General features: G+C 39.1%; 1 protein-coding gene across 9 annotated transcripts; it reads right to left on the reverse strand.

Annotated features, from left to right (window-relative positions):
- Window positions 1-5,523: 5,523 nt before the first annotated feature.
- LOC125241840 (transcription factor BCFI-like) lies at window positions 5,524-60,477 on the reverse strand. 9 transcript variants are annotated; one of them, XM_048150498.1, is made up of 10 exons: window positions 60,139-60,477; window positions 37,828-37,948; window positions 34,517-34,886; window positions 17,252-17,364; window positions 16,632-16,858; window positions 16,165-16,222; window positions 9,703-9,917; window positions 8,745-8,909; window positions 7,141-7,240; window positions 5,524-6,437 (listed from the first exon to the last, which is right to left on the reverse strand). In XM_048150498.1, exons 2-10 carry the CDS (start codon window positions 37,940-37,942, stop codon window positions 6,163-6,165), a joined length of 1,638 nt encoding a protein of 545 aa, XP_048006455.1. In that variant the 5' UTR covers window positions 37,943-37,948; window positions 60,139-60,477; the 3' UTR covers window positions 5,524-6,162. The 9 variants fall into 9 exon arrangements, with proteins under 9 accessions (XP_048006455.1, XP_048006454.1, XP_048006452.1 ...); XM_048150497.1 differs by lacking the exons at window positions 9,703-9,917; window positions 60,139-60,477 and adding exons at window positions 9,395-9,552; window positions 55,869-56,054; XM_048150495.1 differs by lacking the exons at window positions 9,703-9,917; window positions 60,139-60,477 and adding exons at window positions 9,395-9,558; window positions 55,869-56,054.
- Window positions 60,478-69,159: the final 8,682 nt, after the last annotated feature.

Consider the following 69,159-nt stretch of genomic DNA (forward strand, 5'->3'; position numbering starts at 1 on the left):
CTATATGTACCTAGTAGGGTGACGCTGGTGGCGCATCGCCGTATCTCCGTATCCCAAGATATCGCGATAGCATCCCTGATACGGAGTAATTATCAGATAGAGACCTACAGATTTGATTAGGAGTACTCGTATCTGCACCGCCAGTCTCATTACACTTAACACGGCGCTCGCGTACCCACTGTTAAGATAAACCATGAGTAAAAAGTTATAATAGCCCATGCGGAACTAGTTGTTAATTAGGAATATGGTCCCCGTGTCAAGGGTAGCTTAGTTACAGCTCCATTTGCGAAGTGTCAGTGCAGTGGTAAAGTGTATTGTGGCTTTGGAGTGGTTGTTTGCGTCACCGGGCGGCGACCGACGCGCGCCTAATCCTTGGCGCGGATCTGATAGCTAAACACATCGACGGATTATTGATGGGCGCCGCTCACCTTCATCGCGATCTTATCAGTTGTTTTTTGTCGAATGTTTTCCGTGAAAAGCTAATAAAACGCAGTGGTGGCGGCGGATGCGCGGCGAGGGAGGGGCGGGAGTCGCACGTGACGCGCGATGGCCGCTGATAAGCCGGCGCCATATTGTTTCAGTGAGCCCCCTTCGCCCGCCTTCACCGCTTAACTAGCTTAGCCTGAAATTAGCACGTTTGTATCACAGTCATCATATCACGCACGCACGTTTATTGTGTTATTTGTCTGAATCATGCACTGTAATTGTGATACTCTATGCCTTGAAAAAAAAAACCAATGACAATTAATACAGACATTCCTAGTTTAATCTTCCTAAGTAAAATAAATTCAAAACAACCCCTATTAGATCTGGCATATATGAGATACTTTCAGGAGATGTCCTCACATTAATCATGACTAAATTACCTACTTAATTGAAATATATTTAGAACTTTGGGGGAAAACTTGTGTGTGGTACCGGTCTGCTTCAAACCTAACCGCAAGCATATTGTAATTCTTTACTAAGTACTTAGTCATTCTGCAGCGGTGGGTCCGGTTCAAAGATTACAACAATCTCACGGTTTACGTTTCAAGAACTGATTTTATAGTTCCGAGCGCTTGATTTTAAATTGAGACTTTACTGTAATTAGACACTCCTTTAATTCTCTTATTTAGTAGAATTTTTATGTCTAGCAGTGGAGATGGTTTTGAACTGAAAGCACGAAATCGAGCGTCGAAATGCTAATTTGCTCCTTTCCACCGCCGTTAAGTTGGCAATAATCGTTCGCAATATTTGAGTAAGGTAAGCGAAATAGTCTAATTGAGCCCAATGTAGGTAATAAGTGAAAATAGGTACCAACTGAGAAAATCAAAAAGTGTCATATTCATTAATATTACCCCCACTTCCCTAAAATTGGGGAGTGGGAGGTTGAGCATTCCGCAATTTTCGAATTTAACGCGAGTGAAGCCGCGGGAAAAAGCTAGTTTATTTAACAATTAAAATACTAATGAAGGTCCTTTTAAAATTATTTCAGTCGGTAATTTTTTTTGTTGATTTCGTCTTAAAACAGTAAACAGTAAACTAATATGTACTGTAGGTAGGTAAATACTTATTATAACTCAATACGTAAAGCTGAAGACAATCCGAACGGCAGGCAGGGGGACTAATCAAGTGACAATCGTCTACATTTTACAAAAAACTTAAGTACATACTTTATTCATCGCGCCAATTTTCGTTGCATCTTTCAAGTCGTTCGGCGTGTCAGACCCTTTGGCATCAGAATAAATACCTAGGACTAGAATATAATTATGTAAATATAATTCTTCTGTCCGCTGTTTAGGTAAAAGATTGCCCACTAACCCCTAAAATAATAATGAAATGAATACAATATATCGAGTGTAGGTATTTAATTGAAAGCGTTGCTAACATAATATTTACATGGTGTAGCATAAAGAAGGGGTGGCTAAAGTTGGCAAAGCAAATACATATGTATTAAACTATATCTCATAAATACCTACCAATCGTAGTAAATAGGGAACGTTTTCGCCCCACAAAGTTAATGCCAGCAATAGCCACTTCTTTGACATACAACTCAATCAAATTAAATCAGATATCAGTATAAATTTAATTTAACGTCATATAAAGTATGTTTTTAACATGCGGTTTCTTACTACTCAAATAAAATACAAACGAGTTATACAACAATATAAGGAACTATTTCATGAGGCACAGTCAAGACACTTGAGAGAGGTTATTTTCAGATCTATGGACTATTGCAGCCTTTGATTAAAACCTAGGGACCGATTTTTGAATTTCGAACGCAAGAATTCGCCGTTCGAGTCTGTGGAAATCGACATAATGCTATTTTTGAAAAAGGACGGCTAGTAATTTTAAATCTAGCGGTAATGTAATGATCATCTGTTTTCGATTCTGGTAGTAGAATTGAAATCGCTGGTAGTAAAGATATTATTGAACGAAATTCACGAAATCGAATATGGTCGACATTCAATAATCGGCCCCCTAGTTATTGATATTTCGGAAATAATTTTTTTAACAGCCGGTTGGCTGTGCACGGTCAAGGAAATTGATATCTGTACAATTTCATACCTTTTTACCGATAAATATGACTTTGTAGCTTGAAATCTACGAGTAAAAGGGACTGAAGATAAGTCCTGACACATAGAAATTCAAATAAGTAAAAAAAAAACCAATTACTTTAGCCTGGGATAGTACTATACGGGACGTTTTCAGGCTAATCGTAATCACACTACGTCTGTCCATACGGGCGCCACCATTTAATGCCCTGTTAAGCAAGACAACTTCTTCGCGATGACGGCAGATATTCCTTGTAAAGGACATCAGGGCGCGTTGTCGGACTGCTACGTTTTGGCTGTAATGCCTATTATTCTTTACCATTTGCTGAACTATACATTCTGACAGTTTAGTTAAAGTACGCCATTAGATATTCAATTTCTTTGACCGTGACTTTAAGCTATGTCATGGGTACCGTGCTACCGTTATATGTCGCCCTGTAGAGTACTTGTGCCTTTTAAAATAGCATTAAATAATTATACACAGAAAAACGGGTAGATATTAATTCGTGGTTTGATTGGAACGGATACGACCAGGCAGGCAAGCATGGTCGCGCAATAAATGATAAAACATGACGCCGTCTCTATCGCACTATTTTTAGGTGCCTGATGTTTTATCAATATCATTTATCGCACGACCATGCTTATACGCCAGCACGGGTAGCATGGTCGCGCGATAGACGATAAAATATCAGGCCGTCCCTATCGCACTATTAGTAAGTGCGATAGGGACGGCCAGATGTTTTATCATTTATCGCGCGACCATAATTGCCTGGCAGGTATCAGACCCATTTTGATCTTGACAGTCGACCACAAGTATCCTGAAGAGCGAAATTAGATATTTTAACTTTATTGGTTGTCTTTGACGGCACACAATAAATCCAATAAAATAGTAGGAAGGAATATTTTAACACTCAGTTTACGCTATTTACAGTGACCATTCAATTCACGTCTACGAAATTGATCTCCATTACTTGATGCAAGTTCAAAAACGTTGCTTAAACACAATCCATCTTCATTTATACCAGAATCAGTCAAATTAGAGACTATCTTAACATTTCTACAATGCACATTGCTTAAGTGTAATAAATTTATGGAATGTTTAACAAAGTCATGGAGTTTGGAGTTATACTACAACAATAATTTGGTATTATGAAACATGACGGTAGCCTCCTTGCGGCATGTCACGCGGGCCACGGCCACGGGCAGGCTACTGCATCGCCTAGCCCGCACCAAGGGAATGCTTCAGGCAGTCGTACTCGAGCTTTCCGAGTAATATATGGTAACAAAAATAACCACAAATAATTAAACTAGCTAAATGTGACGCTCAGTACTTACTTCAATTCGTCTCACATAATTATGTTAACAAGTGTGTCACATATTAACATTTATAAGTGTAATTGCAGTTAGAAGTATATCAACTTAATAATCTAAACTAAATAATGATTACTTCGCACCGGGCTACATAAACTGTAATTCGTGTATAGAAGGGAAAAGATGGACAATAAAGGAATAAACTCATTTGTTTATGAACAATACGTTTATTCATATAGAGACGCGGTAGCGTGTCAAGCCAGGTTCAAGTAACAAAAGTAGCAAGCAGCACCGTGTGTAATATTACACGAACCGTTTGGAGCCACATTTGACCCCCTTCTAACTCAAAAACTATTTCACATAAACGTGTTATAATGCAACGTAAAAAGAAACCAACGCGCGTAGTAAAAGTATGAGCCATAAGCGCTCCTCAATAAGCCCGGTACTAGCAGCCCGCCTTAGTGCGTTTTCACATTATCCGATCCGATATCGGATGTCGGAAGGATTTCAAAGGCAAAAATCCAAGACGGCGCCTTAAATGTACGGGATATCGGTCCTACTTCCGATATTGGATCGGATAATGTGAAAACGCACTTAACCCGCACGCGCGCGCGCAGGCCTTTATAAACCACCGCGCGGCCGGCGCTCGCTCATCCCAGTCGTCCTCAAAACGTCGACGTAAAACCGCCCCACAAGGATGGGGCGCGACCAGATACAGCCCTCACAGCGCCCAGCGCGGAAGGGGCTACTCACACCCCAGCAGGGGTGTTGAACGACATTACAGCAGCGCTCGCTCAGTTTGCCTCGCGCAGCGATCCGATCACATTGTAGCTGACTTGACGAGCAAAGCACCACGACCGCCCAATACTGCTTTGATGCGATAAATTCATAAATAAAATTCCTAACTATCTTCCGTCTCTACTTCGATGGGAGCTCCGTTAGTGCATGCTCCCGAGCATACACCACAGACACTGGAGCAGGCAATTCCTGCTTTTCGGCAGCCGCATCGCACCCCACACCCAGTCTTGCATCGGCAAAATATAGTTTTGAGAATGGAGTCAGGTGCCACTGGGTCGTTGGTTGTCACTGGCTTTAATATGCCATCGCCTCTTCTAGTTCATCCCCATTCAGTAGGTGGTAAATAAATTGTACGTTAAATACAAAATATTTGTACGCCTGCTTGAATATTGAATGCACGTGCTAAACTTACCTCTATTTTAGGAAAATTTTACTTATTGAATCCGAAAAAAAAGGCGTACAAATATTTTTGTATTTAACGTACAATTTATTTACCACCTACTGAATGGGGATGAACTAGAAGAGGCGATGGCATATTAAAGCCAGTGACAACCAACGACCCAGTGGAACCTGACTCCATTCTCAAAACTATATTTTGCCGATGCAAGACTGGGTGTGGGGTGCGATGCGGCTGCCGTAAAGCAGGAATTGCCTGCTCCAGTGTCGGTGATGTATGCTCGGGAGCATGCACTAACGGAGCTCCCATCGAAGTAGAGACGGAAGATAGTTAGGAATTTTATTTATGAATTTATCCCATCAAAGCAATACTGGGCGGTCGTGATGATTTGCTCGTCAAGTCAGCTACAATGTGATCGGATCGCTGCGCGAGACAAACTGAGCGAGCGTTGCTGTAATGTCGTTCAACACCCCTGCTCTAAACCTTTAACCTGGCGGATAACTTTCATATTAGTAATTTAGGTAAAACTTAGGTAGGTACATACATATGTATATTATAAGTTTTAGATTTGTGTACTTAACGCATCTAGTATTTTTTTTTCAAATACGGAAGATGTAAATATTTACAAAATTATGATATCCGACTGTACACATTGAATATTTGGTCAACTAGCTACGACTCTTTGGTCGAACTCGCTCACATTCCTAATCTAAACTACTTGGCTAAATAAAGTAATTTCTTAACTAAGTGAGATTCTATATTATTATTCTCAACGTTTAATATATATTATTTTACGCAAGGAGTCGGTGAGTCTTCCTAGCTAACTCCAGTTTGTTCCGCCGTAGTGTCACGTCGATGACATATTAATGAATCGCTACTTATACGTATAATAACAGAATATATTTATGACATTATACTTTTGTACCCTGATTTGAGTTTAGCACATAGGTACTAGATCGGTTTTATAACCAAAGTCACCGAAACTCATTTCAACTCTGAACTCTGAACTTGAACGACCACGCAAACACCGTTGATAGATTTCCGTAGTCGGGGCCGCGGTTCTGGCGAGCGAGGTTCGCCTCGTGCGACTCGTCGGAGGTGTGGGCACTCGCGGACACTCGCTCAGCTGCCGATGGAGACGACGGTGGGGCGTTCGTGGCGGTCGGCGGAGTCGGGCGCGCGCCGGAACTCGTCCTCGTAGAGCTGCTGCGCGTGCACGTGGTGCAGCAGCGCGGGCTGGTGCGCGTGCGCGTGGTGCGCGTGCGCGTGGTGCGCCAGCGCGCCGCCGTGCGCCGGCGGCGGCTCCTCCCGCTTCAGCTGCTGCTGCACGTAGTAGCCCAGCGACATCCCGCGACTGCTCTCGCCAACGGTCGACGCCGCCGTTGCACCCGCATCCACTGCGCAATTACAAACATTCCGTTTATTATCTTACTCAACTATATCAACGTGCTATTAAAAATATTCTGGCAGACAATAACTAAAGAGCTGGACTTCCGTTTCCGGAAGACTTCCCTAATATTTCTATCCTAAGCCTCACTTTCTTTCTTTTCTTTGTCGGTTGGCGTATTGCGTATCTATGTAATTCGTCGTTAAATCGTGGAACTTGGACGTGGAAATTGTCATTTTAGTTCGGCCTACAACCTACAACTAAATCATACACATTCATCATCATCAGGCCTTGTACATCTTTACAGATGATTTAAGCAGCGTCTCAGATCTAGGGCCAGCGGCGCTTGTGGCTATATAACCCGATTCGTGATCGGCATAACCTACCACATCTGTCACAAATAAAACTAGAATTAGTCTCTATCTCTACACGAGCGCGATCCTCGTTATGCCTTATTGCCCGTTTTCGGGCTAAGTTTTGAAACCAGGACCTGTCATGGGTTTCACGACCTCTTTCACGACCTAAATCATACACATTAGACCCCGTATATTCATAAACGTTCACTAAAGTTATCAAGCAGGTAAAGTTCGTTTGTCCCTTTCCGACGTATTGGTGTGATAGAAAGGGACAAACGAACTTTATCTGCTAGATAACTGTAGTGAACGTTTATGAATAAGAGGCTAACTAGGTATTTATTGTTGATAAGTACTTACAGATATTTTCCATTTTGACTGCGGTGGAATGCGAATGTTGAGTTAAATTTTTCAAAGTGCGCTCCGCTTTCAAGCTGTTCTTAGGCTTTCGCTTTCTCGTCTGAAAAAAGCCGGGAATACACATGCCTGTAAAACGGATCAGTAGCCTGCATATTAGTTAATGGCATGTAGAAGTAACTGGCACACAGTGTCTTTGCATGCCTGTATTACTAATCTGTATACACATGACTCTAGCTGGCACACTTGCATTCTAGTTCACCATTTTTCTAAACCCTTATTCAAAACAGATGGCAAAATTGCATTTTATCCACAAGAGTGCAAAGTAATTTCATACAAATTTTAACTTGATGTCTTAAGCTGGCTGATAGATTTTACCTATAAATGATGATTTTGAATCATAAATATTGAATAAATTGAACTGATTTGATTTAGTTTGATGTTCCATCTCCTTAAACCATGTTAAACTGGGTTTATGCACGTCACCCCGTCGGGCTCCGGATGTTTTTTATTTTTTGCACTTTATTCAATTCTTGATGGTAGGTAGAGGTACTTAAATAACTTTTTATTTTATTTTTAATTAAATTTATTTTACAGTTACTTTAAATTCCTCTTCAATTTTGGTGTAGGCGTTGACACGGGCAATTTTATTTTTATAAAGAGAACTACTCGGATTCCAGAGACATTCGTATTCTCTATACAAGTGAATAAACTGTTTCGTTTTCTCATCTCCCCATCGTAACATGTTGAATCCATACTAATATTATAAATGGGAAAGTGTGTGTGTGTGTGTCTGTTTGTTTGTCCGTCTTTCACGGCAAAACGGAGCGACGAATTGGCGTGATTTTTTAAGTGGAGACAGTTGAAGGGATGGAGAGTGACATAGGCTACTTTTTGTCTCTTTCTAACGCGAGCGAAGCCGCGGGAAAAAACTAGTACAAAATAATTCAAAAGAAAACGAAAGAAATGTAGGTAACTTTTATATAAAACAACCTTGACACGACCACTAAACTCCCCGAAAAAAAAACGCGGATCACATAAAAAATTTTTAGCTACTGGCATGCCTGTAGTTATCGTGGTTCACTCATGCCAGTTTCGCAGCCTTATATTTAGATTTTTCGATTACTTTAACGCTCCTTACTAAAAGATACTAATAATTAAAAATCTAACGCATATCTGTCGTTGATTAGTAAGTACAACAATCTTAATATTGACGAAATATTTTCAACAATGTTAATATCCGGAGAGGAAAATGAGGACTACTTTTATACAATTATAGGCGATTTCGTGGGGATTGTTCTTTCTTCAGCCAGCGTATGACCGGGGCAGTCGAGCAGCGCGACATTATTGCGGACTGCATTCCTGCTGCAAGTGTCACAAATCCTGACAGCAACATAGTTTGTAGAGTTTGTAACATTTGCAGCAGCAAGCCAGCAATGTCGCGCTGCAGTACCTTAAAAAAATATTTCAACAACCATTTGCTGCAAGCCAATGGATCTATGTAAGGTACACCAAAAAGTTGTACAATTTTATGTCTCAGTTGATTAAGAAAACAACAAGGAACCATGGGTAAAGCTAGTTTACATAGTGACTTTAGAAGCGGTTACCTGTATAGAGTCTTTTTTCATGGCCATAGGACGGTTGATATTGTGCAGTTTGTAATAGAGGCCGCAGGCGTTGCACACGGTCTCGCCGTGCGCGTTGCGGCGCCACAGCGACGTCATGGTCGTGCGGCAGTTGCTGCACGACAGGCCAGGTCTCTTCGTTCCCATCTGTGCATCACACGTCCACGTTGTTATCTCTCCACTACTTTAGGTACGTACTCAACTTTAATGGCTATCTGCTGTCTGTGTACATTAATGGGCCTGGCCAAGTGACATTCGTTATAATGATAACTTTCAACTTATTGATCGGCATTTTATTCGTATACTGTGTTGACAAAATGTCGGATAAAGCTTGGAAGATGCACCACTATTGTCATCTTGGTTACGGAGCCTGAACTCTCTGATATCTGGCACCTATGTTAACTAGTCGAAGCGATAGCCATTAAAAATATGACAGTAGGTGCAAGTTGTTTTGTTTAAATAAATATATCTATTGCCGATCTTCAATAAATGCACTATTTACAAACTTATATCATTATTTCATGCGTGATGATTGAAGCCTGGTAGACAGCAACATATGTTAATAAGCCAATGCATAGAATAGCGGGATCGGATGCAAGGATTGGACGGATCGAGATTAGGGGAGGACGTACCCCTTTCTTCGCTTTGTAGTCAGAGGGGGAAGGGCCGGCGTGCGACGACGCACACAGCGGCGCAGGCGCGGGCATAGAGTGCGCGTGCGGCGACGCGACGCCGTTATACAGGAAGCCTTTGTAGAAATCCGCGCCCGGCGGGGTCCCCTCCGCGGCCACTGCAACTAATACAACTGTCACTACGAGTCGGGGAAGTGGACGCTCGACGGGGCGCGGATTTCTGACGGGCGTGGGGCGATAGCGGTGGCGGTGTGAAAGGTGGCGCGGGGCGAGTGTTAGCTGTGTCGAGCGGAGGAATGTCTGCGTACGTCGTTGGCGGGCGCGGGCACGGCGTGCGCCGCGTGCCGCTGACGTACCAGCCGGCGGGGCTGCTTGGGCGGCCGGTTCATGCCGTTCATCTTGTTGTAGAGGCCGCACGCGTTGCACAAGTAGTGGCCGGTGCCGTCGCGCCGCCACAGCGGCGTGTCGATGGCGCCGCAGTTCACGCACTCGCGCCCCTCCGTGAAAATCTCCGCCATCTCGACTGCGCCAACACACCGTACGTTAGCTCACCACACACCAATCCCTCACTCACTCAATTAAATAACTTATCCACGTCAGCCGAGCGTCCATATTGAAATACTTTGTACATATGTTACATAATACATCGAACAGTATTCCAAGTCGGCATTACATTAAACTTAATTCATGTTCCAAAAAGTAACTAATAAAAACCAACTTATTTATTTTATCTAGGTTGCAGTCTGGGAGACGCTTCTTTAAAATACAATGTCATACTAATCTCGTTAGAATTTTTTGTTGATTCAATGAAAAAAAGCCGTAGCAAAGCGTTGATCGTCTCTGTCCTTGACAATGACTTTGTTCAGATCGATTCATTGATCGCTAAATACAAATCGCTGAGTCGGCGCGAGTGGCGCGGCGACGCCGAGCGCCGCGCGAGCACGTCGCGTCAAGGTCGCGCCTGCCTCAACGTGTGCACGCGTCACTCCTGATATTATTCTTTTGAAAGACAATTCAAACTATCCTATCACATATGTACCTATCTACCTATCATTATTTCTAGTGACCGGAAAAAGTAACATGAACTTCCAAGAATAACATGAGGCTGTGTCATGAACCTATTATCATACCTACTAATTCATTCATCAGGTTAATATTCTAAAGGTCTAAAAAATAAATAACTTAATAATGTCATTTAGGATTTCACTAGGCAGATTCAGTATGCGTGCAACAACAATCAATTTATAATTTTATACTGATTATGATTTTTTTGTATTATTATATCTACTTAGACTGATAACCGATTGACCCTAGGTTGTGAAGACAGGGTCTAAGATGGAGCTCACGGATTCAGTAATAGCCTATTCACTCTTGCTTTAAAGAGACCGAGGTCTTATTTTTCGAGGTTTTATTTTTTAGTATACCGATGGTGGGAGCGCATTCCATTCCTTTGCAGTCCGCATCACAAAATATGAGACAAATCGTTTTGTGCGGACAAATGGAACACTGCTACATACCCTAATATACTACCTACCTACATACCTGTCTATGTATAAGTAGGTCAAATCAAACCTAACAAATATTGAAAGATTCAAATCCGTCCTTAGACAATACCTACTATTAAGTAAGTACCTAGTTGTAAGATTGCTGCGCCCTCGCAGGGTCATATTACTCCCACATGTTATATGTTTGCAATAAATGCTTTGTTTGTTTGTTTGTTAAATACCTATTAAAAATTACACATGTAATTGAAAAGACGTCTAATAAATATACCTAATACCTCGGTCAAAAATCTTATATAGCCTAAACACAAAACATGAACCGTTGGGATTCAATTACACGAGTGCGCAGGACACTAGTCTGGTCGCAGAGATTTTAACCGGAATGGGTTCTGGCGTTTCCAATTACTCATAATTAGCGTTGGCAGTTGAGTGCTGGGCGAATGTGGTTGTCATTAGGCGTATTATGTTATTGAGTGGTGTAACGGGAACCGAGGCCATGTGCGGGGCGACCTGCGTCGTCGCCGTCGCCCGGCTTGCGCTCGCACTCATCGTCCTCCCAAATCTGCGGCTCTACTCACTTCTATTCCTACTTAGGTACTTCATTGACATTGCTTTATCAATTTAAGAGCAAGACATTTATTGTCAAAATTGAATTGTCTGTTGTACCTATCTTTTATGTAAATGTACCTAATTAGGCACTATTAGCGATCGATCGTGCCGTGTCGTCGCTTCACTAGGGTAACCAACGAAGTAGAACAAAGGATAGTACATTTTCTGTCAACAGGGTCGCGTGCGGTGCGGGTTACGTCATGGTTCAACTATGCAACAAACGTCATTAAGGGAGCTTTCTTTTCGTAAATCCCAAACAATATTATGAGTAATCCAGACTACTCGTCCGGGTACAGATAAGAAGTGCAACACATTCGAAACAGTATTAGTAAGCAAATATGCGGAGACGAAATGTAGTGTAGATATCGTGTGCTAGTTTGTTCTGTTGGCTGGTCTGTTTGCAGCGCCGGTTCTCGGGCCCGGGCCGTCCGCCGCGCCGGCCGGACGCGGCGCGATGTTTGCGCGCGGCACGTGCCTTATCCGATACCATTTACGGAATGCGATTTTAATGCGCTTAAAAGGGAACGACTTTATTTTAAAAGGAGACATCGTTTTTTGTCGGGACCTATGCAAACACGCGGCTCGTTCGTTACTTGTCTGATGCAACGTACACGGTGCTTTGTTTTCGTTTATTTTTATGAAGCTTGGTTCTTTGCTCGCTTGATAATACTATAATAACTACTTACTTACTAACACCGCAAATTATTGCTGTAGTAGGTACTTCTTTAAAAATGGGTTATGTATTAGGTAAGCCTTAAAGGTCTTAATGTTAGTTATTTTCTTGTTATTTAAGTATATTCACGCCTAAATAATGCGTAGATTCGTTTGAGACCCTATATTTATTGATATATCTTCAATCTTACCGGGATTCGGGCTTCAAAAAGGCACGGTCACTATTAGTGTCCTACCTAGGCCAGACCGAGACCAGCCGGGCTATTATGCTTCCAATTCTATCACTTATCTACATGGATAAAGCATCCGTCACGTTCTGGCAAGTATGTCAGTGTGAGTGTGAGAGTGACAGATGTCTTATCCACGTGGATAAGTGATAAAAATGGAAGCATAATACACCGGCTGGCCAGTCTGGCCATCAAAGACACTTGACATTGAAGCTACTTTTTGGCAAGCAGAAACGTCTGCAATCGATACCACTAAGCTTAGATTATATTTTAAAGTGGGAAATTACTGTCTTGGCTACATCCAGCGGCATTTTTTAAAAAGTTAATAGGCATTTTTTTTTTAAGTTAATTAAGTCTACTTTTTAAGGGCATGGTTAATCGATGTTTTTCAAAGTGTGGGTCGCGACCCCCAGGGGGGTCGCGGCATTTATCCAGGGGGGTCGCGAAGTTCAGCTTTAAGATAAACTTATGACAGGCTGGTTAAATTTTTGTTTAACTTAAAAAAGTCAAATTCTTGAAAATTAAAAGGTTAATCTTAAAACAACTTCATCATCATCCTTGCGTTATCCGGCATTTGCCACGGTTCATGGGAGCCTGGTGTCCGCTTTGACAACTAATCCCAAGATTTGGTATAGGCACTTGTTTTACGAAAGCGACTGCCATCTGACCTTCCAACCCGAAGGGTAACTAGACCTTATTGGAATTAGTCCGGTTTCCTCACGATGTTTTCCTTCACCGAAAAGCGACTGGCAAATATCAAATGACATTTCGCACATAAGTTCCGAAAAACTCATTGGTGCGAGCCGGGGTTCGAACCTTAAAACAACTTATTTTATGATAAATAAATAAATTGTCTTTATTTGTTGAAAACGTCAGCTCGCATAAATATGAAGTAGCAAATGGGATCGAAAGTTTAAGGGCTTCTTTTACTAAATGTGGATATTCAGCCATTCTTTTAGCCCAGAACGCATCAATTGAAATGTTGCTTCTTTCACCGAGGCGTTGAGATCGGCCAGCTCAACGGACTTAATATTAAAAAAAAATATTCAAAATCCAACTTTCCATCACCAGTCAATGTTTCAGTTGAGAAATAACTTTGGAGTTGGTTTTTTAAACTTTGCAAGCCCTCCACCGTATCTGATGATATTTCTTGAATGATTTTAGCCATGCAAGGGAAATAATCAAACTGCATACGCAAACTGCATGCTGTGTAAAAATGTTGTCCAAAACTCAATTTTTGCTAGAAATCCGTTTTTTATCTTTTTCTGTAATTATGTTTTCGTCCCTTTCTTTGCAGACTTGCGATCATAACATTTAAGTGGTCAAAGATACCGGCAAGATATGCTACTTTCAATATCGTAACATAATCAGCAACAATATTGTAAAAACATTAATAATTCTGATTTAAGCTCTATAACGCGTATCAAAACCCTTCCTCTCGAAAGCCATCTCACCTCTGAGTGATAAGTGATAAAGTACACCCATATCTACGCATACTATTCGCAATAGACGAGTTTGCAAATCTTTACTTTTTTTTGATCGAATTTACAACTTTTATTACATCTTTCAGCACTAAGTTATAGTTAATATTAGAAACGAGTTACGGGGGTCGCGAAAAAATTTGAGAGGTCATAATGGGCCATGGCGCCATAAAGTTTGAAAAACACTGTGCTAAAGTAACGCGTAAGCGAGAATAATTTCTACTGCGTACGGAAAACTAAATCCATGGAAGGTTCACTCGTAAACTTTGAATAAGGTTAAGTGTCGCCCTTCGACATTTATATGTAAAGAAAAAATCTAGTGTGGGTTCCGATCGCAAAAAAATAGTTTTAGGAGGCTGAGAGTGCTGAGACGAAATTTCTATTTATATCTACTTACAAATTGACAAATGAAAAAAGGCAAAACTAGTCGAGGCTTAGTACCTAATCAAGTCAAGCATAGCTAGATTAGCTTCTGCAATAAAATAATGTGTGAATTATAAAAGTACTTAATGGTATACAAATACCTAAGTTTATTTCTATTAATGAATCAGATTTTAAAATGGGATATAAAATCAGATGGTATTTAGCATAACTAACTATGTAGGTACATCACGTATCGAGAAATAACATTGAAAAAATGTCAGACATCTGTTTCGTCACCTCTGTTTATCCGCTTACTGTCAGTAAATAGTTAACTGTCAAAGGATCGGTGCTGCTAACATTCCAGTATATATAAAGTATATAAAGTAATAAAACTTAATTTAAAAACCGGCCAAGTGCGAGTCGGGCTCGCGCACAAAGGGTTCCGTAGCAGCAAATATAAGCTAATATTTCTCGTAAAAAGTACCTACATTATAAAGATTTTATATCATCGCGGATTTTTAAAGGTGTACAATACTGTAGTATATTTTTTGATCTATCTTATAAGGTTCAGCCATCGTTTTCAGTGTAAGCACAATAACTTAACCAAAATTACAGTTAAATCAACCTATCTCAAAAACTATAAGAGATACTTTGATCAAACCAAAAATCGTTGAAAGAGTTAATTAGCATGCATCACCTCTATTTTTTTTAGAATTTTATACCCCGTAGTTATAAAAATAGAGGGGGGGGACATACTTTTTACGACTTTGAGAGCTGATATCTCAAAAACCGTTCACTTTAAGAAAAATGTTTTTTAGAAAACTTTATATCATTTTAAAAGACCTTTCCATTGATACCCCACACGGGTATGTACATCGAAAAAAAAATTTTCATCCCTCAGTTACATGTATGGGGGCCCCACCCCCAATTCTTTTTTTTACTATTTAGTGTCATAATTTTGTAGCGGTTCATACAACACATATTCCCATCAAATTTCATCACTGTAGTACTTATAGTTTCCGAGTAAATCGGCTGTGACAGACGGACAGACGGACAGACGGACAGACGGACAGACGGACATGACGAAACTATAAGGGTTCCGTTTTTGCCATTTTGGCTACGGAACCCTAAAAAACGACAACTAAGTAATTATTATTAATAAATTTCACATTGAAAAACACTGGCCTTATCACACGTTTTGTTTATCACAATGACAATACATCCCCACTGTTATTTAGAGAAGAATATTTTATAGTTTTGACAGTCGACCGGGGTTATCGCAACGACCCGCAGCAAAAAATAAACACACTAGCTCAAAGAAGCGAGTGCTCGCTTAATATTTACTGGAATTGGACGAGTGTAGTTATAACTAGGAGTGTAGTTCACTGAATATATCATTTTGACTTTATCAAACCCTAATGCAACTGCCTATTTATATCTTAAAAGTCATAACGTGCAGATGACTGTAATCAGATATCGGACTTAGTTTGGTTTGGCAAAGGCCTCGGGCCGTAACGAGCCGAGCGCCCGCTACCGCCATGTAGACACTTCCTGCTCAACCACCATCGCAGCCCAGTTTTATCACGTCATGTCCTTTCGTCTTAAAATAACAATAACTGAAACTTTTTGTTCGTATGTGCTAGTAAATGTGTCAATAACGTAATATATGTTTTTTTTATTTTGTTTAACTAATCATAGATACCTAGTTACTCTATTTTAAAATGCTCTAGGGTTCATAAATTACTTATATTCTTTTTATTTTGTCTCAGACTATTGCTTATCAAGCTCTCTCGCCTCTCTCGTCAAACAAACTGGTCCGCCTCGTTATTCTAGTTGGAAGTTCATTATTTGACGTATATACAATTAACCTTTGCTAACGGTACATGGTAATAATTTAAAGAGAGAAAAAATCTTACTTGCTGATAGATTGGCGGCTGCAGAGTACTGTCGACGACTGCCTTCTATCCATACTTCCTGAAAATGTCAAAAATATTCAGTTAATCTCTAGAGAAACAATATCATAACTGAAATTTTTTTTTTTTTTTGGGTAAACATGCTTCATCCTAGACTGCATCGGCACTTTCCATCAGGTGAGATTGTGGTCAAATGGATTACCTGTTCGTCATAAAAAGAAAATGATCCGTATAGGGCAGATGTTTAGATAGGGAGATATGTATTACTCGTAAGTATAAATTAACGTTCCTGGTAAAATAGTCATACTGGTATACATACTATTCGTTTATTTTGATTTGAGTAGAATTAGACACTACTTGCATATAACGTGCTTCCTTTTTTAATGATACTCCTATACTGTACATATAATTGAATAAAATTGATGATGGTGTGGTTAATGAGCACATCAACATAGATAACTCGTGTGTACCTGGGGCACGTAGGCGTTAGAAGACAGAGCTGTGGTCCCATAGACCGTGGAAGGGCGCGAGGTGGCACAGGCGAAGGGCGTCCCGCCGAAGCGGGTGTTGAAGGCGGGCAGCGCGCCGCCGCTGCCGGGCGAGCCGCCGGCGCCGGCGCCCGCGCCGCCCTCGCCGTACTCCTCCAGCACCGCGCCCGGCGCGCTGCCGCTCGACCCGCCGTACGACGGCGAACCACCTACCGATAACATTTATGTTCACTCTCATTACCTACAGCCCGTGGATTTCAAAAGGACCTTCATTATTCGGGTGAAATTAGACGTCATCGTAAAATATTATTGCTCTTAAATCCGAAGGCCCTTTTGAAAGCTCACGCACTGTACACCTCTGCAAAGTTCGTTTAAATCTTTTATCGACGTTAATTGAAAGTAGGTCCCTCCAGCATTACTCTACAACATAGGTACCCTACACAAAATAAAAACATGCATAAATGTTAACATTCGCATAGCTCATAACAAATTTGACAGAAACTTTTGTACAGTTGGCATTGCTTTATTCGCTAAAGGCTTCGCGTGACGTACCGTACATACATAAATTATGAAAGCACAATGAACGCAATGAGTGGATGTACCTGCACTAGAGGTCCAGATCTGAGGCTGCGAGGACAGGTCTGCGCCGTTGCCGAAGTAGGGCGCGCTGCCGGGGTACGCGCAGCGAGCGTACACGCCGCTGCCACCGCCGCCTCTGCACATGCAAATATTCACTTGCTCAATTACCTGAACTTTCTGGTAATATTAACTTAGAAACTAAACAGATGGCAGCAACCAGGTATTAAACGTTAGATTAATTAACCACATTTTAAGCAAACAACGAGTTGTCCATAGAGTAGCGAAATCTAGCCGTGTTTATTAAGACTTTTAATGCATTACAATTACAATACTTGAAGTGTTTGTGACCTGAAGGTAATACTGTCATACTGTTAGTTCTGATAATATACATAATTCAGCAGCGGCTGGTCCATACAAGCCGATTCCCACCGGCTTGCCTAAAATTGATTACTAGTAAAGTACCTAATGTTGAAGGTAGGTTTCTTTTTGCTTTGGTGTTGCCTAGCAGAAATTTTCACCAGCCGCAACTGATACATATAGAAAATCGGTGAAAGAACACGTAGACGGTAGACGATGAATATACTCGATCTGAGTAATAATAGAATTTCAGGAAATGCGGCGGAGAAGGTGGTGTAATCTCCCGTTCCAACATCAGTATAGTATAGATAGATAGTAGGTGTGATGATCATGCAATGATCATTCACTATTAGCAAATATAGAAATTTTGGCTGGCCTAGTAGACGCCAATTAATGTTCTGTTTACGGCCTCTCTGATTTTCAAAGATTAAGTTCGTCGTAGTTCAACTATGGCATGGCGTAGATACCTACTTAAACTTGGAAAAGTGACCAAGCTCTTTTACTAAGCTGCGTATCGATCAAAGCTGAATTGCCTGAAGCTAAGTAAGATATTACGGGCATGAAGTGGCGGTAGGTAAAATGGAACGCAGTCGCTGAGGCTAATGGCTCGGAACGTCTCGGAAGTGCCCTGTGTTGCTGTGCTTATCGCTCCTGCCCCTCCCCGCGCGCCGCCCGCGCCCTCGACCCGTTTGCATTCATTACCGTGTGGTGACGGAGCTACCGTTGCACCAACACAAGGGGGCCTTGTACCGTACCGATGCTGATAACGAATACAAATTCAACTGATGTCTATGTTGACAACCCCATAACACACGAGACAGTCTAATTTTTCAATACATGTAAATATTAACAAAATTAGTAGTCTAATAACACCGTAGGTCCTGATACCTAAACTAAAAAGCTTACTCAGCGATGATAAACCGTAACAACTGGGGCGGCGGCGTATGCCTTGTGAGGAAACGAACATATGGAAACACGGATATTTACAGTAACTAAACACCGGCTCACGTCGAGTATAGTGAGACGTGGTCTTTGAACCTAACCTATTAAAATAGTAGGTACCTATAGGAATAGGTACGCTACCAATACCTACTTATAATATAAAGCTGCAAGAAAGTGTAGTTCCAATTATTTTTATGTTGGAGTACCTAATTATATTTATTTGTTTGTTTACCTACGCGTGTTTGATTAAATAACGACCTTTCAATTCCTTTTGAGGAGGAATGTATCTAAGTTAGGGCAAACATTTAATAAGTGACACTAGCCCGCATCAGGATACGGAAACGGTACATGTAGGTGTACGCACTCGGTGCAGGACAGTATCGCCCGCAGACATCCCTGCTTGGTTGTCGAGGCGTGTGCGCCCGCACTCTGCCCCGGTCCGCAGTCCACATGACGACTGGACCTCAACACTAAAGCGGGACCTCTTCGTCCTTGATGTTAATAAGTATTCTGCCATTTCCAAAAATCCACAAGTTTTATAATGTCTAATACTGATGTATTATTACTTTCTTGTTATATAAAATTAGCCGTTATTTGCGCATCATCACCCTGGATTCACAGCAGAATGTTAAGTGCCTATACAAATAAATCATTTCGAGACACTCGACCCGTCATTCTACGAGGACAAAAAATGAGTGTACAAATTTTGAAACGATCCAAGGGCTCTTAAAACGTGTAAAATGGCGCGATAAAGGCAGATGAGAACAAAAAGTGTGGTTATGTTGTCAAGGGGTGCGAGTGAGTGGGGATGGGAGGGTGACTAGCGACTCTAGCGAGCGCCGCTCGATTTGAGGTTCGCGCTGCGCTGCATCTCCGAGCGTTCCGAGCCTCACTCATCTCTAGTGTCATATCGTACAAATATTCTAAGGAACTAGTCCAGTCAATACTTTTACTCTTACAAATGGTTTATAATCATTTATGTACTTTAAAGTAGGTGCCCTCAACTAGGTGCACTGTGCTATGAGGTCTTTAACCACTTAATTTTCCTTGTATTAGTTACTTGTTGTAAACAATATATCTCAAATAGCTGTACTGTACAGGAAAATTTAGTTATTATGTGGCAATTATTATACTCATGACTTCATTAAATAAATGTGAAATTATTAAACATGGCGAACGACGTGGGCACAGTAACCACAGGATACCAACAACATATACTTACCATACATATATAGGTAATGAACAATAAATGTTGATCCTTAAGTCATAGATAATTAGCTTATCAAATAGATCAAATAAAAGGAATTCAAGATTAAGAAGAATACGAATTGAATTACCATGACATAGATCCCAGTACTAACATATTGAAATGGATAATGACGAGGAATTTGTTTGCTTAATTGTTTTGTGATAAATATATATTTATTTGGCAAGTCATTCACCAGAAGATGTATTGTGGAATGTATGAATGTGTATTAAATATTGTTATTGTTGCAGCTTTCATTGAATATCGTCTGGTTCTCACGTGCGCCGCTCACCACGCGCGCACCCGACACCGCGGGCGCACTCCCATCCAGATCTGACGTCATGCGGTCAACCACACACACATTATTGACATTATCATACTACTAATTGTGGGACACATTTCTCTACCAACTCAAGTCGGTAACAATCGCTACTGATGATTTTAATCCAACTAACTACAGATTCATAAACATTACCTACTATTTAATACCTATGCATCAAGCAGTCACAATTTTTTCGCAAACACACTTTTGTTGTGTAAACAACCTCTCTCTTCATCACGCAAACAATCCCATTTTTTTATTCTTCCGCTGGAGCTTGACGTTTCTTCCCTGTTTGTAATAAATAAAAAAACGTCCCGAGCCTATATTATACCGAGCACAAACGCCTGAGCCAACACAATATTTGCATAAGCAATTGACTTTATTTAAAGGTCCCGTTTGCTTTTAGTTTTAGAATGTTTGCCATAAATTAATGTGAGTTTGGGCCATGAAACAGCGTGTGTGAGCGCGAGGCGAGAGTGCTGCGCCCGCGCTGGAGCGCCGCGCCGTTGGAGGCGGTAGGTATGCGCAGGATCACATCACCGGAAGTCCATGCCATAATTATATTTTCGTAGAAACCACAATGGGACTGCTCACTTATAAAAACATCATTATTGCCTTTGATGGTTATTTGAGTTTTAATTAAGTATTAATTTTTCGACAGTATTACAGTCTACATTTATACCTACTAGTTATATTCGTAAGTGTTATCACTATGTAGAATACGCTACTAAAAATGTCTTAAGATATGGGAAGATGTGGCACTTAGATAATTTACTTATGTGTCCATTTATAGATTTGGTGCATTTATTTAGGTACCTAGAAAGTCGCTGGAGCATTGTATTCGCAATTGCAATTTTAGTAAAATATTCGCTTAGCAGCAAAAAATAACAAGCGTTACGTGTCCGACACACCGATCATCAAAAAACTCTAAAAAATATCCACTAATCGTTTTTCTGAGTATGTTCCCTGAAATAAAAAATAACACACCTATCGTATAAATTTACGCTACAAATCATAATATGGACCAAGGCACCAATGAAGCAAGCAATGGTTCCGTTTGTCATCCTCAAAATTGTTTAATGAACATTCTGAACTATTACAATAATGTAGAAAATACCTTTAAATTCTTTGTTGTCTCGAAAAGGTAGGTATGGAAAGGCTCGTCTCGTAATGACACACATCATTAGACGAAATGATCAACTTTCAGGGCTTTAAGTGTGTCTACTCGTATAGGTGTTCGACCTAAATGTTATATCGAAAATTCGAAAGTAATCAATGATAAAATTTCACCACAATTCGGCAGAATAGTGACATTATTCAATTAAGTACACCTAACCATTACGTATCTTTGCATTACACATGCGCGCAAAACATTATGGTACATTCATTATGTGAAAATGAATTCGAGGAAAGTTGTGCATTATATATTTTTAGATTTAATACATTGCAATGATATATGATGGGTTTATTTTTATCATTATCATCGGTTGGCTGGCTATAACTGTAATCACTAATTGTGAATATGTATTTGAAATTTAATCTGGTGATTTGTTTACGAACAGTTTGCATACTGAAAATGAACTAGACTCAAAATTTCCGCATATAGGGATGCGTAATATTCGGTTGCCAAGTATTCGGAAATCCTACGAAGATAAGGTCGAATATTGGGCATTCTTTAAAAACTATTTGTGTATCAACAACAAAGCATATTGGGGCGAATTTTAGCGATCGACCTAAAACTTAATTCGGTAACATTTGTCTCTAATAACTTTAGTAAAGCAAGTTGTAAATTCTTATTTGATAAAAGATACATATGACGATAAACTAAGATTATACAAAACTATAATTATAGCTTGATTAAACATTATAATTTTCAATTATGTATTACTCAAAGACGTAGTGCACGCGAGTAGGTATGCGCATCCATATAGGTATTATGTAGTGTGTAGTAGAGGCATGAGACCGCAATAAATAAAAATATATTGCATTGATGTTTGAGTACAGCTAACGTATATAGTTATGTCGGTTGTATCGAGCACAAAGCGTAGTGACAAAGCGTAGTGCATAATACTTACTCATACTGTAGTCGAGTCGACTGCTGCTCATGCTTCTACCCGCACACACTCACACACGTGTATTGGATGTTTGACACACACAAGCTCTAATTGAACACCATATAATGAGCTGATAACGGTAGAGGACAATTGCCATCCGTTCCATACCATCACCAAAATATTATTTTGTCACTAAATCGCATACCTCGTAACTCCATTTTTTATAAAACATTGCTTTGATACCTACTTATTTATAGGTATTGGAACACTAAAAATACGCTCGGAGCGCTTGCACAGATTAGACGTGTCGCAAAAATTATTTAAAATTAAATAAACTATAAACAAGCTAAATAAAACTGTGTGTGAACTACGTTAAACTTATTTTAAACTATCCATAAAAGTGTGGTAACGACTATTCAACAGTGCGCGATAATCACTAATCACCTGGAGGAAAGAAGACGGTCGCTATTTTTCATCTCCCTCTAACGCCGACCGCTGCGCGTAAGTGCATACAATAATCAACCATATCATCAAACTACTAAAAATGGGAGATGAGAAGCAGGCCGCTGGACGTTCATACGGTTCACAACCGGACCTTTCGGATTTGCAAAGAGCAGACGCTGCAGATATGCAAGTCACACTACGAAAACGTAAACAGCCGCCAGGGCCGGACTGTACTTGCACAAGTGAACTATCGTCCTTTAAAAAAGAAATTACAGATTTGTTTAAGACCTTTACTGAAGGTCAAAACCAGTTCTTAAACACATTGCGTGAAGATATGTCCCAAATAAAAACAAAAATAGATAATTTACAACAAACTACAGATAATCTGGCTGCCGACAACAACGAAATTAAAAAAGAGATTTCACAACTTCAGCAGCGTTCTAATACAACAGATGACAAAGTCAAGAGCTTACAGAATGATATCAATACCTTGAAAAGCAGCACTTCTTGCGACATACAAAGAACAGGCACTTACGACAACGAAACATTAATCAGGGAGGTCAGCGAGCGAGGAAACAGAGCAAAAAATGTGATAATCTACGGAATAACAGAACTAGAAGAAGGCAGCGCCGAGGAAAAGCAGGAACATGACAAGAACGCAGTTCTAAGTTTAACCGGATCTGTAATAGATAACATGCCAGCCCCGCGAATGGTGATACGACTGGGAAAATCTAACCCTGCTAAAAATCGGCCTTTGAAAGTTTGCTACGATTGCACCCAGGTACCGAAACAATTGATTCGCAATAGGAACAAAATACACAACAAAGACATTAAAATTTACACGGATCTAACACCTACCCAGCAGAATCACCTCAGACTACTTCGTCAAGAGCTTAGTAATAGGCAAGAAAACGGGGAAAACGACATTACCATCAAATACATTAAAGGTATCCCCAAAATAGTTTCAATTACGCCACCAAAAAACTCCAAGGCATAAAAGATCACAGTGGCAAAACTCAAACTCAAGACGATACCAATGTAACATATGAACTACCAAACTCATACGAAAACCTTAATATGGGTGAAAAATCGCTCAATATTTTTTACACTAATATACGGAGTGTAGTTAAGGCGGGAAAACTCGACGAACTGAAATGTATTATCCACTCCACGCCAAGTAAATTGCACTTAATAATATTAACAGAGACATGGATAAAGTCGGAAGAAGAGAAAGCAAATATACAAATCCCCAATTATTGTCACTACGCAAATTTTAGAACGGATGCCAGAGGCGGAGGCGTTTCCATCTTTGTTCATGATGATCTGAAACACAATATTTTGGAAGAATCCTATACAAACGGCAACAACTACCTATGGATACATATTGACAAACTTAACTTAGATATAGGTGCAATATATAAACCCGGAGATACAAGCAACAGCAGTTTTTTGGAAGACTTTGAACTGACCTTGCAGAGGGAAAGGCGAGCGGTAATACTCGGAGACTTCAATTTAAATTTATTATCACCAGATAAAAATACAGATAAATACAAGGATATGTTGCAGGGATGTGGATTTTCTATACTTAACAATATCGACATAAACTATTCAACTCGAAAATCCGCAACAACTAACAGCATACTCGACCACGTTCTGACTAATCTTACAAACAATAATTTTGATATCTCTCTTTTGGACTCTGCACTTTCGGATCACGTACAGATATTTATAAGTGTAAAAAAAATTAAATTAGAAAGAAAAGAAAGTATAAAATACGAAACGATTGACTATAAAACACTATGTAACTTAGCTGAAGCTCACAATTTCGACTCTCAAAATAACAGCTACAATGATTTACATTCATCAATAAAAAATTGCATTATTAAAAGTACTGTATCCAAAACTAAAATTCTCAATCTACCCCGTAACGATTGGATTAATAAAGAAATCATTAACAACATAAACTATAGAAATCAACTATGGAAATCATTAAAATCTAACCCAAACAATACTAATATCCGCGAAACGTTTATCAAACAAAGAAATAAGACTACAAAACTAATAGCATACTCAAAGAAAAAATACTACTCTGAAAAATTTTCTAATCTCAAGAATGATCCGAAAAAAACCTGGGCCTTAGTAAATGAACTATCGTGTAATAGAATAAAACATGAACGCCATCCTCCTAAATTAATAAGTAATTCTGTAATTGTCACCAACGGCGATGCAGTATGTGAAATTTTCAACGATTTTTTTATAAATGTAGGTCTTGATTTGGCTCGCAAAATACCACAACAAAACCAGAACCAAATGTCTACTTTCGAACACTCACCATCAACATCAGATCAGCTATCAAATCTAATGCCATGCTCAGAAGACGAAATTTCTAAAATTATTGATTCTTTAGATAGCAACTCCAGTGTAGGCCTTGATGGCATTAGCACAAAGTGCATAAAAAGCATAAAAAATTACATTGCTCCACAGCTAACTAACTGTATAAATGAATGTTTAGCAAGTGGTATTTTTCCAGATGAGTTAAAACTTGCTAAAGTCAGCCCAATCTACAAAACGGGTTCCAAAACTGAACCGGGCAATTACCGTCCAATATCTATCTTACCGGTGATTTCCAAAGTGTTCGAAAAGGTTCTTTACAACCGCCTTGACAATTATCTAACAAATATAGGGTATCTTTTTGAACGCCAATACGGCTTCCGCTCTAAATCGAGCACATTATCAGCAACTATAGATTTGATAACCAAAATTAGATCGTCAATTGATGCAAAAAACTTAGTCTTAGGTATATTTATTGACCTAAAAAAGGCTTTCGATACTGTAAGTCACCCTATACTTCTTAATAAACTCACCAGCATCGGGATAGTGGGCAATGCCCATAAAATATTTTCGTCCTATCTTTCAAATCGTTATCAAGTCGTTAAGATTGGCAAATACCAAAGCACAGCTAAACTCACAACATGTGGCATCCCCCAAGGATCGTTATTAGGACCGCTTCTCTTTAATATCTATATTAATAGCATAAGTACACTTACTCTACATGGTGATATATCCCTATATGCGGATGACACGTGTATTTTCTATTACGGCTACTCAATAACTGACATCGTTAAATCAGCACAGGAAGATCTAGAATTATTACATACATGGTTTCAGCTCAACCTGCTGACAATAAACGCCTCTAAAACATCGTACATGATATTTAAATCTAAAAATAAAAAATATCCTACATTTAACCCATTAACTGTTAACAATACCTTAATTAAACAATCGGCACAAGAGAAGTACCTAGGTCTCATACTAGATGATGGCCTTACGTGGACTGCTCACATAAAACAAATTAAGTCAAAGTTGATTTCTATTCTGGCCTCCATTAGAAATATTGTTACTTTAATTCCTCACCAAGTACGCTGTAATATATATAATTCACTGATAAAATCCCGGTTGAACTATCTTATCGAAGTTTGGGGCAGTGCCTGTAAAACTAATCTTAAAGAAATTCAAATAATCCAAAACAAATTAATAAAAAAACTTTTTCATTTTGATCATTTAACACCTACAACAACAGTTTATTCCAAAACTAAGCTAATGAGCATAAATCAACTATATTGTTACAATACCAATTTACTAATAAGGAACATACTGCACAAAGAAATACACTGTCAAATCTCATTTAAAACCAACAAAGAAAGTGGCAAAAGAAATCTTCGAAGTGCAAACAATCTATGCTTACCCTTTGCGCGAACTAAAAACTTCGGTAATAAAAATTTTACATACCAAGGTGCACGAATATATAACGACCTTCCCAAAAATATAAAAGACTCACCAAGTTTACCAATCTTTAAAAATAAATTAAAATCACATATACTTTCTGAAATTCCGATTATCTAAATACGGCCCTGACAAACGCAATGTCTTATCACCAGGCTTAGCAACCGGCCGGTTCCGATCACCCGGTGCCGTGCCGCCGCGTAAAATATTAATGTAAATTCACCTACCTACCACACACATATCTTTTTTCCAAAAGAGAAAAAAACATGTTTATGTGATATATATATATGTTTTGAGAAATATTCTATTGTTTGGTAGAATAGTTAGTTTTATTTAAGTAATAACTTTGTTTAATTATTTATTTCAACATATTATGTACCTATGCATGTAGGCGCTCACTACATTTGTAAAATACCTTTACTCATTAAGTGAAATGTAATTATTTCTTTTGAGTTAATAAATGTCTTTAACCAGAAATAGCAGTAAACTTTATGAACGTTATAAACTATCAACAGTAGCAACCAAGTAGGTAATTTAAATTATCTAAAATTTAGTATAAAAGATGAAAAACGTAATTTACAAGGCGTAAGATCAAAAATAAAGGAAAAAGGCAAATGACAAACAATAAAAAAACAGGAATGTGACCTGTGACGTGTGATGCATGTAGAGAGGCAGCACCCGCCAGGGTCTAAGGACTATGTGAGAGTTGAAAGTGATAGATTAAATATCCTAGCTCTAACGACTCTGTTCTGAACAGGGTCGAGATATGCAGCTATAAGAAGCAGGGAACGTTGTGCAAGCCTACCTCCCTCGGAAGACAAACTCCCGGGAGCACTCGGACACGTATCATCTACATGCTGCCCGACTTCATTTCATTTAATTGCTCCTTCTAGATCCCAGTTATCGCGAGTGTTCCGAGTTTCCGACGTGCGCCAGGCCGGTTTTTTTACTTAACGGAAACGTTCGAGTGACACACTAATGGTAGACAAAATAGTCAAAGAAATTCCTTCAAACTAAGACGACTACTTCAACTCTTTACTCAAACGAATTACGAGTATTATACATTAAATGGTTATCCGTAAATGAAGTAAGCTATTAAACAGACCGCAGTCTAGCCGGCCGGTAGATGTGACCGCGCACGCGGTCATTTCGATTCGAACCCAAATTGTTATTTAAGGTCCCTTGTATTAGACATACCTAACCGGCAGTTCGTATGTTCGTATCCACGTCAAATCAATACTTGAATAAATCTCTTGTTTAACCTATTAAGTTTTTGATTAGATTAACAGTTGTGTTTAAGGTTTAGATTAACACATAAACAAATGTGTTTTCCCCTCACTAGCTCGGAAACACGTGTTTTGTCCTTTAATACCAGCGGGTAAAAACGCATTTTATCCACTAGTGGGTAAAGTAATTTGACCTTGAATAAAGTCAAATTAACTGCTTTAAAATTGCTAAAAGTAGGTGAATATAGTAATAAAGATGATTTACCACCTGTGGAACTACTGGAAGCAGTGATAAACGCATTTTTTGCGTTGTAGTTTCCTCGCTATAGTGAGGGGAAAAGTTTTGTGTTACACTCGGGTGCAAATGTATTTTACTTCTCGTGTGTTAAAAAACTCGCAAGTTCAGGATTCTATTCTCGAACCACTCGCTTCGCTCGTGGTTCAACTATAGAACCCTTCCACTTGCTCGTTTTTCAATTCCACACTCGGCGTTAAAATACAACTTTGCCCCCTTGTATAACAAATAACTATTTCTATCTGGATTCAAACCCAAAGGAATTATCGGCTTCATGTGACTTTATGAATATCATCAAAACTTACTAATTCGACTAGAACATTAGTTATCTATAAATATTGTCGCTCTAAATGTCTCTTATTACACTTCTTTGTAGCTGCCAATATTAGAGTGAAACCAAAACTACTTAAGTCTGTTAGAGCAAAGTCTGCATACATTTACATTCCCTACGATATGGTCCCACTCTGATGCTTGTTCCAGACTTTTTTCTTATGGGTACAATATGACAGATGAAACTAACCATATAGAATACTAGCTTTTGCCCGCGGCTTCGCTCGCGTTAGAAAGAGACAAAAAGTAGCCTGTCACTCCATCCCTTCAACTATATCCACTTAAGAAATCACGTCAATTCGTCGCTCCGTTTTGCCGTCAAAGACGGACAAAAAAACAGACACACACACTTTCCCATTTATAATATTAGTATGGATGTCTGAATCTGAACTGGGAATGGTAATGGTCATTTTTACTATGAAGGACGATTTTCTTGTAACACCTCAATTTACATATTAACTACCCATATTAAGTCATTAGGGTGGTTATGGTGATTAAGAAAATAAACATGAGCTCATTGGGTTTGAGCGACGAACGTCAATATTTTGGGCAGATGTCAAAGTCACGTGTCCGTGTATAGATACAATGTTGGAATGTTTTCGTTGTGTCGTGTTGCAACCATGTCCGCACAATGTGTCACAACATGCCGAGCGCCGGCGCGGGCACGTAGCGAGACGTCGCACGTGACCGCGGCTCATGCTGCCCCCAACCTCACAATCACTTTCATAATTCGGATACATCTTATAGAAGCATAAACAAGCAATCTACCATATGAAATATCGTTTTCGAAAAATAGTTTTCTAACTCGACAGACACTTGACAGGTGTCATTACTGTAACCACCCCCTTTCCATCCGTGGATGTCGTAGAAAACGACTCTGGGGTTTGGGTTCAATTGTGATGTAGGCGGTGGGCTAGAAACCTGTCACTGCGAACGACAATTTCGTAGGAGGTAGGATATAGCGAATGATATTTTGTGTGGTAGGGCACAGCACAGCGGATATCATCTCGCTCGAATCTGGAGCAGTGTCCAACTGGGGAAGTACCTCCGCCTTACAGTAGACCACAGCCAAATAGCACTAGACCCTACTCATAGTGTTGTGTTCTTGCCGGTGAGAAAGGCTGGCAGAGCTCAACGAGGGTGCGGTGTGCTGGTGACCTATTGGCGGTCTACGAGGGTCATGCCAAAAGAAATTAGATACTCAAAATTTATATACTTTATTCTTTATTACAGCTATCTATTTTTTCGTCCGTCTCATACACGTTTTCATCCGTCTAATCTAAACCACTTAGAAAATACCGATGACCACTCTTCTTTAGACACCTCAGAAATTTCGTAATTATACGCAGCCAACGCATCTTCTTTGTTCTCAAATCGCCTTCCTTTTAATTTTTCTTTAATTTTAGGAAAAAGATAAAAATCACAGGGGGCTAGGTCAGGGGAATATGGGGGGTGGGGCAGAATAGTCACGTTTTTTGAGCTGAAATAGTCAAGTGTTCTAGCGGAAGTGTGCGGGGCAGCGTTGTCGTGGTGCCAGAGCAGGTGCCGGGTTCCTGACTTCGGCCGCTTGTCACACCAAGCTGACAGTACTCTTGAGGCACAAACTGTCACATACCATTCTGAATTAACTGTCTTTTGATCTTCTAGCACTATTGTAGCAATATGTCCCGTCTTGCAGAAAAATGAGGCAACCATTTGTTTTTGTGTGCTTCGGGTTCGGCGACATTTTGTTGGCGTCGGCTCATCTTCAAAACACCATACTGTGGACTGTCGCTTTGTTTCGGGATCGTAGTTATATAGCCATGTTTCGTCACCTGTAAGTATATCATATACGTTTTTGTTCTCGCCTGCGTCGAATTTATCTATCATAAATTTGCACCAATCCACGCGACGGTCTTTCTGTAAATCGGTGAGCTTGTGCGGCACCCATCTTGAACAACGCTTATGAAGAGACAGTTTACTATGAATTATAGTTTGCAATGCTGCTGATCCAATGCCCAGTTCACGCTCGAGCTCTACATATGTAATTCGTCGGTTCGCACGAATATTTTTTTCCACAGTCTTTACATTTTCTTCAGTGACTGCGGTTGGCGGCCGTCCGATCTTCGCCTCATCTTCAAAGCTCTCCCGTCCTCTTTTAAATTCAGAAAACCAATTGAAAACAGTTGCACGTGAACACGCAGACTCTCCAAAAGTCGAGACTAAAAGTTCAAAACACTCTTGAGGTGTTAAACCTTTTTTAAAGTCATAATATATCATAACACGAAAATCACGTCGAGTAAGCTCCATTGTTGCGGAAAATTCCCGCCAAAATTATTTAGAAAAAAAATAATTAAAAAAGGAATCCTAAGAATTTCCAAGTATTCCATTTTTAAACTTATAAGCAGATAACCTACCTTTACATTGGTGTATAACTGGCCAGTATCAATCAAATGACCATGGAGTATCTAACTTCTTTTGGCATGACCCTCGTATTGTCCTTTGTTTGAGTCGTCGGCAACCCAGACCCTCCTTAGAACTTGTACACTCTTTTTGCTGTGTACTTAACACAGCAAAAAGGAGTGTACTTACAATGTACAAGTTTCTAATGGGTTGGTAACGCGCATATGACACTCCTTGAGTTGCAGGCGTCTATAGGTGATGGTGACCGCTTTCCATCAGGCGGGCCGTATGCTTGTTTGCCACCGACGTAGTATAAAAAAAATCCGATTTCATCTTCGGTTCAAGACCCAAGAATGAAAAATAATACTTTATTCTTTATTTATTTATTCCTTAAATTAACATTATCAGCCTAGCTAAACATGTCAATCGTACAGGAGGGTATAAACATGATACACACATAGGAGGGTATAAACATGGTACACTTATATAAAATAGTGTGGCGGAACAATAAATGTGGATAAATAGTAGGTACTCACAAGTGGATCGAACTTGGAGTCGTGATAGACTTGGAGACTGATAGAGTTGGAGTAACGGGCGCTGATCGCAAGGAATTACGACTCCGTGCTGTAAAACATATCCAATTTTCTGTCGCAGGCCAGTATGTCATTGAGAAGGGTTAAAGCGTGGTGTAGTGGAGGGTGCGACAGAGCATGGGTGCGTGCCACCGGGATGGCGAATAGTCTGTCGGCGGGGACGGATTTGTAAACCGGTGACTGTACGCTGACACTTTGAGTGAAATGGGCGACAACAAGGAAGGGTTAGAAATTTGGCCGCGTATTAACCTAAAGAAGAATTTTACAAGGGACAAATTCCTTGTGCACTCTAGTGAAGTATAGTTTACCATTCCTAGTACATAGAGGGTGGGGTAAAGATGTGGATGATATCCATAGGTTTTAAGGAAAAGTGCAGAAAAACAACGATAAATATAGACCTATTGCTATTTATATGCGATCAAAACCATGTCACTGATACCAGGGGGATTTAGCACGATGAACCACGGATTCAAGCGGGATGGGATGGATCTGGCCGAGCAACACTAAGATGATAGTCTGATCTAATAATCCAGAATCTGGTCTGACTATCTACTCCTACGATTTAGCACAGTAGCTGGTAGGTCCTACATATGAAAGGATCTGCAATCTGGTCTTACTCGGATGGTAAACGAAGCCTTTAAGAGGTTTTGACCGGTTTCCTAATGACTTTCATCAAAAAGACCTACAAAATCTTTCAGGAATCTAAGAGTCTGGTTATGCTGCTTTTATGTTGTAACAGAAAAAGTAGAACTTTTTATTGTAAGTCATGAGGTGAGTGATGAGGTCATGAGGTGGAAACCTCAGTACTAAAGTAGTCTAGTGTCCCTTGTGAGAGCGATAACAGAATTTTGTCTGAATTCACCATAATCAATCGTGGATGTCAGTAGATATTTTAGTCAATTATTTACGAAAACAAATGAGTTGGTAGCTTGGGCGTTTTGGAAGGTCCAGACTTCCAGAGCAATAGAGAAATTATTCGAACTGTTTGTAAGTAGATATCAACGTCTGTGTTCTCGAACTGAAACTTTACTTTATGCTAATACAGTAATACGTGCACTAGTTTTTATAGTGATATTGTATGTATTTAGGATGATATTCGAGTAAAATATTTTAGTTATTATAATGTGTCACCCGCAATACAAAGACGGAGAAGTATGAGCGAACTGCGCGATAACTGATGAACAATTAGACGCCAGAATCAGCCTGACGGAATGGCAATGAAGTTGTGTCGCCGACAGTTAGTTAATTATAAGTACCGTAAATACGAAACACAACAAACAGTACGTTTTACCGATTCTTGATTGCTTGCTTTATTGTATGGCTTGCATTGTTTAATCTGCTAACTCCGTGCTAAACTGTGGTTAATTTTGCGTTCCTAATCTAATTGTTGTTTTGAAGATAAGGATAGAAGGTACTTCACGTATAGGTACTCTACTAATTAGTTAATTTACGATGAGAGTCATTATAAGGATTTTAATCAGATTAATAATTGTTTTCGTCCCGTGAAATTAAAAACATACAATTTTCACTGAGTGATATTCTAAGTGCCAATACACGGCATAGTTATGTTATATTATAGCATACCTAATAAAATTCCAGATTTCTAACGAAAGTGGAAGATTTTGAGACTGATTGAGAAAAACAAATCATGTTATTATTTAAAGGTGTAAATGAGTTGTTACTAATGTGCTGAGTCGTTAGCTGGAGGTCGACAATCGTCGCGGCGCCCACGCCATTAGAGCCAGCCAGCCTAGACTGTTGTTCCCACAGTGGGCTAGCCACTGCCGATTGATAGTCTGAAGCGAACCAGCATAAGCGTTATCGTTCAATAGGTACCTTGTTGCATGCATCTAGGTCACAGTTGCTTAAGCCGAATGCTCGCTTGGACAGGGCGACCGATCAGCATAGGCTGTATAGAAATGAGTAGCGACGACACACGGTAGACACTCAATTCTATTAATAATACAGTATTACATAGGTACGTCAACCTTATGTAGTTTGCTGCAGGCGCAGTTACTCTTATGCTTTATTGAAGTCAAAACCGGGGCATTACATGCTGAAATACCTTAACGTTTTGAATTTCGACACATTGACCATGTTGGTTTTATAAATCTGCGTGAACTACTAATTCCGCGAAGTTTTGAACGAAATAGCTTTATAAGTGTGATTTGAGCGTAGGTCCAGTAAGTCATAGTGAGACATGCCAGATACCTTATACGTTATTACGCCATTATACGCATGCTCCATGAGATTGTTACATTAAGGGGGTAATTAGTTAGGTGTGTTATACAATACACATCGAACACTGATAACAGAGCCCAACTAAGCACTTGTCATTCAAAGTCTGCTATTCAAAGCGAAGTCGAAAAAATACACAAATCAGTAGAGTAGAGGTATAGTTTAAACTTCAACATGATCGTCGCAGCTACCGAACGTAAAACTTATTTACTTCGCATGTTTATTTAATATATTTAGGTATTGTCGCTTTGTATGGTTCGTGAACTTTGAATTGTTTAAATATTCTTGCGGAAAGACTCAAGAAATAAATAGGTTAAAATGAGCTAATAATGCTTAATTTTCCTGGTAGTTGCAAGAACTTAAAACAATGAATCATAAAACAACACAGAGGTTATTTATAGATGACTACTAGTTTTATTATTGCCTATTTATTCGTACAATTCTAAGTTAAATATGAAAAGGATTTTGTTGTCTAATGGAGCTACATAAACATGATTATTATATTTATTAAGTATATTTCTACATCTGGTACGTCCTAAGCATGTATATCTACTTATATACTTATGTTCCACTTATATACCTAGTTTCCACTTATGCGTGGATGTATAGGTACATGCAATACTGAACTGCATATATAATATATAGTGTATAAGCCTTACACGGGCGATAAATTAAACCAGACATGGAATTCATGAAAATTTATAGGTACCATATAGGTATTTTGAATATTTTGTATGGGCACAATTTTTATTGAAATTTTAAAGTTATCTAATTACATTTATTATGAGAATACATTCGCCGGTATTAGACATGTTTACTGATAGGTTTGTAATGATTTTAGTGAGTGAAACAGAACTTGGACGATCCACTAGACTCGACCTGAACTATCATTATGTTATGTTAAATATCATTAGACAGACAGCGGCTACTTTAAAATCTTAAGCATCTTATTATGTAGTTGAATAATAATGAACCGATATCGATTAGATCTATTTGCTGACTAGAAGATAATATAAACAACAGGAGACAAAAAAAAAAAAAAAAAAATACAGGTTCAGGAATGAAATGAGACTCACCCGTCGACGTGATGATGGTGATCGTGGGCGTAAGCGGGCGGCGGGCCCGGCGTGTAGGCCTCGTAGGGGTGCACCGAGCGGTAGTCGTCGCGGCGCTCCGGCGACGGGCTCATCTCGGGGCTGCGGCGAAAGATAAGCACGCTGCCGCCGTCGGTGGAGGCCGGCGTACCCGCCGGCTTGAACAGCGTCTCCTCGAGGTGCGGGTAGGTCTGCATGTCGCGCGCGTGTGCCGCCGGCCGCAGCTCCTGGTAGCTGCGCGAGTGGGACGGCGACAGCCCGCCCTGGTGGGCGTAGCCGAATGCCGGCAGGGGGGGCGGGCTCTCTGCCTCGCCGCCGCCCGTACCCTCCGCGCCGCAATCCGCCTCGCCTTCTGCGCACACGCATACATGTTTGGTTTATGCTATGATCGTTTCACTGGACTGGACTTAACATCGCATACAGTTGTCTTACCCGAGACAACGATTGGCGTATGCGTCCTCGTTATTTGTGTTGTAATTTTACGTTAGACATGCACATATGTTCACAAGTGTATTCACTAGAATATTAATGGCTCTATGTTTCAAGTACTACAACCAGATATTCTACGGTATTCAGTAGCTATAAGGTTTAGATACAAAACAATTTAGCTAAAATCCAATTTTATCATGATCTCAGACAAATCAATTGCTAGTTCAGTAATTGTATTTAGATTTTAATTTAGGTTAATCAGCGGGATTGCGCCAAAAAATGTTTTTAACTATAAAAGGGAATATATTTAGTCATTTGGTAACGTCTAATGTTAATTTTTTCAAGGCAAAAGTTGTTCTGATGAGTCATTTGGCAGCCTCCTCGTTTATAATATAGGTAAAGTTTCTTGCAATTAGGTAATCCAGTGATATAATGTATAATATATTGCACGTCATACGAATACTAAAATTAGGGTACGTACGTATACTAAGTACCTAAGATCAACCAAACACCATAATTTAATGGTGCCTATTCTGATTTCTGTTGCATAACGAGATTAACGAGACACCTGCCAATTGAGCTAAATCAGAAAACAGCCGCTCATCTTATCTTGTCAAGGCTGGTTGAGCCTGCCTGGTTGCATCCAACAGCAGTTGTTTGGGAATCGTATATACGCCGGCGTTGCGGTTGGTGACGTAGAACTGCACGCCAACTGCACTGTGTGCCAACTGCAGTTTCCATACAAGTTGCAGTTACGGTGCAGTCCATCTACATATGTCGGTCCTTAGGTTATAGTATCATCTTGCTGGTAAGAAATGACAGGCACATACTACCAAACCGTTTGATCAATCTAATACCCAATCTATCAGATTTATACAAAGTACTACGCACAGGTTACAATCAGGGCAAACGAACGTAGTTTTAGTGAAAACTTGCGAGTACATTAGGTCACATACCTACAATGGAGCATTAAATGTTAAAATAAATAATCGACGAATTTCCATAAACAAAGTTAAAACCCGTTAATGGTCTACTTAATGGCGATAAGGTCAATAAACAGTTTAATTACGGGTGCTCATTTAGGGAAAAGTTTAGCACGCGTTGGTACCTAATTAGTTAGTTCACTTCATTTGTGCGAACAGCACCTCTTACTTACTTTCCTCTCAAATGTAGAATAAATTATAATTATACATATGTGACATAGCAAAAGCTTAGTTATGAGGGTAGTTTTTAAAAGCAGCATAATGGACAGGGTACCTTGGGAAATAGTTTTAAGATACCTACTGTAGATCGTTTTCAAACCACATCATGTTTCAATAGAGAAAAGTCTTAAGTACATGAAGCACAAGGACCCTTTATGCACGGTACGCCACAGTTGTAGTGTTTACTAGGGTATGCAAAAACCGGTTAACTTAAAAAACCGGTTAATAACCGAGACTTTTCCTTCAAAACCGGTTAACCGGTTATTAACCGGTTTTGAGGATTTTTAGTAAATGGCCGTACTACGCAATAATTACCATTACCTTTAAGAATTCTGATGTTGATGATATCGTAGCAGGTATTACTTGCACGATGAAGATCATTTTATCCAGTTTTTGGAAATTTGGTAAATGCGGAAATTGCTAAAAAAGGCTTGTGTGGTTTGATTGTGATTCGTCAGTTTTGCGTTTTCTAGGCATGTCGCGAAGGTGTAAAGCTCCCAGAGCCCCTAGTAATACAAGCAATTGATGTAAGAAAACCAAGATCTCCATTTTACCTTTCTTTTAAAAAATATAGTTTGAAATATACGGTAGACTCCGGTTACAACGACGCTCAAGGGACCGCTGATATTACGTCGTACTAACCGGATGTCGTACAAAACGAATTTCATTTCTTTTAATTAAAAGTAATATCTACATCTCTATTATGTACTAAAACATTTCAATCAATAGGTTTATTTACAGGGTATTATTATCATAGTATTAAGCCTGTGTGGTGACGGGTTAAGAATTTCACCACCCCCTTTCTTCCCGTGGGTGTCATAGAAGGCGACTATGGGATATGGGTTAAATTGTGGCGTAGGCGAGAGGCTGGCAACCTGTCACTGCAATGTCACAGTTTCGTTTTCTTTCAACCCCTTATTTGCCAAGAGTGGCACTGAAGCTTTATTAGTTTCATGTGTTCTAGCTTATAACATTAGACCCGAGGCGAACAAATTGTTAAAATTATAAAAGCAATACTTCAAAAAGTTACATGGCCACAATGTAATCTTGCTATTTGTTGTAGGCAAGACAGGGGGCCGTGCTCGGGTGGAAGTAGCATTGTTTCCTCAATTTACTAGTAAAACCAAAAACGTTCGCTCGTCGCTGCAACCGGACTTGACGGACGGATTCTGTGTAAAATGTGTCGTAAAAAGCGGCTAGTCGTTAAAATCGGAGTCGTAATAAACAGATGTACTTTCATACTATCACATACGAAAACCAAATAAATACCTGTGCTTATGTCGTTGTAAGAGGTTTGATGTTAGGTCTATGCGGAGTCGTAATATACTAACCGGACTCTACTGTATTGTATAAAATGTATAATTGAGTAGACTCGGGACTAATTTTTAAAATAAAATCATTACAGATAATAATGTTGTCAATGAAAAGTAATGAATAACTCTTTATTATTACAAAACATTAAATAATTACGTATTTTTGAACCTTTTAATGCCTAATTTTCCAAATTTTGAGAAATAAATACAGTTTCGGTTATTAACCGGTTAGAGACTATAAAAACCGGTTTTTAACAGAGGCCAAAAAGTCTCGGTTAACCGGTTTTTCGGTTAACCGGTTTGCACACCCTAGTGTTTACTAAACTAAGAGTAGGAAGCTGCATGTTACCTTTAAGGCAGTTGTTGTTTACTTCAGCAATGAGAGCGTCCAGTTCGAGGATTTCTGTTTTGAGCCAAGGGCTAGTGATCGCGGCTGCGGTCCCGGTCCACGCTTCGTGCAGCATGGCGATCTGTGTTTACGTATTAAGTTACAAATGAAAGAAGTTAACCGACGTGTGCTCAGTAGGGCTGCACACTGTAGACTGAGGCGAGCAGGCGACGGAGCGCGGGCGCAGCCGCCGATACGCCGGCGCGGGCGCGTGGCGCATCCCCGCCACGGCGAGCCCTCATTGGTCATTCACTCCCTGAACTTTTTTGGCCCTTGTATTCCTTTTTTGGGAGGGTCCCGAGCTCCTCGTAACCGCATTTAAGTAAGCCTATTAATACATCTAATTATTATGTTCATATTACATTACTTGCATATCTATATATAAAAGTTGGAGGGTACTTTAAATGAATTAACGTGTACAGATTTAGACAGATTTATTATCCTAAAATTTGCAATTGCTCCTACCTACTACAGGATACTAGTCTCCATCCGAAGTGAGTGGTTTATTTAGTCAAATTTATTTTATTGTTCCGGTTCCATAAAAATGTCCGAAAAAAATGCAAAAAAGATCTCCTGCATCCGGAATTCTAGGTAATCTTTGCCTGAAGTGTTTATGATCGTAGAATAAATTTAATATTTTTTTTCTATATATCACACTGATATGATTGCTAATGCACCCCTTTTAACTTTGGGGTAGTTTTATAAAATGTACCTAGTAAATTGGCGTTTTTCCTTAGTGTTATACCTACTTTCCTTAGACATGGACATGCTAGGTGGCTAGGACAGTTGAGCACGTAGCGAATAACTATCTTACTTTTAGATAAAATGCTACGAAATATTCGTTGCATCAGTGAAATGAAAAGTAAATTAGGCAGTACTAGTACAATTTGATCAAGATACCTACTTACAATTTATCAATGTGCCTTCTTGGCTTCGTATCAATGGGCTACGAACGAGTTAATTATTTATAAACAAACTAACATTCAGGCCCATTCAGGTGCGACTGCAACCTTTCTTTCTGCAGCTGAAACTTGTATGGGAACTGCACGCCAATTGCAACGTTGCGCGTCGGCGTAGGTGCGTACTACTAGTACCTATTTAAGTTTTTTTTTTTATAAATGGGCTTCCTCTTGGCCACAGACTAGCCAAAGGCAAAGACGTGGCCTACGATGGAGTGAGCTCGCCCAGAAAATGCCTGTTCACTATTGATTTGAAGGTTGCCGGGTTATATGAACTCGGAAATATAGCCGAATAGTTACAGTAAAGTTCCAATTCGCCTGTATCGACCCTAAATAAAAAGCGTAGTACCTAAGAAAAAAAAAGTTTGTATTGAGTATTTCAAACGTAAACTTGTTATCAAGGTTAGGCAGAAATTAGATGTAGGTAGGTTATAGTATGTAGACAATCTAGCTTAATATAAAGCATGTATGTACGATAGAGGATGTTATCATCTTTGGATGGCAAGGAAGTATAATCGGTCGTGCAGATATTAAATAGTAGACTGTATGTCTAGCGTGCGCGATGTTGAACGGATCAGCTGATCAGCAGCAGCGCTATCGGCGGCGCGGCGGCGGCGCGGGCGTCGTTGATAAGCCGGTATCGACCACGTGCGCGCACCGGCCTTATCGCATACCATCTCCCGACCTACACTTACTAGATATTATAACACCTAACATTTCTATCGCAAGCTACTCATAGGGCAGGCTCGATCATTATTGCTAATTGAGACATATAATTTACAATTTTACATATAGGCACTAGACAGTAGGGGCATTATGCCGTCCCCTATACGACAACAAGGATGAAGCCAATGTACTATCAGGTGCAAAAGTGCATGGCGAATTCATGAATGAATTCATTCATGAATAATTTCTTCATGCAATTTTGCAGCTCATTGTAAGTTTAGCGTTTAAATATGTGTAAATATTCGCAGGCACCGGCTGAACCTGCTGCGAGTCCGACTAAACACAATGCAACGCACCAGCAGGGCCACACTCAATCGCCGATACAGCTTTTTGCTACCAAATAAAATTATGTTTTAAATAATTACCTTCCTCAAAAGTATTATAAACCTTGATGTAAGAAATGGGGCGTTTGTATTTAATTTTGCTTTTGTCCTAAAATATATTAATTTCCCGTATCTATCAAAAAAAGTACTTACCTACTAAGTTATTTAGTCTTATTTGGAGTAAACACAACTCGTACTCTTAGTCTCACATCTAAATAAAATTTATCTTGCAGTTCCCGGACAAGTTTGTAAATATTTAGTACCACAAAAAATATTTTAAAGGAGTTGGTTAAAAGACTAGCTGTCAGCAACTCAGCAGCATGTTTCGGTAAATGTTTGCGATGCTGAAACACAGGACCTGCTCCGAACTGAAGGATTAATCGCTTCGCTCCCGGGAACCAATAAATTTTATCGTATTAGTGGTAAAAAGGTTGTAAATCTTAATAATGCTTGTCGTTTTTCCGGGTTCCAAGTATTAGCACGCGGCTTGCGTGAAAAAAAGTGTTGTGACACTTGTGACAGCGAGTCGCGAGAGTCGACGCCCCGTGGCGAGCGGCGCGCGCTAATCCCACATAAATAAATACCCATAAAACCAATAGCTATTAACGAGTCATCATCGTTGACTGATTTTACTGCCGGCTGTTCCCGGGTCCCGGTCCCGACCGCCCTTTATCTATATTTTAACAACTATTTTATTTCGGGCTAAGCTTGTTACTGTTTCATTTGCATTTGTTTACCAAATGCCAACAAATAGGAAACAATGTCCTTTTATGTTACAATGGAACATATTCTTTAAAGTGACTTCAGTTTAGTGCCCACATTACTTACCTAATTATTAATACATGTATTACTATTTTTATTGTGAATCGGAATTTTATAGTTCAAATCAACACAAAACATTTTTATACATAATTATGGTAGGACATTGAGGCGAGTTATAGTTACTGTTCAGAATTCAGATAATAAAACAAAACTACGCTAGCTAAAATTGTTGAAATATTGACTTGATTTACACATAGGTATGTATTATTGTTCTGTTTATTAGAATAACCAAACCAATACATACTATCAAAGTACTGTGACATGTCAGGCATTTATGATTAATTTGCCCGGGTTCAACAGTGCTACTTATCCTTTGTGTTTAGAATGCAATCGCAGGTAAAAAGCTAAAAACTACGTAATGACTCAACTCTCAACAATGACACGGCGTGCAAAAAAAATCTCTAAGCTGTAACATTTACTATGTATTCGTTTTTAACTAGGTGAAAGTGACCAGCACGGGAAGCATGGTCGCGCGATAGACGATAAAATATCAGGCCGTCCCTATCGCACTATTAGTAAGTGCGATAGGGACGGCCAGATGTTTTATCATTTATCGCGCGACCATGCTTCCCGTGCAGGTCCATAAATGATTAATCGTATTGCAAAACCTGTCGTGATTGTTTTTCACCGAATGGTTTAACCGGAAGATCAGCGCTGGAAGTCGCCAGCAATATGCTGAGGTTAAACCATTTCGTGGCACCTTCTCGTTTTTATGTGTTCCTATTTGTAATATTTTTCTCTTTTGTGTGTTTACGAATAAAATTTATTCTATTCTATTCTATTCTATTCTAAATACAATACTTATTGTTTTCACCACCGCCAAATTCCATTCTAATCTCGAACCACTCGCTTCGCTCGTGGTTCAACTATAGAATCCTTTCACTTGCTCGTTTTTCAATTCCACACTCGGCGTTAAAATACAACTTGGCCCCCTTGTATAACAAATAACTATTACCTATGTGTATTGAAAAGCTCGCGGCGCTCAACATTCCACATTCTGAACCACTCGTTACACTCGCGGTTCAATATTTGAAACCTTTTGCTAGCTCGAGAGCCAATATTGGCACGTGCGGCTAATCAACAACTTTACCCCCTCCTAAAACAAATTGCTATTTTACTAAAAATATTAAAAATCTTCCACTGTCATGTCAAGCATAACAAAAATGAATTTTCGAAATTAGTGAAACCATTCACACACGATTCCACGACCAATATAATCAGGATTCATCATTTATAAATGTATGATGTACATTTATAATGTAAATACTCGTGTTTAACTCCTTCGTGTAAATATAAATATCACTATTAAAAATACCACAGACCCTTAGTTATCGCTGATACACCGCCAATTTAATTCTCGTAGGAATTACATAACTATGTACCTATTTGTATTTATGTAAAATTATCACTTCCCATTAGTATATTTTCCTTCCACCATGTGTAATTATTTTTTTCCCACGGTGCTATGCCGGAAAGAAATAATAAAATGTTAGAAGTTGAAAGTTCTTGTAAGGGATTACTCGAAGGTGATTTAGGTGATCCTATTGTTTCGTCATAGAGACTAATGAGGTTCGGGGAAGGGAGCGGCGTGTGGTACATTTAGTTATAAACGCAGCACACTGTCCGCGTGGCCACACTCAGCATTGCAAAGTAGCTGCCAGCCGTCTATTGTTATCAAAGCCCACCTCAGGGGAACACTATAACATGCTTCTGTCTGTCACCGTTAAAGCGTACGTTAAATTTGATTGTATGGGAAATTCCATAGATGTCTGCTGCATAACGATGATGTATCTGTCAAATGTGGTTGATGCAACTGGCCCTAAGTTGCTTACTGTAGTAGAGGAACCGATCCATTTTCCAATGTAGAACTCATACCCACAGCCCCATTTTTACGAACAAACTCAATTTGTGAAGGTAGGTAGGTATACCTACCTACGTATGATGGCTATAATATTCGTGTCCTCCGTACTGTCCTTAAATGACATTTAAATCGATTATATAAGAATCGCGAGTAATTAAACCACACCATATTGAGCCAGATTATTTTTAATCATATCACAGGATGAATTTCTTGACATGAAACTACAACGTTTACGTTATCGACGACATTCGTTGATGGGCCATGTCATAAATTACTTACTAGTGTAAGATATTTTAAGATACCTACTCTTTGGTAGGTAGTTGAAAAATCTAAGCTACTTTAATTTTAAACTTATTAGTTATTATACGTATGAGTATCGTGTACACAGCAATCTCCTTCCATAAACTGAATATCCTGGCAATTCTTTCAAGGTTTTTGCAATGGGTAAAGCGGCTGGGCAATCAAACAGTTAATAAGGAATGACAAATCACTCAAAAATTACATATTCAGACAGATAACAATTTCTCGTAATAGCTAAATAGATATATCATATGAATTTTCTAAAATACACTCATTAAGGGTAGTCGTATCTTAGACGAACATATAGTATTTTAGAATAAAGCTTTTCAGTCGAGTACCATGTTTAGGCCACGAAGCTTGCTGAGTGGCCTAATAGTACGGTACGAGAGTGAAAAGCTTAATTATATCACTATTGTATACAATACTTTTTCTATGAGTCATCATCTTCATCATCAATGGACGAAAATATCATCATTCAAGATAAAATTAATGTTAATAGCATCGTTCACCGTTGTATGAACATCGAATTACCTGGCAACCAATTGCTTGTAATAACCGTCTCTGATGATTGGTCGACAACGCGATAGATAAAAAAAATGTGTTTCAGATGCAAAAAAAATTGCCAGGTATCGCAAATTCGAATAGAACTTGTATGAAGTTATATTTTAGATTTTTTTTTCAGTTAACTAAAGTGAAGTGTAATGAAATATTATAGTTGATTAAGCGTCAAAGACTATCCAACACTGAAAAGTCAGCACGTATAGTTTAGTCTGTGGTGTCCTAATTGACAGATTAATGTCGACGAGTAGAAAGAAATATTATTATTGTACTTATTACTTATCATTTATGATAAGTAATAAGTAAAATATTAGTATATTTGTAAATTAATTATAATAATATAAGATTTTGACTGGTTTTCTGAGTTATCTTGCTCAGTCTGCTCGGCAAGGAATTCATAATTCATAATTTAACTTCACATTTTTTTTCTGCAATTGCTACTTTTCCGAATATTCTGTTTAATGCCTAAGCTACTTAACTTCAATAAATAACTGAGACTCGTACAGAACGTAATTAAGTATGAGGTACTTAGTAAGTTAACACAAACAACTGCGCTACTGCTATTGTATTGTTATTACTTATAACATACTCTTCATTCGTAGACGTAAACACATTAACTAATTAACTTTGTTTTATTTTCAGTGTAATTAAAAAAGTATAGGTTACGAATATAATGATATACCTAAATACAACACTGTTCGACCTGGTGATAATAACAGTATTGAAAATGTGGCAACAAGTAACAACCATTCAATAAAAATCCTTTTGGGTCGTGATTTTAATAAACTAGGTAGAAAGCAATTAATATGTATGGATCTAATATTTGTAGAAGACGTCAGAAGATCCAGTACCGGCCAATAATATATTTGTAAATTAATTATAATACTTAATTGAATAACTTTTTTATATTTGAAATGGTTAGTTAATTTAGGTAGCTTTGTGCTAGCGAAGAAAAAAAAAATGGCCTCATGTAATGGTTCTTTTATATAGATGTTTTGTAGAAGTCATAGATTGCATTGTATTTTTTTATTAAAGTATTTTGTTGACTATATCCCGACGCAAAAACGACGGGGTGTTATAAGTTTGACGTGTCTGTCTGTGCGTGTGTCTGTCGGTGGCATCGTAGCTCCCGAACGGATGAACCGATTTCGATTTAGTTTTTTTTGTTTGAAAGCTGAGTTAGTCGGGAGTGTTCTTAGCCATGTTTCATGAAAATCGGTCCACTATGTCGCGGTCGGGGGTTTTTTTCAAAATTTTAAATTTTTGGTTAGGTTATGCCTACTAGAACCGAGTAAATCTTTTCAATGCTTTCGTTTTGAATATGTATTTTATTCACGCTTTATGGTGACGTGAATCTACTAAAAGGCTATTCCATTTTTAACGACAACACTCTGTCTCAAGTTGTATTTAGAATCACTACCTACACTAGACAAAATGTTGAATAACCAATACGAAACCAACTTTCTACCAGGCAGATACGTCTATGTATGATACACCAAAATATTGTGTTAATGGAAATGTAGGTACTGGCAGGACTTGATACGCGACCATTGTTACTTATGCATTGCACTGAATCAACTACATAGGTAGCTACGCCGACTGCAGTCAGCGAGCAATTTCCATGCGTACAAATTACGGTCCCTAAGGAACAGGTGTAGATTCTATACATAATTTCCTGCCGAAAAGCAGACCTATTGTTTTATTTAAATGCCTACTATCTTATTGTTAGTAGTATAATTCTTAACGCAAACAATGGCATATTAAAGTTTGAAGTCTTGCCGGAAACGGACGCGTAAGTACTCGTTCCTTAAGTCTGGTTTTCCATACCCGCATTACCAACCCACTCACCCAAATGACTAATGCACTAACGAAAATGCCATAAGTCACACGTCATCGGCACTACTCGCTGTGTTGTAAATGTAAGTACCTTAAAATAATAGAGAATAGCTATTTAATGGCGTTCCTCCTTATTATGCGTTTTCTTTTGTAAATATAGTAAAGATTCACAATACTATGTAGATCTAACGGGTGTGTCTTTAGCTAAGGTCTTCATATGCAATGGATAGAAAAGTTTTCTCAACCGCGTCAGCAAGGATGATTTATATAGGATTGACATTGACAGTCTTCATACTAAGAATCGTACCTCAATTTTTAGCGCCACCTACTAAATACTGGGATTTCCGGTTCGAGCGCCATCTTAGTGGTCTCGTGTCGTAAATAATTTCTTTTTCTTTTGCTCATTAATGTGGTTTAAAGTGTAATATCGATAGCTTATTATGCAGTAAACTAATGTTGTAGTGAGAAGCTGATGAAGAATTAATCTCAAAACGCGTTTAGCCTCTTTTTTGTCGTCAACGGCCGGTAGTCCACGTGCTCTTGTAAAATCTAGCTATCAATTTACAAGTGCTAACTCACCGTACACTGTCGTACTTACCGTACCAAAATCACTAATTAATATTAGCTCATATCACCTTGACACTGACGAAATAGTCCGAATAATGGACTGAAGCCATTTAATTTTTAAAAACTAACTCACTACTAAATACTGTCATAGCTACACTGATGATGCCTACAAACTTTTTTTTTAATGTGTATTGACGTGATATCATGATATTAAAATAAAGAAATATGTAATTTGTTCTTATACAAAATAAAACCGGCCAAGAGCGTGTCGGGCCACGCTCAGTGTAGGGTTCCGTAGTTTTCCCTATTTTTCTCAAAAACTACTGAACCTTTCTTAATGAATAATTTTCCTAGAAAGTCTTTATAAAGTTCTACTTTTGTGATTTTTTTTCATGTTTTTTAAACATGTGGTTCAAAAGTTAGAGGGCACATTTTTTTTTCCTTCAGGAGGGATTATTTCCGAAAATATTAATATTATAAAAAAACGATTTTAGTAAACCCTTATTCATTTTTAAATACCTATCCAACAATATATCACACGTTTGGGGTTGGAATGAAAAAAGAAATCAGTCCCCACTTTACATGTAGGTCCCCACTTTACCCTAACAAAACATTTTTTTCCACTTTTTATTTTGCCACTTTGTCGGCGTGATTGATATTACATATTGGTACCAAATTTCAGCTTTCTAGTGCTAACGGTCACTGAGATTATCCGCGGACGGACGGACGGACAGACAGACATGGCGAAAGTATAAGGGTTCCTAGGTGACTACGGAACCCTAAAAACATGCAAAAATATTTCGGGAAAATATGATTTTTTTCCACTTCCAGGCTGCGAAACAGCAGAATCCAGTTTTATCCCTAAAAGGCCCATACATACATACATGAGGGGTACACTTTTTTGTATGGGCTTTGTCAGTACCGGTGTAGGTATATCGTCCTTGACGTCAGTAATGAAGATTTGCAAGCATCGTGTGTGTAGATATTGCTAGAAGGTCAGGTCAGGACATTTATTTTCAATCGCGTAGTAAGTGTTTGCTCTCGACTTTTCATAGTAGTTCACTATAATCAAACCTGCATGGGATATTGTAAATGCAAACGTGTCTTAGGCACTTAAGCAGCAGTAACAATGGATGCAGTTTTTAGTAACTTTCCAAAACACAACCCCAATCATGTGTGTTCATAAAAAGCAAAAATTAGAACTAAGCAGATTTAAATAGATTCATTTTCATTTTGATCAAAATTAAAATCGGCCTAAATAATGTGTGTCTCGTCTCCGAGATAAGAAAAATAAGTTCAAAGATAAGAAATTGATAGGTAAGCGCTAAAACATTTTAATGCATGTGAGAAAAATGTACCTACACACTTATTTAATGTGAGTCACAGGTCGATGGCGGTTATATAATAATATTTTTACTTTATTCTGAGATTCCGACGCGCCAACCAGCAGTGGCACGTTTCTCGAAAGGTACAAGCCTTGTATTACAAGTGTGTCTCCATGACAACCCATAGGATTTGACAGTTCGCGCACTTGTAATACAAGGCTTGTACCTTTCGAGAAACAGGCCCCGTTGCACTGCTGGCCGTAGTACACTTTAGTACGTTTCTCGTTTGCATCATAAAGTGTCATTATATTATAAACTGAAATAGATAGCATACACTAAAGAAAAAGCGATCAAGCCCACTGGTGGCGAAGCGGGGAATCGAACCCGGGTCTCCAACTATCGCGGCTGACGTGCTCAAACCACTACACCGCCCTGGCTTTCCCCACATTCCCGGCTTCGCCCCCAGTGAGCTTGATCGCTTTTTCTTTAGTTTATAGTATCTATTTCAGTTTATAATTTATATATAGTAGTGTTACTACTAAAAAAACAATTAAAAAAATATGTAATAAAATAATTTGATTTGTTCCCTACATTGTCATTATATTATTATAATAAACTATTTTCGATTAGGTTATAGTTATACACTGGTTACTTTAGTTAGATACTCCGTTAGGTTTTACGAGTACATACCTATTTGCCATATTTATTTTTAGGCGTGCATTAAGAGACAAATGAATCATAAAACTATGTCCGGTTTTTTTTATCCCATAGGCCATCATTTCATCCAGTAGCCTAGTTCAGTTTAGATTCCATCAACGCTCAAATAGTCCTTACACCTTGGCAGGTGCTGCCGGAGCTGCCTCAGAGTGCGTACCAGGACACGGGCAATGACAGCATCCGCTCAATGTACCTGTTAAGCTAAGTTTAGACGTGCAAGTTATTGCTGCAAGTTTTGAGACAGAAGTATATGCAAGAAAGAGATGCAGATATTTGCCACTCACTCTTACCTATAGTTGCGTCTCAAAACTTGCAGCAATAACTTGCTGGTCTAAACTCAGCTTTACATTTCATTTTAAGTGCCCAAATCCAAAGGGCCTCCTATTAGTTGGTTCGGTTCGCTTCGCGCACACCTCCCAAAAGGCCGGAATACCATGTTTTCCGTGATGGGAACGACTTGTAATATAATAATCGCAAATCCTAATATGCTCTGGTTTCACGGAAAAGTAATAAAATGTTGGATCCTGATCTGTGATAATCGTGTACAATATACAACAGCGTAGATCACTAGAGAGATAAGTGTGACAGTGAGTCCTTGTGCATGTAAGGGCCGAACATTCGGGGTGGTGCGGTGGGGGGTGAGAGGTTGCTCGTGTTTAAATAAATACAGATATAAATATTTTTAAATGCGAGGCCGGAGGTCGCCGGTCCAGCCGTTATCAGTACCGCCCCCTCCCCGGCGCTCCCGCCCGATGTCGCCGCACGTTTCTCGCTTTGTGGAAAGTTACTCATTAACATGGCAACAGGGTAGATTTTAAATAAGTTTTACATCACCACGAGGGCTTTTGTCGCCTGTTATATAATCGTCAACGATTCTTATGTAGTCAAGTGATGGTGATACTCGTACATGTGTGATTACCATCTCAGAAGTTGATAAAACAGACAAAGTAATGTACTTACTTACTTCACTGGCTCAGCGACCCAAAAAGGATCTTGGCCTCCGACACAAGAGATCGCCACTCTGCCCTATCCTGCGCCACTTCACGCCAGTTGGGTACACCAAGTGCGGACAGGTCTTTCAGGGCTTCCTCGCACCAGCGATATCTGGGACGCCCACGCGGACGTTTTCCACCTGGGCGTCCCACATATGCTCTTCTCACACCACGATCCTCTCCCATCCTTTCCAGGTGGCCAAGCCAGCGGAGTCGTGTGGCTTTGATCTCGCCAATTATATTAGGCACCGCCATTAGCTCTTCCAGCTCTCTATTTCTCCTGCGCCTCCAGGTTCCATCTCCCTCTTTGATTGGCCCTAGAATCTTCCGCCAGATTTTCCTTTCCGCCACTAAAAGCTTGTTCTCTTCTTTCTGTGTCAGTGTCCAAGCTTCACACCCATACATCAAAATTGGTCTAATAACAGTCTTGTAGACTCGAATTTTGGTTGGTCTACTGATCAGCTTGGACACTAACACTCGGTGGAGCGCTGCCGAGCATCTTAGGGCGTTCTGGATCCGAATATATATCTCCTCTTCCCTTTGGTTGGTATCAGTCACAGTGCATCCGAGGTACCTGAAATGATCCACACCTTTGTAGGTACTTGTTCCAACTACTAGATCTTCTCTTTTCATTCTGGTGTTCTTGTATCTTCTCATCTGTAGATATTCGGTCTTCTGGCGGTTGATTGCGAGACCAATCTTTTCCCCTTCCTGCTCAACAATTCCAGCCATGGCCTCCAGGTCCCTTTTATTTTGAGCCAATAGCCCCAGGTCATCAGCATAGCCAATGATCTTATGTTTGCCGTTCAACTCCACACCCCCTTCATACCTAAGAACTTCTCGGATGACGTATTCGAGTACCAAGTTGAACAGCATTGGGGAAAGGGCGTCTCCTTGTTTTAGACCAGTAACAACTTCGAATTCTGCTGACAGTTCTCCGCAAGCTCTTACCTTCATCTTGCTCACTCTGGTGGCGACAATAATCATGTTGACTAGTTTTTCAGGCACTTTGAAATATTTTAATATTTTATATAACATCTCTCTGTCAACACAGCATACGACAGCTTTGGCAAAATCCACGAATAGAATGTGGATTGGCTGTGCGTACTCCCATTTCTTCTCCATCAGCTGTTTCAACAGAAAAATCTGATCCACGGTGCTGCGGTTCTGACGGAAGCCACACTGGTAGTCGCCGAGAATGGTTTCAGCATAAGGCTGGAGTCGACCCAGTAAGACATATGAGAGGACTTTATATGCCGTTGGGAGCAGTGCAATGCCCCTGTAGTTGTTACACTTTTTCCTGGATCCTTTTTTGTGGATGGGGCATATCACTCCAGTGTTCCACTCTTCGGGTTGTTGCTCTTCTTTCCAGATCTTGGTGATTAGCTCATATAATCTGGATTGCACTGCCCCGCCGCCATATTTCCATACCTCTGCACATATTCCGTCCACCCCTGGGGACTTATTGTTTTTCAGCCTCATGATAGCCTTTCTAACTTCGTCGAAGGTTGGTTCTTCTACAATATCCACATTCCCTTCCGTTGTCTGCGCATCAATACGACTGTTCACCGGTTGACAGTTGAGCAGGCTCATGAAATATTGACGCCACTGACCTTTTATTGCTTCTGTCTCTACTACAAGGTCTCCGTTATCGTCTTCTAGAAACTGCGCCCTAGGTTGGTATCCTTTCTTAATAAATCCCAGTTCTTGATAGAACTTTCTGCTCTTGTTAGCCCTTATTAAAGTTTCGATATCTCTGAGTTGATATTCCAGATGTTGCCTCTTCAAGTTTCTCATTAAGTTCCTAAACCTACGGCATGTCTCTCGATACTTATCGTTCCATCTGAGGTCTTGTTCCACAAGAATCTTAAGTTGTCGTCTTTCTGCCATAGCTAGATCGCATTCCTCTTTCCACCATTTTCTCCTTTTCTTTCGCTTCTTCTTGCCTAGTATTTCTACCCCTGCTCTTGTTACTATTTCTCTTGTCTCTTCCCACATTTTGTTAATATCCTCTTGCATTTCCAAACCTTTAAATTTGTTACTTAATTCGAGTTGAAACTTTTGCAATATATCCTTATCTTTGATATTTTCCAGATTAATTCCTTCATTCTCCATTTTACGTTCTCCGCGTACTACTTTAATTCTGGCTTTAAGTTTTATTCCCAGCAAGTAGTGGTCGCTATCACAATCAGCACCCCGGTAAGTTTTCACGTCTTCTATTATACGTTTGTGACGACTGTCAATTAAGACGTGATCGATTTGGTTGACTGTGATCCCGTTAGGATGTTTCCATGTTCCCTTATGGATATCTTTATGTGGGAACATGGTGCTCGTTACGACCATCGATTTGGCAGCAGAAAAACTTATCAGGAGTACGCCATTATCATTGGACTTCACGTGCTTACTGTGCTTACCTATAGTGGGGATAAATATATCCTCGCGTCCTATTTGAGCATTCATGTCTCCTAAAACAACCTTGGCATCGTATTCCGGGATCAGGTCATAAGCTGCCTCAAGTTCTTCATAAAAGCTATCTTTGGTATCATCGTCGGAGAGTTCAGTTGGGGCGTATGCATTGATGATTGTGATATTGTAAAAGGTACTTTTAATACGCAGGAGACTCAGCCTGTCAGAAATTGCCTGGAATCGAATAACATTTCCCACCACCTGTTTCGATACCATAAAACCAGTTCCTCTATCATGTCTTCCATATTCCCCCCCGCTGTAGAATAGAACATGATTGTTATCAATATTACTCTCCCCACTCCCGGGCCACCTTACTTCTTGCAATGCTGCAATCGGGATGTTATAACGGTGGAACGTAAACAGTGGAGTTCTGGCGCAGTCGGTTGACTGCGCCGCGGTGGTCGAAAAGGGCATTTATTTGTGTGATGAGCACCTGAGTCATGGATGTTTTCTATGTATATTTATATATTATATATATCGTTGTCTATACCCAAACTACGAACATTCAGTCAAGGAGGCTATTTATTTATTATTTTATTATTATTATTAAATTCAGGAGGAAGTTCCTTTATTCCGCGCCGAAAGTCGTCATTGGGATCAGATCGTATTTTTCTCTGTGTCGGTTTCGTAACGTTTTGTTTTTTCTGTGGGAGGGGTGTTAACCCGCCGCACAACCCCCAAACTGCTGGAGGACCACATCCTACTTTGGTCAGCGAGTCCATCGGACTTAGCCGGATAGCGTAGCTAGGCTGTGCTACCGACCATTCCCCCATCCACCAACCGGGGGACGCTCCTCTACGCCGTGAGTCCCGCTATATGTTATTCGCGGTCTAATTATACTAAGAATATGAAAAACGATTAAGGGTGGCTTTAAAATCTGTTTTTGCGGCGAATAACCAAGGACGATATATACCGGGACTGGCAATGTCTTACAAAAAGTGTACCCCTGAAATGTATGGGTCATTTATGGATAAAACTAGATGGCCCTGTTTCGCAGCCTCGAAGTGGTAAAAATCATATTTACCCCAAATATTTTTGCGTGTTTAATTTATTATATGAACAAATTGACATATTTCTTTATTTTAATATCATGATGTCACGTCAATACACATTTTGAAAAAAAAAAAATTGTAGGCCTCATCGGTGCAGTTATGATAGTATTTAATAGATTGCACTAACAAATGGAGGTACGATGCTTTGTATGAACATTGTCAATCGTGTATGTGTATAAATCACCCTTAACATAACTAACTACATACTTGCATTTGATCGTAACCATCAGCCAAGAGTAACTGAGGAAGAAGAACTAACAACCAAAGTTAACTTACACGTCTTTATCCGCAATGAATCATGATTCGAAAAACATATTGTAGTCTCACTTTCCTGTTTTTTTTTTGTTTCGGGAATTAAAGAAGATAATAATTAGGTATACCTTGCATATCCATCTTTTGTTTTGTTATTTATACTCATCGCTTATTATAACAGTTGTAATTTTTACAACTCCAGTTTATTTTTATATTTTTACCATTCAAGACGTAACTACTTATGTAGTTTTTTAATTCGACCACGTTGGACCACCTAATTATGTACATACGACAAATTACGTAGGTATGGTGTTGATCCTCCGTATTAGGTAGTAGCAAGGACGAATTATACCGGGACTGACAAACTCATTCAAAAATGTACCTCTGAAATAGCCCACAAGTCATGGATAAAATAGATGGCGCTGTTTCACAGCCTGGAAGTGGCAAACTAATATTTTTACCAATATTTTTGCGTGTTCTTAATTTATTTTAAGAACAATATATATTTTGAAAAATAATAATGTGTATGACTCGTCAGTGTGTATGTTATGTTATTTAATACATAGGTAGATAACAAATGGAGTTACGATACTTAGTATGAAGAATGTCAATCCTTTATAGAGATATATATTGTCCTTGGTAGTAGGACAGCAATCCACAGTTACGCATGTGACAAGACAACTAAACCAAACATTACGTAATTAAAATAAAATAAAATAATTTAGTAATTAGTATTAAGTAACTAACTATGTTTGGTTAAAATAGCAGTTTATTTTAAACATAACATAAAAGATTAAACATAACATTAAAACTAAAGTTAAATCTAAAAATAACAGGGACTTTAAACTCACAGGGTTCATATTGTTCCACTGCGATCTGAAAAGACACTCTCTCATGAATAAAATAATTTGATGCCACATTTAGAAGACTTAAGGGCCACATGAGGTCCACCGCTAGAACCCTTTGAGATTGTAAATTTCCACGGCTAAATGTATTGCGTCTTCTGTGTGCGTAGCCAAATGCACAAACGCTCACGATAATATATCTTTCGTAGCTATCTATCTCTATCGCTCTTGCGTATTGGTACGATAGAGCCAGACTACATTTCTGCGGCGTTTCGCGTCGCAGAAATGCCATTCGGCTACGGGGCCTGATCCGTGTACGATCTTCTCCAATACAAGAGCCGGTATTTATAATGCTACCTATGTGCATAGGTACCTATGGAACGAGCGTTAGTTTTCTCTACCGATGCAAGTATGTTATAAAATGTACTGAAATGCATAAGCGCAAAACAGAACGTGCAGTTGCAGCGCGCGTGTCGCAATTCCAGCGTCCGATCGATAACCGCGATCGACGTCACGTTCGTACACGCCGTCGATGTAGAAACCGCGCCGTACACCGCTGCTGGCACGTTCTTCGGCAGCGCTGCCGGGCGCGCGGCTCCTGCTGTGCGTGATGCTTCTTTACACATTATACGTAGGTACATCAATTAAAATATTAATGAGAAATGTGCTCCTTTATGACCGCGATCATTTTATTAGCTATAAAAATATAGAGCCGTTAGATAAGAATGAAATCATTCATTAAAATCGCAGGCTAACAAGAAACTGTACTGGATGATCGACAGGGGTCGGGTAGAGGAGAGGCGCGGGCGCGGGTGTTAGGCGGGTGATCTCCGGGGTCAGCGCGAGCGCCGCTTATCGCCGCCGCAGCGTCGGCTCCCGCCCCACGCCAGCCCGCGCGCTTCCAACAACTAATTATTTTATATGCCATTTATTTCTCAATCTACATGTATAAATTAGAATATTGAAACTATGTCACATCTAACTGCTCACTAAAATATTTATTAGTATTGTTCCAGTCAAAATAGGTTTAGTGCAATTCCCGAAAAGTTTGTACATTTGGATCACGTCTCCGATTTTGATAAAAATTGGTAGGCTGATAGAGTCCATAATGCTGAGCAAGATCTACTAGGTTTTCCAAAATGTCCTTTGTAGTTTGTATGAAACCTTCCTTTTTTGTTACCAGATTTCTATACATTTTCGGTAACAAAAAAGGAAAGTTTCATACAATCAACCTAGGACATTTTGGGAAACCTAGTGGATCTTGCTCAGCATCATGGACTCTATCAGCCTACCAATTTTTATCCATTTCGGAGACGTGATCCAAATGTACAAACTTTTCGGGAATTGCACATATAGTCGTGACCAAGTGGGTATGTACTTGCATACCTAACTTGCAGAATATTAGTACACCCGATGCAATTACACGAGACATTCTATTACTGTTAATTGCAAGCTTTATATAATATATGCTAGTTATGAGTATAATTAAAGATGTTTGATGGAATTCATGACAGGTTTAGCTTAGACGAACTTATTTCCACGTGATAAAAAAGGCAAACAATATGATAGGTAATTGAGATTCAAGCAATTTATGATGTCGGTACGACGAAGAATGTGTAGATTATTAAAGAACACTGAAACCCAAAATCAACTTTAGATTTACAAAATAAGGACACAATTTATTATGAAGTAGGTACATAGCGTTTAAGCTGTACCTATGTTAGTGGTTGTTTAGGGTAGTTTTGCGTAGATCGTAATAGGGTAACAATAGAGCTACCATGTTAAGCATGACAAAAATAACCTCTGAGTACCTATATTTTTTTTTAAATAGGCTAATATTAATTTATTTTGTTATCGGCAGTAACCGGAAGCGGGCGCTGCGCCCGCGCTCGGCCAGCTACTTCGAGTTCCATTTATTGCCAACGTTCTTCATCATTGCTTGTATTTACGAATAATCGAAAATTAAATTTAAAAAAGAAACTTTCGCTTTGAGCTGTTTTAGTGGACAAATGGTAACTGACTTATACTTACCAGGCCTTCTCCACTGCTAAGTTGCGTATATATATTTTTTAATTTTAGTAAAAAGTAGGCGTAGCGCTGTGCGAAAACTAGTAGCTACCTTTAAACTTAATATTGACCTGCATATTTAACAAGTATTCCCAGCTCTCGTAATGTTTATTTACGTAGTACGTAGGTATTAAGGTCCCATCAACAACTTTAACGTTTTGTTCATGTTGCTAAATACCTTTTACAGTAAGTTACAAAAAGTATTTGCATTTTCTGTGCAGTTTCGACGTAGACCGACAGTGTAGCTAGCTTTAGCGCCTGGTGGTGTGGCAGAAACCGGGTCAGCGGCACTCGCGCGGTCAACATTCGCTAACAATAACAAGGAAGCTTGTACCCGGCTCGCGGTCGTCTCCGCTGCGCGCGCCCTGCCGCCTCGGCCCAACATATCAATCACACAGTGTTGGTCCACAGCCCGGGAGGCATGAATTTATGACAGGTGTGCTGCTTTTTCAGCGGCACCGGTGGCTGCTGCACCCGTCGCGACTGTCTGCTCACACGAGGCGCGCGATGCGAGCAGGGCGCGCGCGAGCCTACTGCCGTTCACTGAGTTTGAGCGATTTCGCTTTATCTAATCGCCGGATGATAAAATGCTACCAGGCTTGTTTCGTATCGACTCTAGATGAAGCCGCCAGTACCGACTTTTGCCTTCTCGACTTTGATTGAAAAATGGTTGAAAGCTGTTGGGCAAATATTCCATCCCACACTATTAGAAAAGCGAGGTAGATGTCGTGAACTCGAACTAGTGCACAGGATATAAAAATAGTATGCGAGTGTAGTGCGATAAGAAACAGTAGAGTAGAAGTAAGTAAGGAAGGGAGAAACGACGAGCCAACTTCGACCTTGCGGCTCGAGCGCAGCGCAGAGGTCGCGGCGCGCGGGTGGGGCGCTTGCGGCCCTCCGGCCAGCGCACTCCCGCGCAGGCACTAAAGTCGCACGCCCGTTAAAACCTACTCGCAATAAACCTAGACTTCGATGCAAACAATGAATTGTGTTTTCGTGCTCACTGCTCTTTCAGTTCAACCGAAGTGTAACTTTTAAGAAAGAGTTAAATAATTTGAAATGAGAATAATATGTACTGTTTTTCAATCCTTTGGCAGAAAGGTTGAACTTAAATTACTACATATCTCTCATATAAGATTTTGTTCAGATGAGCGAGCAAAGCGAAGTACTTACGTTGAACTTATTACTTGGGCAGATAGGGCTATGTCCCGGCGTCGGAATTTTGATGAATTTAATTAAACTGAGCTGTTCGAGTGACCGCGACTAGCTGGTGTGCGACCTCCGTATTTGTATATGTCATTTTTTATACTAACTTATGATATTTTTTTATATTTACATGTCAATCTGCCTTTTGTCACTAGAACGAAGAGTTAGAATTCATTAAATTAGTAAATTTTTATTTTATTTAAATAAGTCTTAGACAATCAGTTTTCCATCATCTCCAAATACAGTCCGCTCTCAATATATACATAGGTACCGCTAGTTATCATGAGCTATAAAATAATTAATGGTTTTAAAACTTTACTAATTTTTTCCTTATTTAGATGAAATTTCGTAAACGTATTTTTAACGGCATTATTTTTGAACATTCAATTACTGATAAGGCCTAATTAAATAAGTATGATGTATTTTTAAGGGTCCTGATTGTTATTCTGGTCATTTTGTTTTCCAAAAAGTACGGTTGAGTTTTTAACCCCCGACGCAAAAACAACGGGGTGTTATAAATTGACGTGTCTGTCTTTAAGTCTGTTTGTCTGTCCGTTTGTCTGTCTGTCTGTCTGTTTGTGTGTGTGTCTGTCTGTGGCATTGTAATAGCTCCCGAACGGATGAACCGATTTAGATCTAGTTTTTTTTTGTTTGAAAGCTGAATTAGTCGGAAGTGTTCTTCGTCATCTTTGATGAAAATCGGTCTACTATGTAGCGGTCGGGGGTTTTTTCAACATTTTGATTTTGTGATTAGGTTTTGACATGGTTGTATCATTTGAAAGAGGCTCTTCATTAAACTGTCATAAAATTTACCATTACGACCAAACGAAATAAACATAGTAATAAGATTATTTGCCATATCAGCCATATAACAAGTAAAATTTTGGCTTACCTAGATGCAGTTTGTTTATTAAAACAGAATATAGAGATTAATATATGACTGATTTAAATATATGTACCATTATCGAGGGCTCCACTGATGATTTTCGAAGTAGGTAATTTAATTACTCAATACCTATTCATTATGGTGAACCGCGTCTTCTCTGTTCGACGCGAAATAGTAAATATTTTAAGTAGTAGTTAGGTAGGGGTTAATTTAAAATATGCATTTGTACATCGCATCTTTCTCGGTATTTATTCAATGCGTCCAATCGCTTTCTATTTAATAAGTCAGGTAGAAATATATAAAGTAACTATGAAATTGAGAACAGTCTTCTGCTTAATAAATAATTCTTAGATAGTGTGAGTTACTTAACAGGTGTTATTTCAATGCGTTGGACACATACTTAAGTAGTATGTGTAAATGATATCATTTTGGATTATTATTTTACAGTCATTTAGATAGGTATATTGGTTGCAATAGAAAAAAAGTCCAACATTTTGTCTATGCCTTATAAACTTTTTAATGAACACCAAGTCCTAATATTTATAATATAATATAAAAGAAAATATGTACGAATAAGTCACTAACTGTTGCGACTATGAACTAAATAAGTAAAAGCGACTGCCTGGCTAAACGTGTCGTTAAAGCAATTTGACAAATGTTTACAAAATCATTACATTTATCTATGCTGCTCGGCGGCGCTGCATGACATTGACCTTTAAGTATTTTATATAAGTATTTTTTGTTACAATTATATTATGGATTTATATACTTGTATAATTACAACTGTAACAATTATATATAACTTGTACCAACGTTGTCACATTATTTTCTAGAGTTAATCATAAACGTCCCTTTTGACACCGGGTAGGTCATAAACACAAAATCTATTGCAAATAAGTAAGTATAAGTAATTCATATAATATACTAGCATTATTCCGCGGCTTCGCCCGCGTACTTTGTACCCCCATTTCACCCCCTTAGTAGGTAAATTTTGAAAAATCCTTTCTTAGTGCTCCTCTACGCCTTATAATGAACCTAAGTGCTAAATTTAGAATCTCTAGAGTGAGTAGTTTCGGCTGTGCGTTGATATGTCAGTAAGTCAGTCAGTCAGTCAGTTTCTTCTTTTATATATTCAGATTACTAACAGAATACCGTCTCCAGAAAGACTAAGTATATTGCATACTTACGGCATTTGCTCTAAATGTTTAACGTGGGTTTCTAAAAGATATCTGGGGGCCGATTTTTGAGTCTCACTGTCACTAAAATACCGGTTGAAAACGGTGAATTGCCTATTATTTTCAGTGACAATTTTCTGAATTAGAACGCGTGAGACTCAAAAATCGGCCCCCTGATTCGGATTTTATTCCTTGCGTACTATAAAGTAAAACTCTGTCACTAGTAAACTGAGCCTCCCCCGTGAGTTTAATCCGCGCTGGTCAGGAAAAATGTAGGTATGTATTTTTTGTTTCTAGTAACAACAGCTAGCGGACCCTGTTTACATTCTTCATGTTATGAATGTTATTTTACATTACGTTTACAGTGACGCACCCATTCTAAAATATCAAAACCGGTATAGGCTCTTGTCACAAATTTTACGGATTATTGAACATTGCATAGAAAATGTTTAAATATGGTGTTTTTGTATGTACGTATTTATATTTTTAATAAGTTCAGCTAGGAAGTTAAACAATTAAATAAACTTGTCAGATATACATGACAAACTATTTACCATCGTATCTCTTTAATAAAAACGAATTGTGATAGAAAGTGAGGCACAATATATTGAGTACAACCCTGTTGAAAAATAAGTACTGGCAAACCAATAAAACCTTGCCATTACGAGTAGTACGTAAGTACCTACGCTTATTTTCTTATCAGAGATTTGTCTTACGTAATGTTATTTGACAAAAGATATTTTTCTTAATATTTTTATAATTACTAGTAGGTACATCATTTTACTCAATTATAAATAATGAAATTATTTACGTTTAGTTGTTTGGTAATGAAGACCTTTGGATATTTACTTATGTGGTAGCAAATGAAATTGATTTTATTTTTATACATACACTTACTAAAATAATTGAGATTTGGATTGAATGGTGATTTTACTACATGTAATAGATTGGGCAGTAGATTGGTAAACTGAAGTCTCTTTAGTACCTATTTTGAATGTAAACATTGAGTTAAAGAAAAATATTAGCTTGTTATCTCCTAACAAACTTACCGTAGAACTATCGTAGCACACAGGTGCTACGAATTCGCTACGCTCCAATGAGACTCGCACTTCCTCCAAATAGTGTGGCTTCTTCTGTGTAATAATATTCTTTGTACTCGTACTGGGTAATCTTAATCGGCTTTCAGAAAGTATTTATAACATCGCTTTTAGCATTGATAATGCTCGTACGTTTAGGGAGACTGATGGACAAGAAAGAGGGTTTTATTGTTTCTTATAAATAGATCTACTGCGACATTAAAAATTCCATAATCATTATAATTGTCAAATGAAACTTACCGAAATGATACTCGTGCTTAGTGGTCGTCATAATGGTCTCCATCTGCACGAAAGACGATCGTTATCGTAGTGAAGGGAATGCGTAGGTTTGTAAGATCCGAGTGCTGCATCACCGGACGAGACAGGCGGCCTTCTGTATGTGGCTGACTTTTGAGCACATCGCTCTGCAAAAGAGACGAGTGCGCGGCCGCGAGACGTGGATCGGCGCGTGCGCGCGGCGGTCGTTAGCGCGCGAGTCGTCGCCGGGCGCCGCGCAGTGCCGCCGCGCCAGCGCGAGCGCCCCTCGCGCCGCGCGACCGCCCTCCGCGCTGACGCAACCGAAGACGTCGTCGACACGCCTGACCCGAGGCCCGCTTCTGTCTGCTGAAAAATGTCGCCCTATGATACCCTTACACTCACCCCGACCACTGTCTTCTTCTATCCAAAGAAAGATTAGTGGAAACTTAATTATTTATTATGTATTTCTTCAATGTTCAATTTCAATAGAAATCATATATTCAAAGACGAAAGTCTAACAAACTTGCTTGCTTAATTGGAATTCGCCTAGTAGCTTGGTCAACGAGCGATTCTAGATGGAATGGCCGAAAGCAGAAAGTTTCACCACGGGATGTTGTTAGGGATAGTCAGGAGACATACATACTAAAAGTCCTCGGACTTTGGACGTGAGCTCGAAGAGGGGGGGGGATAAAAAAGGTCCAATTTTGAAAAAGGTATCAAAAAGGTTGTGTGAATGCATTTATACAGCATCGTAATACAATCAAGTTCATTAAATACATATTTTACACGTTTATCACATACATTTGTTGTTTCATTTCGTTCACTGAAAAAATTGCTAAAATTGTAATTTTTTTAAAGTCGTATAATTATTCAACGGTACATGACACAGAAGCATATGTACACATATTATGAAAGGTAATTGAACGGTATACAAGATTTTTTAAGAAAACTTTTGTCTAAAATAAATATTTTTCAAGATATGGAGCAATGTATAAAGCAAAAAGTGGGGGATGACGATTTTTTTAAAATGGACAGTTTTTAGGAGCTCATACCTAGATAATGGTTAAGAATAGAAAAAAAGTTTCTAGATCAAAGTTATAGATAATTTTATAAACTTTCAAAGTGTAGTAAACTAAAATTTCGTATGACGCATAGTTTTTGAAATATGAGCAAAAAACCAAAAAATGGGACCTTTTTCATCCCCCCCTCTTCGAGCTCACGTCCAAAGTCCGAGGACATTTAGTATGTATGTTTCCTGACTATCCCTAACAACATCCCGTAGTGAAACTTTCTGCTTTTGGCCATTCCACCTAGACCCCCCTTTTGAGCATTCATTGACTGATCTATAGTTTCAGAATTAAATGTCATTGAAAGTAACAGCAACATTATAAGGGGGGTGCAGGTCCGTGGGACAAGTGGACAACAATAGTTCAGTACTGTGATGTGTCCACTTGTCACAGGGGTGGGGGCATGGACGTTTTCTTTTAGGTAACAAAGAGGCTTGTTTAAAAAAATGGGAACCCTAGCTCTATGTTATTAACTCTGATTCTTATGTTATGTAAAAACAAGAATCTCAGTCAACATGACTGTAACATACAAATGAAACGTCACTACTTATTACGATACGATTTTTTCATTATTCAACGAAATTTTAACTCTGATGTTTTATCTATCTCTCCATGGATTAATTTCATTTTGTTATCATCAATATGGACGCGAAAATAAAGATCCTAGAAAAGCGACAAATTATAATTTTTAAGAAAAAAATACCGCCGCCTTTGGGGTTCTGGTGAAAGCTACTTGCGAATGTTGGATTATGTAGAAATGTGTAGGTATTTTTTTAAACTGCTTTTAATGCTTTAATTATTTGATGGCAACAAAAATCAATATACGTATACCGTTAAGGTTTGAGGAGTTTCCTGAATTCCTCATGAATCCGATTATAAGAAATCGAAGCTTGACAAAATTTGACTAGAAAACTCAATATGCTTAACAAACATAACTAAATAAATGTTACTGTTCTGAACTTAAATGCATGCTGTTCTTATAAAAATACCAAAGTTACTATAAGTGTGCCCTTCAGATTTGAGGAGTTTGATTCTGATTCTGACCATCATCAGCACTTCCACTGCACCACATGTCACTGTTCTGGACGTAAGTGCATGCTGTTCTTATAAAAATACCAAAGTCACTATAAGCGTGCCGTTCAGATTTTAGGAGTTCCGTTCTGACCATCATCAGGAGTTCCACTGCACCAAATGTCACTGTTCTGGACGTAAGTACATGCTGTTCTTATAAAAATACCAAAGTCACTATAAGCGTGCCGTTCAGATTTGAGGAGTTCCGTTCTGACCATCATCAGCAGTTCCACTGCACCAAATGTCACTGTTCCGTACGTAAATGCATGCTGTTCCTTAAAAAACACAAAAATCACCATATGGTAGGACCAGAGAGCGGGCGGGCCAGGCAAACTTCAAATACTGTTGGACTCGAAGTGGATTCATCTACACAAGAAAGCGAGACGGTGCAGAGGCCATCAAGATCACCAGCTACGACTGTATCGACCGCGTCTTTGGATCTCCACAGCAGCCTGAACTTGCTTCTAAAGGCTGCCCTGATGTGTAATTGCGCCCTAATTACAAGATTAACTGGTATTTCGTTAATATACTTCTTAGGTTTAGTATATGTCAGCCAAGAAATAGTAACAACTCTTTCTAAACTTAGTTGTATTTATTTCTGTTGTATTTTTAATATTGGAACTTCATTAAAGTGTAGTCAGCATATCAGAAATTCTTCACCATCACACATACTCACTACAAATATATTACACACATCAAAATACACTACTACTTGCCAACCTGTTAAGAAATATGATCCTGGAGCCTCCCTTTCCCTTTGGCTTTGTACTGATACTCCCTTCATGCAGCCGCCGCCACCGAGCTAGACCCGGGGGAAGATATTGATGAAACTTTCATGGTAAGTTGCAACTCGGTAGGGACTCCAGAGCTATGCCAAAAGTACCTTAGTCACACACATAACATAAAAATTCTAACATTTAATATTCGGAGCCTACAATGTAATATTTCAAGTTTTTTGGTAACTTTAAAGCGTTTTAATGCAAAGTTTGATTTTATAGTTTTGACTGAATGCTGGCTGAAGGATGGCTTAATGATAGAACAAATAGATGGCTACAATTCCTACCAAACTAAAAATTTTGGTAACCAGGCAAGTGGGGTCGTAGTATATATAAGAGACATTTGGAATGCCCAAGTAAGTGAACCAAAAATTCAAGATGCCGATTGTCTATTGATTGAAGTTCCAAAATGTTTCTCTCTTGTTGGAATCTATCGCTCTCCCTCGGTGAATAATATTGACCCTTTTTTAACTTCGCTAGAAGCTTTTATACAGAGTACTAATAATAATTTGGACCTTATTATAACAGGGGACATAAATATAGACATCATGAAGGCTACGCCCCAATCTTCTGATTATTTATGTCTCATGGCTAGCCTAGGTCTCACTTTAGCTATTAATAAGCCTACAAGAATGGAAGCATGCCTGGATCGTTTTTTTGTAAAATCAATAAAATCTTATAAAACAGTGGTTTGTGAAACAGATATTACTGATCATGATATGGTCATACTTTCCTTGTCAAATAAAAATAAATCAGTTCCAATAGAAAGGTCAGTATACAAATTAGATTACAAAGCTATTTTTAAGGAATTAGGTCAAGCGGATTGGGATTCTATCACCAATAGTTCCTCCCCTACTGAAGCTGCTGATGCTTTCACTGAATTTTTGACTAAAATTATTCAAAATAATTCGACCAAAAGATCAATCAGTCGCTCTAAATTTAATATAAAACCTTGGATGACCCCGGGATTAATCCGATGCTCCAGACATAAGGACCGGTTGCATTTAATAAGCCGCAAAAACCTAAGTGACCTTAATGCCAAATTAATTTACACGCGTTATAGAAATTTTTATATAACACTTATTCGAAAACTACGAACCGAGTATGAGCACAATCTAGTTAATGAAAATCGCAATGACCCTAAACAACTGTGGAAAACTATTAAACAAATAATACAAATCCCGAAAGATAATGGAACCCCTGGCTATGCCACAATAAAATCCACTGTACTAGACTCACTGAATCATATAAATAATTATTTTGCGACCATTGGTCAAGCACTCGCAAATAGTATCCTAGCAAATTGTGGAGTAACTGAAGCGGCCCTTGCATCAAAAATCAAAATACCCGCATCACCATCAAAATCCTTCTTTTTGTCCCCCACTAACATACAGGAAGTAGAAAGTATAATCATGAGCCTTAAATCGCGTGGTGCTACAGGAATAGATGGAATAAGCAATCAGTTCCTGAAGCGCGCAAAAGACCACATAGTTAAGCCTCTCACAACCATATGTAATCTTAGTCTGGAGCATGGTTCTTTCCCAGATACCTGGAAAACGGCAGCTATAGTACCTATTTTTAAATGTGGAGCAAAGGATAACGTAGGTAACTACAGACCAATATCACTTTTGTCAAGCTGCTCAAAAGTGCTAGAAAAATTAGTTAACAAAAGGCTTATCAACTTCCTAAACTCAGAAGGCCTGCTGTCTGAAAGGCAATTTGGATTCAGACAAGGCAAATCGACTGAAGATGCTGTCTCCCTCTTTTCCAAACTGGTCAGTGCATACTTGGATAAGGGTAATCCGTGTATTGGAGTTTTCTTAGACCTATCCAAGGCTTTCGATACAGTGTCAATTCCTATTCTACTACAGAAACTCGAGCGCCTTGGAATTAGAGGAGTAGCCCTATCATGGTTTAGTAGTTACCTGACTGACAGACGTCAATGTACAAAGCTTGGAAACACGTTAAGTGAGTCAAAACCAGTTGCTTTTGGAGTCCCTCAAGGGAGTATCCTAGGTCCAACACTTTTTATAGCATATTTAAATGATATCACAAGTAATCCCTTAGTTAACGCAGATATCATTTGCTACGCAGATGATACTGCAATACTATTTCACGGTAATTCTTGGCCACAATGTTTAGATTTTGCTCGCTGTGGTATTAGTTCAATTTATAGTTGGCTAAAAAGTAATCTGCTAACTCTCAATTCCGCTAAAACGAAATTTCTCTGTTTTCACAAAACCGCTGCCTCAGTGCCCAAAATAATCCCCGAGTTAAAGATTCACGATCCTAACTGCCATCAAGATTCGAAGTCTTGTAACTGTTGTACAATTGAACGATCGTCGTCAATAAAGTACTTAGGCGTCACTCTAGACGAAAAGCTTAATTTTTCTTACCATATTGAATCCGTGTCGACTAGAGTAAGAAAACTCATTTATGTGATGAAGAGGCTAAGGGATGTCACTGACAAGAAACTACTGAAAATCATATACATTGCACTTTGTCAGCCAATCTTAACTTACTGTATCACCGTTTGGGGAGGTGCAACTAGCTCAGCAATGATCACCTTGGAAAGGGCACAGAGATTTTTACTTAAGACAGCCCTTAAAAAACCCAGGCTGTATCGTACAGTTGACGTATATAAGGACATGGATGTGCTCAGTATCCGTAAACTTGCGATCCTTAGGTTAACAATGGTAATGCACCGTGAATTAATAAAGTCAGATTATCGCACCTCTAATAATAAGCGTGTTTTTAAATTACCCATCCCTTGGACAAGAACTGCTTTCGCAAAAAGGTTTCAAAACTTTCTCTTGCCACACTTATATAATAAAGTAAACATAAAATGTGACATCAAAAACTGTACTGCTAACAAAGCTAAACACATAGTCACTTCTTGGATTAAAGATCTTAGTTATAATGACACAGAACAACTTATGAAAACTAATGGTTGGTAAAGGGTACATTGTATCAATAGGCTTTGATAGTATATTTTTATAATTAACTTGTGTTTTCCTATTTGGCCCACAGACACTTACGCACGCACGCACGCACGCACGCACGCACGCACGCACGCACGCACGCACGCACGCACGCACGCACGCACGCACGCACGCACGCACGCACGCACGCACGCACGCACGCACGCACGCACACGCACGCACGCACGCACGCACGCACGCACGCACGCACGCACGCACGCACGCACGCACGCACGCACGCACGCACGCACGCACGCACACGCACGCACGCACGCACGCACGCACGCACGCACGCACGCACGCACGCACGCACGCACGCACGCACGCACGCACGCACGCACGCACGCACGCACGCACGCACGCACGCACGCACGCACGCACGCACGCACGCACGCACGCACGCACGCACGCACGCACGCACGCACGCACGCACGCACGCACGCACGCACGCACGCACGCACGCACGCACGCACACACACACACACACACACGCACACGCACGCACGCACGCACGCACGCACGCACGCACGCACGCACGCACGCACACACACACACACACACACACACACACACACACACACACACACACACACACACACACACACACACACACTTATATACAAGTCATTCACTCCTGCTGACTACAAATATACAATAAATGTTATTTAATTAAATGTGTTAACACTAGTAAAATCGAAAATTCGTTACTGAACTATACTGTGATTAACCGTGTTACCCTTGTTAAGTCTGGTTAGCTTTAGTCTTAAATAATTTTTAGTCATTAGAATTGTTTCTTCAGCGTAGGAAAAGTAAATGTAATATGTAAATGGTAATGTTTGGACTGACTCTACGAGACAGGCCTAGCCTAGTGTGGTGGTCAAAGGTAAAATCTTTTGTAACACTTTTTGGCAAATAATCTATTTTTATTTTTATTTTTTTTATTTTATTTTATTATGTATGCCTTTCAGATTTGAGGAGTTCCCTCGATTTCTCCAGGATCCCATCATCAGAACTGGGTTCTGAGAAAAATGGGACCAATCTGTATACATATACATTCAATCAAAAAAAAGATTTCAAAATCGCTCCAGCAACGACGGAGATATCGTGGAACAAACAAAAAAAAACATACAGACGACTTGAAAACCACCTCCCTTGAGAGATTAGAGGCGGCGGTTAAAAACACGACCGAAGGCAGTGTTTTAAATCGACACGAGTTACGAATTTATTCTTCGCACATTTTTCCGAAATAATATCATTTGTATGCTTCTAAACAAAACTAAAGGCCTACCTACTTAATTGCAAGTTGATGTATGTAAAAAAAGTCAAAAAAAAAGTCAAAGAAAAAAAGGGTTCAGAAAAAATGTTTCTATTAATCTGGCAATATATGATATGCTTAAAGTTGTAATGGAAAATATTGACGCAAGGAATCCGGTTTGTGCAATTTATGCTGATATGTCAAAAGCATTTGACTATGTTTGCCATGATCGCCTTTTAAGTAAGCTAAGCATGTATGGTATAAGAGGAAACGCATTGAACCTTATTGAAACTTATTTAAGAGGAAGAACGCAATATACAGAGATACCCAGAATATGCAACGCAACAAAAAACCTATGTAAATATGCTTCTAAAGAGCAATGTACTCAGCGTGGGGTTCCACAGGGAAGTGTGCTCGGCCCCCTATTGTTCTTAATTTATATTAATGACTTGCCTACCAATGCCAATTACCCTATAGTTTTATTTGCTGACGATAGTACGTCAATCATCAATTGTAATAATTTGAATAATTATGAACATGACATTACTGCAGAATTTAATTGTATAATAACATGGCTTAATGACAATAATTTAGTAATTAATTTGAAAAAAACTAATATAATGCATTTCCGTCAACGCACACTTAGAGACAGTAATGACGACATCAATGTTAACTACGAAGGTACCACGATTGAAAATGTAACCGTGACTAAATTTCTAGGTCTAACTATTGATAGTCAGTTAACGTGGAAAAATCACATAGATGAATTATGTAAGTACATGAGCAAATCTGCTTACGCTCTTTACAGACTGTCTAAAGTAACCAGTCGTGATACAGTCGTAATGGCATATCATGGCCTTGTAGCATCAAAAATTAGATATGGCATTATTTTTTGGGGTAACTCTGTAGATCGAGAGGCCGCTTTTGTGGCCCAAAAGAGATGTATAAGAGCTATCTGTGGGGTTAATTTTAGAGTGAGTTGTTATCCACTTTTCAAATCATTAAGACTTCTAACACTACCTTCATTATACATACTTGAAGTGGCTCTCTTTGTAAAAAGAAATCCTGACTTGTTTATTTATGTAACACAGAAACGTAGGCTACCTATACGTCCTCAATATGAGGGTCAGTTGTATGTTCCACTCATGAAAACAGCATTAATGCGAAATAGCTTCTTTGGAATGGCACCCAGGATATTCAATAAAATACCGTCTGAAATAAGAAACCTTCAATTTCATCAATTTAAAAAGCAATTGGTTGCATATTTAATTGAAAAACGTTTTTACTCCATTAAAGAGTTCTTAGATGCCGCCTAATTGTAAATAATATGAATATGAACTAATTATAAATGTATTTTTTTTTATGAAACCTGAATATAATTACACTTTATTTAAAATTAATAATTATGATATTTAAAGAATAATTTTTATATAAGCAAGTGACTTGATTTTATGACATGCATGCATTAATATTTCTATGCCGTATGTGGCAGGATGTGCTGATCAAAAAATGTATTACCAACCTACAATGTACCACATTCTAAGAAATAAAATATTTGATTGATTGATTGATGATTGATTGTATATTTTTTGCAATATTACAAAGAAATTCATTAAAATCCTCATTTCAAAACTTATTTTTGAACCTTGAATAACAGCGTTCAGAGAAACCTGCTTCTGATCTTATGGCTATATCTTCATTAAAACCTTGTTCTAGAGGGGAAGCAATTGCACTTAATATTGATGAGGAAGTATATTTCGTGTCTATAGCGCCCCTGGAAACTGTTCGTACATCCAAGATCATCATAATGTAAGAAATTAAGTTAAGTTATGACAAAAGAATGAAGTCGGATGGACACATTCTATAATGGAAAT

The sequence above is a fragment of the Leguminivora glycinivorella genome, chromosome Z (assembly GCF_023078275.1).
Source record: "Leguminivora glycinivorella isolate SPB_JAAS2020 chromosome Z, LegGlyc_1.1, whole genome shotgun sequence".
Lineage (NCBI taxonomy): Eukaryota > Metazoa > Arthropoda > Insecta > Lepidoptera > Tortricidae > Leguminivora > Leguminivora glycinivorella.

Coding starts and splice junctions, on each gene's coding strand:
- LOC125241840 (XM_048150493.1), bottom strand. CDS start 55,919: ATGTTGGGCCGAGGCGGCAGGGCGCGCGCAGCGGAGACGACCGCGAGC. Junction 8,910..9,702: donor TGCCCGCGCCCGCCAACGAC/GTACGCAGACAT, acceptor TGTGATGCACAG/ATGGGAACGAAGAGACCTGG. Junction 7,241..8,744: donor TGAAAAAAGACTCTATACAG/GTAACCGCTTCT, acceptor GGCTTTTTTCAG/ACGAGAAAGCGAAAGCCTAA.